We start from the raw sequence: 71,353 nt of genomic DNA, 5'->3' as shown, positions 1-71,353 counted from the left end.
TCCCAGCTACCCCAGCTGGGAGCGGTGAGGTCCCTGGATGAGTGGCCTTATCTTCCCTCCATCACCTCTCTCCTTCTTGGCTGGGAGCCTTCCCGGGCATCTCCACCCACCTGTTCTCTCTCCAGGGCACGCGCTGTGCTCACTGCTTGATGCCATAAGAAATGAAACCAGCAAGGTTCAGAGGAGGCCACTTTTCCCTCCCAGATTGGGCTGGGGCCACATCGGGGTGGCAGGGATTGAGGAGAGGGTAGGACACAGCACTCCCCTAGGGCCGGGTGACCCTCCTTCCACTCCAACTGCCGACCAAGCAAGTGGCACAGAACCTGGCTGCAGCCCTGCAACCAGACCTGGCTGAGGTCTTCCCAGGGAGTGACTCCCTCCCATGGCAGAGCTTCGTCACAGTTCTCTGAGGCCCAGCTGAGGTGTCTGCTAGAAAAGGCATTGTCATTTTGCCTCCATCATCACATGGTTTGTGTCTTATGAGCGTGCTGGTCACGTTGGATCAGAACAGCAACAAAACTTGGTGACATCTGCAAAGACCCTGTTTCAAATAAGGCAGTGTGGCCCATGTGAGGGGATGGGGTGGGCAGGTGGGATGGCTGTGGCCCTGGATGAGTGAGCTCATGTGACCCACGAGATTGGAGAAGACACCTCAAAGCCTGACCTTCTTTGGGGTCCTTGGGACTCCTAAGTGATGGGTAGCTGTCAGGGGGCACTTGGAGAGGCAGTGGCAGGAGACTGGGAGTGGCTCTGCAGGGCCCTTTGAACCTGACATGGGCACTGTTGACAGTGAGGCCACAGGGAGGAAGCTGAGCAGAGGCAAAGGATAGAGGGGGCATGCCAGCTGGATGCCCCCATGCCTCTCCTGGAGAGCTGGTAGATGGCCCTGGGTCTCTGGTGTGGACCCTCATGCCCTCCTCTGGAATACAGAGGAGGGAGGAAAGGTTTGGATCGTGGAGCTTGTGGGGCCCCAGCCTCGGGGGCTGGAAACTTCCGGTGTGCTCTTTGAGAACTCCTTGAGTGTGGGCGGGCTGAGGCCTAATGAGCACTTATTTGGGCCATTTATGCAAGAACCACACAGATGGGCGTCACTGTTTCCACTTTACAGAGGAGGAAACAGGCTCAGAGCGTCTCCTCACTGTTCCAGGTCTGTCTGCTTATGTGAGGAGGCGGTGGGACAGATGGCAGGACCGGCTGGTACACCCTGTGCTGGGGTCCTGAGCCTTAACCACTGGTTTCTGGGCAAGTTGCCTGCCCTGGGGAGCGGGAGCTGGAATCCCAGTGGGTATAGTGAGGGAAGAATGAGCTGGGTCCCAGCACAGAGGGAGAAGAGCCCTGAAAGAAATTGCAATTGTCCCCAGTAGTGCCAAGGGTGTCAGAGGGAGACAAACCTACCAAAGACATTGGGAGCACCAGAGGGGGGAATATTTCAGGATGCAAAATTGTCCAAGGCAGGGTTTGTGCACTCCCTTCCCAGACACGGGTCAGCTCAGGACAGAGTCCAGCCACGTCCCAGCTTTGTATCAGGTGTGTAGAGCTCAAGGCAGGACTGCCATTGTGAGGCACAGCCCAGGAAGCACCGATGAGGATGCATTCTGTCCAGGCAGACAGCACAGGTCGTTGTGGCCAGGCCAGGTGGCAGGGTCCAGATGGATGGCCAGGGTGTCATTAGGGCACACTAGGCCAGGAGGTTTCCTGGGCCACTTCAGCTGTTTGCAGGCCCTTGAGGGCCTTTCCCAAGGGCATGCAAATGTGCAAATGACCCCCAAAAGGCCGGAGGGATGTGGCTCCCAGCAAGAAGCATGGGAGCCATGAGGTACAGAAGAGCAGATGGGGCCTCCTTGGAGTCTCCCAGCTCTGCACACCTTGATTTTTGGATTTCCAGTTTTCAAAACAATGAGGGGATAAGTTTCTGTTGTTTTGAGTGACGTGTGTGATGCCACGTCAGGGCAGCCTCAGGAAACAGAAACCTGATTTGGGAAGATGAGAACAGGAAAATAGACATAGCCTGAAGGCTGAGAAATGTCAGGCAAAGGAATTACTGTTTTTCTTTCACTAGAAAAACCAAAACAAAGACGTAGGAATGCTTAGGGTTGAGGTACTGGCTCTGTCTCGGAACCTACTGCAAACCAAAGACAGTGTGGCCAGTGCCCTGGCCCAGCTGCATCATCCGCTTTTTTCACAACTCTGTCATGGCCTGCACCCTTCTGGACCAAGCTGCCTTGGTCTTCCAGCTGAGGGTGGAGGCAGGAATGGGGCAATTGTCTATGCAGGCTGCCATGGTGAAATACCGCAGACAGGGAGGCTCAAACAGCAGCTGTCTCATGGCTCTGGAGGCTGACGTCCAAGATGGGCTCTGGGCGGCCTCTTCCTGGTGTGCATGTAGAGAGAGACACACACACACACAGACACACAGACACATAGTGAGAGAGAGATCTTATAAGGGCTTCAACCCTATCACGAGTGCCCCACCAACATGACCTTATCTACCCAAATTATCTTCAAGGTCCCCTCCAAACACCATCACACCAGGGCTAGAACTTCCATATGAACCTGGCTGGTTGTGTGTGGGGAGGCACAATTCAGTCCTCAGCAGAGAGCACAGTCCTACTCTTTAAGGATGATTGCTGGAGGTTGTACACAACACAACAGGATAAAATTTGTTGGTCAAACTTTAGGCACCCATCCACATCTAGTTTGCAAGAGAGGATGGGGAATGTACCTAGCTAAAATTAGGGGTTCATATGCCAACATGTTCAGATGAAAGTTAGGGTTTAGACTTTTTCCACATTACTGCCCTGGTAAGCACTATACATTCTTTCATAGTGCCCATGCTTGGTGACCCAAAATGGCAGCTTGACCAGCTGTCATGGCTTCTTCATTCCATGGAACATTCCTCACTGAGTCCTGATGTAACCTGAGAATTCGTCTTTTATCTGAATGCAATGCACCTAGCTAAAGTTTGGGTGTTCTTGTTACTAAGTGGGGCGATGGCAAGGCTATCGGAGTACTAGCAGTCCTTTGCTGTTGGCACCAGGACCTTGGGGATAACTGACATGTAGAGGCCCCTCCTGTCTTAGCCTTCCACCTCTGCTAAGCCTACCGCACAACAAGCTCCCCAATACATGAGTCATGGCTTTTCTTCTCATTTCCCTGGTGTCTATACTGCTGCCCAGCAAATACCAGGCACAGGCAGCTATTTGTGCCAGGTGGTGCGAGTGAGAAGCAGAGGTCATCGGTTGCCTCTGACCTCAGGGTAGCCCACCATCTTGGGAGATTGCCGGCCCCTCCCTGTGCTCCCTCAATTCCGGGCTGTATAAGCCTGGGCCCCTTCCCAGAGGGTGCTCCACTCTGGCTCCTCCAAAAGGTGGCAAGAGTCTTTCTAGCACATCCAGAGAAGACAGAACATTCTGCTCAGCAGCAAGATGCACTCGGTGACATTCTAGAGCCATTTAATAATCAAGGTGGCATCAGAGCTGGGAGAGAGTCCCTTTATGCGCAAGACAGATAGACACACAGCTCAGGAGGCGACAAGGAAAGGGGTGTGTGTAGCTTGGGCTGTGTCTCTGTGGCTGGGGTTTCCACATGGCTCCAGTCTCATGCCCTGTTTTCCCACTCTTCATCCAAAACCACGCCTCTGTGCACACAGCAGGAAAGGCAGCTCTTTCCCTGCCTTGGGCCTGGGGGTGATTCAGTATGGGTAACCTGACATGAGTCGCAGTGAGGTTGCCGATAGCTGGAAATGCGTCAGTATTGCCAACACTGTCCCTGACGCCAGTGATCCTGAGATATCTGAGCTGTGGGAGCTGGGGCCTCAGAGCTCCATTCTGAATGGAATGGAGGATGTCATCAGGTCCCCAGCACCAGCGTCTGAGCCCTGGGAGGGCCCGGAGGTTATAATAAGCTCTTTTGTGACAGGCCTCTGGAGTTAGAGATATAATTTTTCAGACACTTCCATAATATCAAGTAATTAGAGCTTAGCAGATAAAAGGGCTCAGGGAGAGCTGGGGCCTGTGTTTCAAAGGAACCAATTTACGTATTAAAGCCGTAGTGTAGGTCCAAGGGAGGATGAGCCCCTGTAATATTCAGTGGTCCCGCAACTCCACCCCCAGAGGAGGGCAGGGCGGATGTTCCCACTGGCTCTCCCCAGCACATTTGCGGTGTGAGATGTGCCTCTTCCCAAGGCAGAGAACAGTCTCTTCCCGTTACAGTCAACACAGGCCATGTGTCCACTTGAATCAGCTCAGGGCGGGACACAGGATGGTGAAAGCACATGCATCCTCTCAGGTCTTAATGCAAGCAGCAGAAAGGATTTGAGGTAAGTTTCCAGCTGGCAAAACCAGATGCAGCTCTGCGCCTGTACCTGGCTGCAGGGAAAAGGCCAAGGTCAGCGGTGGGAGAGCCACAGCCCACGGGCCAACCTATAGGGTGGAGGCCAACCTCTCCCACCTGCAACCAGCCTCACAGTCTCCCAAACTCCTCCCCAGGGTGCTGACGTCCTGACCCTGGTGAAGGAGAGCGTGATCTTAGTTGGAAACTGGACTTTGCAGACATTGGGTTGAGATGAATTGGTTGGAGGTCCAGCCTGGCTGGCATCCTCACCAGGTGAGAAGTCTGGAAAGAGGCACCTGTGGAGGGAAGACAGCATGAAGACACAGGAGATGACGGCCGTGAACAGGGCATAGACTATAGTGTCAGGAGGAACCAGTCCTGCAGACACTGGGTCTTTGGCTTCTGGCCTCTGGAGCTGTGAAACAAGGGCTCTTGGAGCTTGACGTTGGTGTGCTTTGTTACACAGCACAAGTTGACTGATACGCCTGGCTGACATCAGTCTCAGTTGTTGTCTAGATACCTGCCCCATTGGGTCCACTCTAGTTCCTCCTCATGTCATAGCTTCAAGGCCAGCACTGCTGAGCAGGGCTGCTTCCTCCACCCCACCTTGGGTCAGGTGACGCTTCTATTGTGGACCCGTAATTCCCTTGGGGTCACTCCTTCTCCAGCTATGGGCAACCCCAGGCTGCTCCCACGGCCGAGTTTGCCTCCCAGTGGTTCTGACTGCTAAGCATTTCCAACCTTGGAGACCCCTCTGTGTAGGCCAGGGAGCCTTGGATCTCAGGGCCCCAGAGCCATCCCAGCAGAGGTTGCTGCCTTGGGCTTCTCCCGTCTGGTGGGCAGGCCCAAGCTGGGGCCCAGTGAAGGGCGAGACTGCCCACTCTTGTGCCCTGAGAGAAGAGTGTTCTTCCCAATCATTTCCCCATGTGGGGCAGAGGCTGCTGGGCCTTGATGTCCTGGAAAATCATCACGGTGGTGGTCTTTGGTCCCTCCTCGTCTCTCTGGCCTCTGCAGCAGGCCCCCAGACTGTTCCTTCTCTTCTGGAGTCCATGGGGCTAGTGGGTGGAGTTCAGGTATGCCACCTGGAGGTCCCCTGCAGGGGACAGACCCCTAGAGCTGGGATGGTGCGGGGTGGGGCTGCACCTATGCCCTGGACTCCAGCATGCTGTGACTTGGGTGAGTTACTGCAATTAAGGCCTAGTGGCCCCACAGCCTTCACTGTACAACCACAGACATTTTGAAAATTAACCTGTGTCAGTGACAATTCCTTGCCTGCTCTGTGGCTCAGGGGCCCAGCATTTGTCCTGGAGGTGCCCCTGAGGCAGGAGCACCAGCTGCCAGGCCATCTTTTCTCAAGGGTACCCTGATACATTTCTTATCTTCACGACTTCATGGGAGCCAAAAATACAGTGTTTGTAAGATAAGGACCGATGGCAGGGCAGGGCTCCAAACCGCAGAGCATGGAGATGCCTCCTTTCTGCTGGACCCAGCCTGAGCTGATCACCTTATCTGACAGGTGTCACACAGACCCTCCAGAGGTGGGGACCTCACAGTGTGACAGGGACCACAGGAGCTGGTTATGGCTGGCAGGGGCTCTCACAGGACTTGCCAGCAACACTGCTCCACGTGCGTCTGGAGCTGCAGGCAGAGTGGACACAGGAGAAACCAGAGCGGACGGCCCATAATTCTTAGCCTGAAGGTTCTTCCTGAATATCTGAGCCAGTTTCCGCCTTTTCTAGGAAAGTGAGGCTGGAGATGTGACCTAGACTGTCCAAGGACACAAAGGGGTGAGCAGAAGGGCCAGCCCGGAGACGTCAGGTCCTCCTACTCCATCAACAATCTTTTAAGCCATGGTTCGCCCTTCTGGAGTCAGCCAAGATGGGCCAAGTGCAGGATTGCTTTCAGGGAATTGCCCATGTAGGAGGAATGAGGCGTGGAGTGGGGATGCCAGGAGAGCCAGGAGAGGGAAACTGAGTGTGGCGGATGCTGCTGTGACTCAGGAGGGGACCGGGCTGCTAGGGAGGCTTTGAGTTGTGCCTGGCAGGCTCCGGAGTCCCAGGTCTACCAGGGGGGAGCCACAGGGGGAAGTGTGGTCTTGCCAAGGTCTCAGAGGGCAGCAGAGGCCCATGGTCCGCCAGCTCCCTGGAGTGGAGGTGGCTCCCAGTGGGGAAGGCCTTTTAATGTCCACACTCCTGCCCTGCCCCTGGGGGGGGGGGGGAGCAGGCCATAAAGGGTGTCGTGTTTTCTCTCTGCCAGTTCTACACCAGGTCCTGCGTGATTGCATCAAGGAGCTTGGGGCCACCATCCTCAAGGGGTACGGCCAGGCCTTGTCCAGCTCTCTTCAGGGTCCTGGGCCAGAACCTGCAGCCAGAAGCAGGACTGAACCTGTACACCTTCTTTGTTTGACACACATTTTTCACTAACATTTTTATTGGATTGTGTGCCAACTTTGACACATTTACATGAGAGAATTCATGTAAAAATTCCAATTTTCAGTCTTTATGGAAAAGAACGGGAAAATCCTTGGCCAGCTGCTTCCTCTTCGTGCTCTGTCGGCTCCTCTCCACCATGGCCTGCAGCCCCACCCCCAAGGCCCAGGTCATCATACTGTCTGCTGTCACTGTTGTTTTCTCATGCATGGTCCCCTTCACACTGGCATCACCTGCCTGGCTCCTTTGGCCACCAGGCCTCCAGTTCCTGTTCTGGACTCTTAAGTGCTTAGGGACAGGGCCTGTGGCCGGTTCTCCACAGTGACCCCAGGACCTTGGATAGTCTTGGGACATAATAAATGGCCACTGAAGACTTCATGAGTGAGTGACTGAGTAAATGAGTAACTGACTGAGTGAACAAATGAAGGAGTGAGTGACTGAGTGAATGAAGGACTGAGTGACTGAGTTAATGAGTGAATAAATGAAGACGTGTGTGAGTGAGTGAGTGAAGGGGTGAGTGACTGAGTGAACAAATGAAGAAGTGAGTGAATGAATGACAGTGTGTGAGTGTGAGTGAATGAGTAAATGAGTGAGTGAGTGATAGGGAAGTCATTGTGTGGGAACTGTCCTCAGCTTCTACCAAAGCAGGGGCCCTACAGACAGAACAGATCGTCTGTTCTCTCTCCAGACTGTGACGTCTGAGCCTGCTGCCACTTGGCCTGTCCCCTCCTGCCCTCGAGGTTCCAGGCATCAAGAAAGCAGCAGCCTGCCCACAAGGACCTTGAGCCCTGGCGGCGTGTCACCCGGAGGTGCAGCGGCTTCCATCTGCTCCAGCCCGCTGCCTGCTGCTGGCAAGTGCGTCTGCCTTGCTTTTTAATGGCCTGCGCTTTCGGCTGGTTCTGCTTTGGCAGCCAGAGTGTGGCAGGCAAACAGCCACATGACGGTCATTAAGACAGCAGGTTGCCTGCAGAGCTGGGCAGTTTCCACCTCCCATGGCAGCCGCCCTAAACAGAGGCCTCTCTCTTCCTGGGAAGGGGGCTGGGCACACAGGAGCATTCTCATCACCCTCTTGGTGACATCCCAGCCATCCCACTGCCCGTGTAGGCCTCAAGGGGAGCCCACAGGTGCTTTGTGAGGACGGGAGAGGACATGACCCTTTCCTGTCCCTTTGAGGTGCCTGGCTCCCTACCTGTGGCCTCCCTGACCACAGTGATGCTAAGAAACACAGGCCTGTGTTCGCCCTGCGCTCACCTGGGCACAGGCCACCTGGACACAGGCCAGCCAGCCTAGGAGACCAGCTATTGGGAATGCTAGAGGCCTTCCTGTCCACCCTCACTTTTCACTCTGCACTGGACCAGTGACCCCAACATGCTGGTCTACTTGGCTGGGGCTGACTTTGCCTCAACATTCAAGTCAGTCAGGAAGCTGCAGCTTCCAGGCCCTGCCCCAGGGCCCCAGGGGGGAGCCTGGCGTTTTGCATTTTCCAAGTAGCTTAGGTAATGCCTGATGCGTGCACAGCAGGGGACGGGGGCTGGGGACTGGGGCTGGGTCTTCTTCTGTCATCCACTTCATCAAGAGTGTGGACTAGAGCCGCAGGAGCTGGCATGCGAATCCTCCTCCAGCCCACGTTTTACATGCTCAGCAGAGCCTGCTCCTATGTATCCGTCAATACCCCAACCTGTCTCTAATTGGGTGAGGCAGAACCCATCCGATTCTTGCTGACAAAGATAAGGCAAAGGGCAGAGAAGGTCGATAACTTGTCCAAGGTCACACAGGAGCAGAAGGCAGAGCTAAACTCTCAGTCGGGCAGTGTGTCCTGGAGCACTGTGCACACTGCCTACCTGACAAGCACTGGGGTGTGAGATGGAAGCAGGGCCTGGTGCCTCTTCCCAGGTGGCAATCAGGAGGACTCGGAGCAAGAGACACTTGGAGGAAGACCCAGGGAAGACTCTGTGGACAAGGCGCCGAGATAGACCTCTAAGCTACTGTCCAGTGTGAGCGGGAGACATCCTGTCCCCGCATAGGCCAGGGCTGGGCCTCAGGCCACACCGTGGGGGAACAGTAGGGAGTTCCTAGGAGGCTGGTATGGAACCCACCTTCTCCGTATGCACCCTAAGATACATCTTCGGGTTCCATCGTGGATGCTCCCTCCCCAAGATCAGGTTCTTGGTGCCCTTTGTGGCCTGGCTCTGGTCCTGGGATGGGTTAGACCTGTCCCGTTCCACCCCCAGTCTCACTCCTGGCCCCTCACAAGGGCCTCCTTTGCATGCTGAGGGGGTGGGGCTCTCGCTAAGCCATCAAACCAAACCAAACCAAAACAAAACAAACAGTCCTCCATCCCCCACCCACAAACCCCTGTGAGCAGCACTGGTCCAATCCTCTCGAATTTGCATGTGACTCACTCAAGTGACCCAGCTTCCAGTTCCCCCCAATGAGCTTCGGGGCTTTCCTGAGGAACCACCAGACACAGGTGGCATCCCTGACAGAAATTTTGTCCTTCACACGCCAGAGGCCCCCTGAAGTCTCCTCCAGCTCCCGGTGGTGCCGGGGTTCCTTGTGGTGGACCCCTCACTGCTGTCTCTGCCTTTGTCTTTACCTGGGTTTTGTTCTGTGTCTCGTCTGTCTCCCTGTTGTGAGGACATGTGACAGCACTTAGGGCCTGCCCAGCTAACAGAGGGCAATTGTCTTGTCTCCAGATCTTTACCATGTCTTCTGCCATGTTAGCCATTGTCATAGGCTTTGGGGTCAGGTCTTGGATGTCTCTTTTGGGGGCCACCATCCAGCACACTACAGCGCCTCCTATGGAGCCCCTCAGCGGCCCCTCATCCTGCACAGGGGAAGCCCCTCATCAGCTCACTTCAGACATGAGGAAACAGACACAGAGGGTTGAACAGCTCACAGACCCCACCGGAAGGACATGAGGACCCTGGGGCTCCACCTCTTCAAGCACTAGGGCTCTGCCTCCCCAAGAAGGCCCCAGAGTCCTCCCCTGGCAGGCTGAGGCTGTGAGGTTCCATCCCTGAGCACAACCCCAGATCTTCTTGCAGACTCCTGGGTGCAGTTAGGGGTGCAGGCTTGCTCCTCACACAGGGGACCCTGCTCACCAGTCCCTGTGTCCCAAGATATCCCTTCTGTTCAGGATGGAAAATGTGACAGGTGGGAGCCAGTGAATTAAAATGCCCTTTTCCACCTCTACACAGCTGACCCGTGTGTGCACATGTGTGTGCAGAGGGCTTCAACTCCAGGCCGGCCCTGCAGTTCCCATCAGAATCTGTCCTTTTGATCCCAGGAACAATGAGGGACTTCAAAGACCCTAGGCTTCCTCGGGGGCAAAGAGGGTTCACACACCCCACCACACACACGCCACACACCAGACGCACACTGGCAAACACAGAGACACACAGACACGCATGCCACACATACTACATAATGCACACCATCCATATGCAGCCCCTATAACATACACACATGTACACACACCACACACTACAATAAACACCCTAAACACACCACACACATACACACTGCCAAACACAAACACACATCCAAACACACCAACACATGTACACTAACACACACGTGCATGTTTACATGTGCCACAAACCGCATAACACACATGTGTACACATGCCACATGCACCCACACACACACACACACACACGTAAGCCACAGGCCCTGCCTGGCTGGTGACTTGGGACAGTCCGCTCTCCTTGCGCACCACTCCACACTGAGCCAGGGGTCCTGATGTCCAGGGAGGGTCGCTCCTGACGGTTCAGGGTGACTTTGTGTGCATGCCTTGGAAGTGTGAGGAGGTTGCAGCCTCACTGAAGGTCAGGCACACAGGAAGTGGGAAGGGTCAGGGTCGAGGTCACCACACAGCTTCCTGAGGCCCAGGCCCTGGGCTTCAGAGCCCCCCACAGACCTGCACAGGAGCTTCCATACGAGGAACCACAGGGTGGAGTACACAGGTGGGCCCAGGCCCTGAAATGGTCACTTAGAACCCACACAGATGATGTGGTCCGTCAGTGGCCTCCAATAGGAGGCATAGAGGAGCCTCTGGAGGCCCACAGTGAGGCTCAGTCCAGATCCGAAAGAAACCAAAAGTGAGTGGGAGTAGCTATGCTTGTGTCAGAGAGAAGAGACGCTAGGTCCAAACTGTAGAGACTGGGCAGGTCACTGTGAAGCGACAAAGAGGTCGACTTGGGAAGAGGGAATAACCCCGTAAATAGTTTAAGACACCTGTAGGCGATGCTGCGATTAAAATTGATCTCCTTAGGCTAAATTTCCAAGTGAAACGCACAGATACTCTTCTGTCCTCTGACACTGACTGTTCCTCTCCTGGCCAAGCGAGGCAGCTTAGTGCAGCCATCACTGTGGAGTGGGCGGTGAGTGGGGGGGGTGGGGGGGGAGGTCAGTATCTTTGGGGTCACGTTCTCCTCCCCACGCAGTGTACCAGGTGAGCTGCTTAGGCTGGTCACCTGACGGCAGTGCTGGTCCCTACTGGGCATCGCCTTCAGGTGTGTCTCAGCACAATTGGGGAATGGACTGCTCCAGGGTACCTGCCACCAGTCATAAGCAAGTGTGAGAGAAGGAATCTGAGTCATGGCATCATCTCTAGTGTCAAACCAGGGGGTTCCTCGAGCAGAGGTTTCTAAGACCCCTCCAGCTCACAACTCCCGGCTGCCCCTTCTCTTTGTAAAACAGCTCCTTCCCTGATCCTGTGGAGGTGTGGCAGGCGGGCAGGGGGACACAGCCCGCAGGGTGGAAAGGAGTTTGAGAAGACTGTTTCTATACCTAGTGAGACTCCCAAGGATGGGTCAGGGCTTCCTAAGTGTTCACCAAACATTACAGAGATGCCAGAGATGCAAGAGACAGACCTCCCCCCCACCCCAACCATCCACCATCTTGCTTATTAAGACAATTTTCAAAAGTACAGAAAGTAGGAAAGTAGTATAAAATGCCTCATTTCCACCAACAATTTACCAGTGATAGATATTCTGCTACATTTACTTTCTTATGGGCTGGAGAGGTGGCTCAAGCAGTAGAGCGCTTGCCTCGCAAGCAGGAAAATTCTGAATTCAAAACCAGTACCACAAATGGATGGAATTGGAGAACATCATTCTGAGTGAGGTTAGCCTGGCCCAAAAGACCAAAAATCGTATGTTCTCCCTCATATGTGGACATTAGATCAAGGGCAAACACAACAATGGGATTGGACTATGAGCACATGATAAAAGCAAGAGCACACAAGGGAGGGGTGAGGATAGGTAAGACACCTAAAAAACTAGCTAGCATTTGTTGCCCTTAATGCAGAGAAACTAAAGCAGATACCTTAAAGCAACTGAGGCCAATAGGAAAAGGGGACCAGGAACTAGAGAAAAGGTTAGATCAAAAAGAATTAACCTAGAAGGTAACACCCACGCACAGGAAATCAATGTGAGTCAACTCCCTGTATAGCTATCCTTATCTCAACCAGCAAAACCCCTTGTTCCTTCCTATTATGGCTTATACTCTCTCTACAACAAAATTAGAGATAAGGGCAAAATAGTTTCTGCTGGGTATTGAGGGGGGGAGCGGGAGGGGGTGGAGTGGGTGGTAAGGGAGGGGGTGGGGGCAGGGGGGAGAAATGAACCAAGCCTTGTATGCACATATGAATAATAAAAGAAAAATGAAAAAAAAAAAATCAGTACCACCAAAAAGACACTCTTCCAAGACACATTTGCTTTCTTATTTGTGCATGTGTAATATTTTCCAAGGGAATCATTCAATGTGGCTTTTCATGTCTAAGTATTTCTTTGGGATCCTGAACACACAAGGACATTTCTGACATTGCTTCTATGCTAAGTGCCTTTCCACCTGACTTGCTTTTTGTTCCTTTCTCTCTCTCTCTTTTTTCTTCCTTCCTTCCCTCCCCCCCCCCCCCCCCCCCGCTGGTGCTGGGGTTTGAACTCCCCCAGTCCATTTTGCTATGGTTACTTTGGAGATGGGGGTCTCACGAACTATCTGCACAGGCTGGCCTCCTGATCTCAGCCTCCCAAGTATCTAGGATTACAGGCATGAGCCATCAGGGCCCGGCCCAACCCTGCTTTCTTCACACCTGTCTGACACGAGTCTACCTTTTCTTCAGTCCCCTGGGTACTGCTCACAGGTGGCGTGTTTGAAGGACAATACAAAGCCACCTCTGCATTTGGACTTTGTCTCTAACATTTCTTTTGCATCTAGAACATTTCCCCTTGTTCTGGATGAACACACCAAGGCCATTTTAAGAAACCTAGTAACACATTCCTGGTAACTGGGCATTGGTGGCTCACGCCTGCAATCCTAGCTATTCATGAGGCAGAGATCAGGAGGATCGCAGTTCAAAGCCAGCTGGGCAAATAGTTCGTGAGACCCAATGTCAAAAAAGTCATTACAAAAAAAGGGCTGGTGGAGTGGCTCCAGTGGCAAAAGTGCCTGCCTAGCAAGGACTGCTTAGTATTGCCGAAAAAAAGTTGCTGGCTCCAGGCATCTCTGCTTACCCTGGTGACACTGATTGTATCTCCATCTCTTTTCCTCATTTTCCTGCAAATGAGAATTTAGATCTGAATACTTCAATGGATTCCACTTACCCCTGCCAGGAAGGAAAACTTCATTGATGGTGCATGACTCAGGATGCCCCTGGTTATTCCACTTTGACAGGTGCTAGGACCAGCTGATTGTAACGCCTGCAGCCCCCTGGTGCTCCACTCTGCTCTGGCCAGAGAGGTCTGCTGAGGGCCATGGATGTCCAGTTTTCTGGGACATTTTCCTTCATCACTTTAGGATCTGTTGGTGATGAACGCCTGGATCATGGCTTCAGAGCCTGGGGAAGGAGGACTTTCCATATCTCATATCCCTGGGTTCATCAGCTGAATCCTTCTACATCAGCCATCAGGGCTACTGTTTCACCCCAAAACATAGACAGTACAGGAAATATAGATAAATGCATAATTCTTCCTCTTTTCCCCCTTAATTACCAATTTTCATGTAAGGAGTTGGCACAAAAATTACTTTCAACAGTAACAAGTGAGGTTCATTTTTTAAACTTTCTTTTTCAGTATCACTGGGAATGAATGGGCTATTTTCTTTTTCTGAGCTGGGTTTGAACCCAGGACCTAGTGGGTGTTAGGCAAGCATCTTAGCACTGAGCAGCCCCAGATCTGGAATGGACATTTGCATAGTAACAGTCCATGGCAGCCAGGCTGTCTGTGATGATCTGGCCAATTTTGGCTGTGAAGGGCTCTTCACGTTGGCTCTCTGCCCTTAGTCACGGCATCATTAGTTTCTGATCCCTTCCTTGATTTCTGGCACAAGATGAGACTCAGGCTCATGTATTCCTTCCTCTGATCTGGAATCACCCATTTATCCACAAGCTGTTAAAAAAGGTGGTTTAAGACCATACTCTGGTTCTCAGGGCTCATCTTGCCAAGTAGTAGCCACCACTTCCAACCTCCTCAGAGGCAAGAAACAGGAAATCCAAGCTTTCTTTTTAAATCATGAGATTAGAACTAGCATTTCCAATTCACATCTAAGACTATAGTGTTGTACTTACCCTGTTTGATTCTGTATGTGTATATTTTTCTCTTGCAATAATAATTTTCATACAGTCACAATTATTGGTTTTATCTAAGAAAAGAAAAAATTGTTTCACATTAATGATGCCAGGTTTAATACAAACAATAAGATCTACTGAAGATGTGTGGTTTCTTTGCCATTCTTTTTGTCCTTAAAATATATCACATGTAAAAAAAAACAGACAAAAAAAACCTACTCTAAACATTGCATTCTCACGTCATTTGAAATAAATCTTTTTTTTTTTCTTTTGGTTTGGTTCTGTTACGAACTCTATATAAATTTTTATTTTGCCGATTTCTTTTTCAGGATACTTTCTTCCTTTTAAGTTTATTTTTTGAATATGAAAAACATTCACACGGTTCTGGCGTCAAACACGCTGACCAAGTTAATTCAGAAAGTCAAGTTCCCATCTCTGCCTCCACCCACCCCTGAAGTCATCATTTTTATTAGTTTCTGATTTATCTTTCCGGAGCCTTTTTGCAAATATACATAAACACATATTTACGGTTTTTTGCCCTTTATTACACAAAGACAGCATACTACACAACGCAGACCACTTTGTCCTCTTACAACAGATCTGGAAATCTCTCCTTCCCCCTCCCTGGAGAGGCGGGCTGGCGGGATTGGAGGTGGTCCAGCAGGACAGAGCGTCAGAGGCATGGGGTTAGCACAGATTTCTAGGAATAGCTGCTGCTGGAATGCTGGAAAGAAAATGAGGTGGAAATGAGGACGTGGACGTGAAGCCACAGTCCAGGCTCTGACCCTGACCAGTGGAGTAAGTCACAGCTTGGGTCAGATTCTTTGTCCATCCTGTGATTTTGTAAGATGGTATGTGGGGCCAAATTCATATCCACCCAAATCTGTGAATGGAGCCTTCTTTGGAATAAGGGCCTTTGCAGATGTGAGCAAGTCGAGGTGAAATCAGACTGGGTCCATGGGCACTAAATCCAATGCGCTTCATAAGAAGAGAGGACAGGTGTGAGGACAGCAGCAATGCAGAGCCTGGAGCAAGAGGCCTAAGAGCTGGCCTAAGCGCTAACCATACCAGATGCTGTGGGAGGGCCAGTTATGGGGTCCCCTCCAGAGCTGCCAAATGAGCCTGGCCTTGACCTGGGGCTCTTGGGCTCTAGCACCATGAGAGAATGTGTTCCAGCCATTTTCAGGCACCCAGTGCACATCACTGTCTGGCAACCCAAGCAAGGAACCAGGGTCATTGAGAGGGTGCTGCCTTTTCTAACCACTCAGTGAGATGAAGTTTCCTTGAGGTGTGCAGAGACCAAATTGGAGAAGTGAGGAGGACCGAAACACAGTCATCTGGCAAAGGCCTGGCCAGGTGGCAGCAGTGAGTGACATTTCCTGGTGCCTTTTGCTGGCTGGCAAGAGCTGTGGGCCCTCCAGGAAAGCGTCCTGGCTGACACAGGGAGCAGGCACATCCAGAGGGGGAGCTGGAGGGGACAGCCACCTTGAGCTTGAGGACAGGAGGTACAGCCGGGCACCCAGGAGGAGATGTCCCCACAGACTACCATGGTTGCACTTAGACTGTGGTGGGCTGGAGGACTGGAGGCTATGGGTCTAAGGACGCTGATGTCCAGCCTGCCCTCTCTGTCCAAGTCTGCAGTTTATGGACACAGGACTGAACCCTGCAATGCATGGTCATAGTCTCCATTCTTGCTTAGCTGACTGAAGCATGGTGGGATTGATGGCAGCCTGTGGCCTCCATCAGTGCAAGCTCAGGGTGCCCATTCCTGATTCAGGGACTATTTGATTTGACATGACATAATAGGAGCCGTGGCCGTGTTGGACCCTCTACTGCCAATTGTGGAAGAAGAAGGTTCCCACGCCTGCCAGGTTCCTATGGGAACCTATCCAACCATACACAGTCAGGCGGAGAGGCCAGGTGCTCAGGATCCAGAGAGCCATTGGGACAGATCTTTGCTGACTGCCCTTGGGTCACCTGTCTCAAACCTCTTTTTTCTTGTTTCTTTTCCTCCTATCCCTTAAAGGGTACCTCCTCCAGCCTTGACCAATGGGCTATTTTTCTCCCCCCTGTTCCTACTCTTCTCGCCATGTCTGTGCCTGACATACCATGAAACCTCCAGGACCCTCTACAACACAGCTGATGGCTGGGACATTGCACATGGACCCTCAGGCACAGCGTGGGTTCCCATCCCACGCCTCACTGACTCACTGGAAGACCCTTGGTGCGTAGCCTCACCTCAAGTGATGCAGGAGCTCTTGTTGCCTTCTGCAGCAAGATTCTTCTGGAATTTAGGTCACAGTGCATATTACAGAGATGACTGTAGGTCAGGTATCTAGTGTGATTGGAGTGTGGAGAAACAAGGTCATGTATCTATCCCAGTGACCTGTGGGTCAGAGTTCACAGACAATCTTGAGTTCTTCCACAAAGTCTGGGACAGAAATGAAACCTATACTGCTTATGACTTGGGTCCTCAGGAGTCCCATGGGCCCTTGGCATCCCAAGATGGAGAAGTCCCCAGTGGTTGTGAAGCTGGGGGATGTTTTAGCTCCTACTTCAGGGTATGGGAGGGGGAGGTGTCTGACCGCCTGGATATCTTCTGTTGGGATGTGATGCTTGCCTTCAGGGAGGCTCTGACACTTCCCCTGTGAAATAAAGGTGCCAATGGCAGTCCATGTGGTGATTTAAGGGATCATGGACAGGGGGAGGCTTCCCAGGGTGTCACCCAGACCTGCAGGATGACAGTGCTTTAGGTGTGGGTACTGGATGGAACCTTAAGTGGGCAGTACGAGGGGGCGGTTCCAGAAAAGCCAGCCTCATCCACAAGGGTGTGGCCTGCGGACATCAGAGCCACCCAGCTGAAGGAAGCCTGTTGGTCCTGGAATTGTCCCTTCTATTTTGCTGACTGGAAGCACTAGGGCCCCCAAAGAGGACCCCAATGTTGCACATAATAAGGCTGGAAGGGCACCCACCAGGATCCGGGTGGGCTCAGGACAGAGGTGCAAGGAGAAGTATTTCTCCCTGGTTGAAGGGTTGAGCGTGTGTGAGTTTTCCCTAGGGAAGTGGCGCAGTGTAAGTGCAGCAGGGTACTGTGCAGTGTAGACACCAGGCCCTTTCTGACTCTGACTGGGGATGGTGAGGAAGGAAGCGATTCACTTGACACCAAGGGTGTTGTTACCAGGAGAAGAGGGCTGTGTCTGGGAAGGCAACAGTCACCAGGGGCTGGCCGTGCCAAAAATGACTCCCAATCTTACTCAGAGATGGCCACTCCTGCCTCTCAGCTCCCTAAGGCCTCCCACAAGCCTCCTCTGCCTTCTCATGCTGGCCATCCCACAGAGCGCTTGGGTCTGGGGACAGAGTTGACACACTGGACATGTGCATGTGTGTGTGTGTGTGTGTGTGTGAAGATGCCAGATGAAGGTTTGAACCCTCCTATCCTTCTCACCTCCTAGGGTGGGTCTGTTTAGTCCCCAGTATGGACACTTGTGAGGGTGTATGTGTGTGTGTGTGTGTATGTGAGAGAGAGAGAGAGAAAGAGAGAGAGAGAGAAAGAGACAGAGAGAGAGAGGTGTGTCTGAGGGGCTCAAGCAGTAAGATCAACTGCCTAGCAAGTGTGAGGCCCTGAGTTCAAGCCCTAGTACCACAAAAAGAAAGAGAAAACAGAGGGAGGGGGAGAAAGAGGAAAAGAGAGGGAACAAGTGCAGAGTTCACATCCCAAAGGACCATTTTCATCCTTGCTGGGTGGAGGATACAGTGGCCTTGGGAGTGCTGCCCCCCAACCTCCCCATGCTGTGACCCGTTCCTCCAGCATGTGAATTTTCTAAAATTGTCTTCTTCCCTCTCAGCTCCCATTGGCTCCGCATCCAACATCCGCTTGAATTTGACGCTAATGGAAACTCTGCCTTGTGACTAATGGGGTGGCCTAGGGTGGGGGGGAGCATGTGACAGTGAGGGCTAGGTTGAGTAGCCACCCTGCAGGGACAGCTGGGAGGGGCCTCCTGAGGCTGTTGCCCATGCCAGCTGAGTCACCTTCTTGACTTTTGGGTGAGGCCGATGCCACAGCAGACAGGTTCCCCTGGGAGCGGCCAGCTTCAAAAGGGGGACCATCTTCAGCTCACTCTGCTCACTGGGTGGGAATGAATCCAGAATTCCAGGCATTTGGGAACAGAGCAGCTGTAGGGACAGGCTGGGGCCTCCACCCCCCTACTCGGCCCCTCCTGCCTCTGCTATCCCAGCCTGGCAACTTAGCTGCTTCTGAATCTGGCCCTCGAGGTTGCAGAGAGATCTGAGAAGGGAGGAGGATGCAGCCAGGCCTCAGGAGCCTCCTCCAGCTGAGTCAGGGCTTCTCCTCCAGGCACAACAGCTCCTGTGCTGGTTGGGCTGGGAGCAGAGCTGCATTCCACACATTCATTCTGTCAACAAATATTTACCGAGCGTCTCCTTCTGGCCTGCAGGGCTGGCCCTGCGTCGTCATCCTCCTCCTTACCACGTATCAGCGAGTAGAGCACACGGAAGCCCATACCTTTTCAGAGCCTATGCTCCTGAAGGAGGCAGGAAAGGGACAAAAGGGAACTGAAAAAGCCACCGTGTCCTCGGGGCCCTGAAAGGAGCCTTGGGCCTGATGTAGGCTGCCGGGAACAGTGCTCACTGTTCCACTCTGCTGGCCACAGGTCACTTGCTCAAGCCAGGGCAGCCCTGTGAGCAGAGCTGTTTACAGGTGCTATCTGTCCCACCACATGGAGGGTGGATGGTGGCAAGGATGTCAGGATACCAGCAGGAGTTCAGTGCAAGGCCAAGGCCAGCAGGGCAGTGAGGTGGGCAAGCTCCAAATGTATATGATGATGGAGCTAAAGGGGTGTCCAGGGGATGAGAAGAACGTGGCTGAGCTGAGTAACTGGAAGGGTGGACTCGCCATCACCCCCGGTATGCACAGCGGGGAAGGCAGGGAAGCCACCATTCTGTACCGGACGTGTCTCCTTGGAGACACTAGTGGATGCCAAGTGGAGCGAGCAACTGGGTAGGCACGTCTGGAACCCTGGGGAGTAGGGCTGGAGGACACCAGGGGTCGCAGAGATGTCTCAGAACTGTGAGCGAATTTTTGATTTCCAAGAGCCGTGAAAAAGTCCTGCATGTAGTCAGTGGTGCACTCACCAAGCCATCCCTAGAGAACCAGGCTCAGAGTGTGGGGTGCAGGAAGGCAGAGCCTATTGATTGGGAGTCCTCCCGAGGACTCCAGGATTGGAGACATAGTGGTCATGGCTGAGCCTGTGTCACCCAAGCCTTCGCAGGCTTCCTCCCTGCCCTATGGAGCCCCCCAGCCCTCCTTAAGCCCTGACCACTTGCTGTTGGGGACACAGTCTGAAGGTAGGGCTGCTTCTGTGGCCAAATAAGAGACAAGACAGGCAGCCTCTTCTCCACCACCTCCGATGTGGGCCTTGCACCTAAAATTCAGGGTGGTGGACGCTGGCATGTGTGAGGGTGTGAGGTGTGTGGATATGTGCTGTCCGAATGTATCTGAGTATGCTCCTGGTGTGTGTGCATGTGTGTGTTCATGTATATTAGTGTGTTACATATGTGAGAGTATGAATGGGTTGTTTGTGGGTGTTGTGTATGGGTGTGTTTGAGAATATGTATGAATATATTTTGTGCAAACATGCATGAGTGTTGTGTGCATGCATGTGTATTTGTGTGTGTGTCTGTGTGTTTTGTATGTGTGTTTATACATGTTATGTACATGTGAACATGTGTGACTGTCGTGTGACTATATAAATATTTGTGCTTCTGTGCATGGGAGGTGTACGCACATGCGTATTTGTGTGTATGTGTGGGTGCGTTGTGGGTTAGGCGTGAGGGTGCAGCATGTGTGCATGTGGAATTTGTGTGTCTGTTTTCACATCTGGGTTGACGAGGATTTGAGTGAACTCATGCAGCAATGATTTGATGTCAAACTGCTCTGTTTCACAACTCAGACTGAGTGCACATGTCGTCCTCCAGGCTAGGAACAGAGAACTGGACGGGAAAGCTCCTCCCTACAGGGAGTGGCCTCTGGAGGACGGAGAAGGGAGACCTGAGAGGGCTGAGGGATAAGAAGAGGATGCAACCTCATGCAGGTGGGTCAGCATCTGGGGCAGGAGAGGGCAGAGGGACCCTGGACCACAGCAGAGGTAACTTCCTGTGAGTGGCCTGCAGGGACCTTGGGGAATAAACAACCCAGCTAAGACTGGGTCAGCAGTGGGCACTGGAGCCTGCCTTAGGATATGTGACCTGTGATCAACCTGGGGAGGACAGATTCAGTACAGTCTGTAAACTGGCTGGGTGGTAAGTTAATGACTGCCAGGACTCATCCTGGACAGTGGTGGGGTTAGTCACAGGAGTTAGTTTGCCCAGTGTTTCCAGGAAGATTGGAGGTCTGAAGAGAGCAAATGCCATGGGATAGGCTAAACTGTCTGGAAAATGGTGAGCACCTCCACCATGGTCATCACCACCAAAACCATAACCATGACAACCATCACCATCACTACTACCACCAAAACATTACCACTGCCATCACCACCAAAACCACAACCATGGCCACCATCACCACCACCACCACCAAAACCATTATCATAACCACCATAACCACTACCAACTACCATGACTGTCACCACTGCCATCACCACCATTACCACCACCACCATCTAGTTACTATGATTGGAGTAGTGACTAGATGCTTCTGTTTGCCTGCATCCTTTCTCCATCCCTTTTTGTGCTGACTATGCCATGTTCAAGAGAGCTACCTGCCAGGTAGGTGACTGCATACACCCAGCCCCCTTACCTCTGGGCTCTTTCCCTAGCTCAAGTCTTCCCTCCTTTGCCCTTCCACCTGGGTGTGGTCCTGGCTCCCACCTCTACAGGCCCCTCAATGAGCTAGCTTCCCCTCATCCTGCTGATGCTTCCACATCGCTCTTTTCATGAACAAATCTCTCTAGACCCCTCTGATGAGCAGGCCATCTGCTCAGACATGGAAAGGTTCCAGTCCCGCAGTGTGCCAGCCATGGCGCACACAGCCCAGAGGATCCCAGCAGCATCTGTGCAAGACTAGCACCACTGCAGTGTCTGGTGGCACCTGTGTCCAGTATCCAGAGTGAACTCAGGGGCACAGCCTGAGAAGGCCCACAGGCCCACAGGGGACCAAGCCTCAGGCAGATGAGGCAGGGCATGGCTCTGGGTTGGCGAGAGAGCCTGTGGGAATAAGGATTTACTCACCGCTGGTGTTGAGGGGATCCACAGAAAACCTCAGAACCTGTCCTGGCTGTCCTGGGGCTATGAGGGGCTGTGGAGCTCTGGTCCTGTGGCCTTGGGGAGGGAAGTGAAGGAAGTTCCAGCCTGCCCTCGGCACACAGTCCACACGGGACGGGTAAGAGTGGGCTTCTGTACTGGGCCTAAAGTCCTTTCCATCACCACCTCCCTCCCGCCCAGTCCTGCTTTCCTCACTTGCCCTTCTCTTGCCCCCAGACAGTTCTGTTTCCACAAAAGTAGCCTTCTTTCCTCTGTACTTCCTCCTCCCTTCTACCCCATCCTGGTTCTGGTTCCTCAAGGATACCAACAGCTCAGGCTCCTGCTGTCTCAAGATGGGAAGACCCAGAGAAAGTGAATCCTTAGGCCAGCAGACAAAAAGGAGCCACCAGAGCCTCTGGCTGACCTCTTCTGCCCTCCAGGATGGGAGCCTGAGGGGAACCCCCGAGGAGGGTGTGCAGGAGCTCAATCCTCCTGTTTCATGGGTGGGAGTTTGTCACTGGTGGGTCAGCCTCTTCCCAAGAGGGTCCCCCTCCTTAGTCTGGAGGTGCTTGAACTAACTCCAGCAGCCTACTGACTCCCATGACCCGGGACAAGTCAGGCAGTGCATCACTGGGCAGGTACTGGGTGGAAAGAAAATGCCAGGTAGGCAGAGGGTTGGACCAAAGCTGAGACTCTGCTGTCCTTCCAGCCCCTTCTAGGTCCCCTGGAGCCCCATTTCCTCCTAGATCTTAGTCTTTGGTGTATCTGCAGCCTCTGTCCCTCTTACATCCCCGGTGATGCCTGCTGCTGCCTCACCACTTCCTTCTTTTTTTCTTCTTGTTCTTGTCCACAATGCCAATGTTACCCTATCACTCCAAGTACCTGTTGGCTATCAGGCCATCAGTGCTACTTAGGGCATCTCATCCCTCTCTGAGAACGTCCTCCCCACAGAGACTGTGAACTGCACCCCCAGAGATCTGGGAGGTGCCCCGAATGCCCATAAAACAACCAATACTTCTTTGGAATTTCACATTTCCATGTAAAACAAAATCCACCCCATGTTAGGCACTCTATTAATCCACCCATGTCTGCTCTAACAGAAAAATGAAGTTTTCCCCTAGAGCCTTAGCAGAAATGAATGCTCCAGGAAGGAGCTTGGTCCCCAGCCTGCGGCTCTTCCTGCCCCCATGCAGCTAAGAGCACCCTGGTATTAGACATCAGTGACAGCTTGGTGGGTGACTAACCCACCAAGTAAAGAGGCACATAGTCACCCAGCCAGTGAGCAGGGGAGCTGGGACCCAGAACCTGGTCTTGGCTGGAGTAGAGCAGGGTGGGGACCTGCTGCCTGCACAAAGGCCTCTTTACCAGGCAGGAGGGTGCTGCCACCGCCCTGCCAGGCCCCATGGGACCTGCCCACGCAGACACAATGGGTGGCTTGTGCCTCTAGTCACCCGCTCCTCCTGGCCCCCTGGCCTGGTGCCACGGATGAGGTGACTGAAGGGTCAGTGAGGAGGTTCCGTGTCATTGCCAAGACCCCATGCAGGTGCCCAAGTCCCCAGAGTAGCCGAGAGTGGTTGGCAGAGCAGTCTCAAAAGATGACCACGTCCTAATATCAGAACCTGTGGCTATGGCACTTATGTAGGGAACGGGAATTAAGGTCGCTGATCTCGCCTAGCTGCAAGGTAGCAGGATGGTACCTGGTTCCCTGGGCTGGCCTGGCGTGCGCATGGCCTCTGTTGAAGAGGATTCGCCATTAGAGATGCAGAGCCCTGCAGCAGCTGGCTCTGTACGGAGAAGGATTGCCGAGAAAGCATGGTTCCGAGAGGACATGTTCCCGGAGCGTCAGGGAATGCAGCCACAAGTGGTCTAGTCCACTTGCGTGTGTTGGGGCTGTTAGGGTGCAGAGGAGCTGCAGGACGGGTAGTGGGGGCCTGGGGCTGCAAGGGTGGGGAGAGGTAGAGGGACTATTTCCTTCCCAGGGTGCCCTGGGGTGTGAGCTTGTGGCTGTAACTGGTGCTTCCCATCCCATTACAGGTGGGTGAAGGCATGGAGCTCACCGACCTGGGGTCTTTGGGGGAGCCAGGCTGAACCCACACCCAGAGGGAAGCCTCAGGCACCCGCTTTTGGTTAAAAAGTGAACACATGCTGCAGGTGTTGGGTGCTGGAAGAGGTGTGGGAGAGGAGGGCAGCAGGTGGGGGGACACCCAGCAGGAGGAGGAGACAGGGGAGGAGGCAGGGGCACCTGGAGGAGGTCAGGTGACAGGGAAGGGCTGGCTGTGGGTATGTCCAGTTGGATTTGAAGCAAGGCCCTCCTGCCCTGCCATGTCCACCCAAGACTAGGGAAGGCAGTGATCCTGGGGTGGAGGCTTTCTTAGATCCTGTATCAGTTTCCTGGGCTGCTGTAACAAAGTATCAGAAACGAGGGGTAGGAGTGGGGAGGGGAGGGTTGGGGAGGGTACATCGTCTCACAGCTCTGGAGGCAGAAGTCCAAAATCATCTGGTTCCTCCTAGATGCCTGAGGAGGAATCTGTTCCCAGCCTGGATAGCTGCCAGCCATTCTCAAGGCTCCTTGGTTTATAGACGTTTCACTTCCACTCTGCCTCCACCTTCACAGGGCGTCCTCCCTGTGTCTCTCTGTGCCAAATTCCATCTCATGAACACACCTCATCAGATTATGTTCTCTCATCCAGTATGGCGTCATCTCAACTTGACATGTGCAGAGACCTGCCTTTTGGGTACAGTCACGAGGACACGGTTTTGAGGGGCACAATTCAGCCCCCATCCTTCATGGCGCAAAGCAGCATCTGCCCATGAGGGTGACCCAGGACGTCAGAGTGGCTATGTGCCGTAGGTCCCGGGTCCCACGGGGTGGCAAAGGCTGTCAGCTGAGGGCCAGGTGCAGACCCCTTTGGGCCTGGGTCTCCTGACCTGTTGGACAGGATAGTAAAAATGAACACATGGCTTTCAGGAGTGAATCCAAGTAGATTTTGGAGCCCATCAGGGACCCTGTATAGGCAAGTGTCACCATCAGAGAGGTCAGTAGCCCTGGACAGAGGCTGGGAGCATGCAGGGACAACAGCGACATCCTGGGGAGGGGCTCGCCACTTCTCCAGCCCTGTCTCCTCCAAAGCTTCTCCGAGTGGCCATTGGGAGCAGGCAGGCCTCCAACTCTGTAGAGGGCCTGAGGCGTCAGAGTCTCTCAGCACAGGGCTGGGGCAGGGCCCGAGAGAACAGGAGGTTCCTAAACAGGTGTCCACGGCCACGCGGGGCAGCCTGCAGGTCTGAGGGCAGTGTCTGAGTGAGCTGCTCAGGGCTATGGGAGAGTGTGGTTCTCAAACACCCTGCCAGGTCATTAGGGTCTCCCCAAGAGTAGTTGGCACAGGGAGAGCCACCCGTGGGCCATACTTCAGAGATTGTTACACAGGAGAGTGGGGCCCTGGAAGGCCAGGGGAGGATCCCACACTCAGATCCCCTGTTCTGCTGAGCCGGTGCCCTCTCCCTGTGTTACACCTTCCACCCCAGCCCTACTGGTATGAGGCTTTTTCACTCCTTTCTATCAGGGGAATGAGCCTAATGACTGAGGTGACACGAGGGGCTTCTTCCATTCTCCCTGGACATAGGACCCCCACAAGAGAGAACTTGAAACACTGCCTGAAGGCTCAGGTGCTGACTTGTGACTGGGGGCAGATCAGTGTAGGATGCATGTGCGTGGGGCCTTAGCACAGAAGTATCTGCCGTCCATGTTTAGACACTGGCAGGTGGGCCGTGGAAGCTGGTTGTGGTGACTGGCACCCAGTTCCCTGACATAAGCCCTCTAGTCTAGGGGTGACTCAGGAGGCGCTGTCTCAGAACTTGTCAAGCCACATGCAAACTGCACAGGTCAGCTCACCAGGAACTGTGCATTCCAACGGCCAAGTGTCCTCAGAACTGCCTTTAGAGGCTGGGGTGGGAGATTTCTGTCTCTTGGTGCTCTGTGTCCAAGGCAGGCACAGGGCATACATGCCCTGGGATGCAAAGCAGGTACCAGTGCATCAGTGCATTCCTGTGTGTGGCGGACTGGAGTGCCACCCACTGCCACTTGAGAGACCACATCACCACCTGCTTGCTGGACACTTTGCTCACCTGGTCAAATATATGAGGCACACATTTGGGTCCTTGAGACTTCAGAAAGGATGGCTCCATCTCGACCCAGACACTCTTCTTCTCTAGGCTGGAAATGCTGGCTCTAGGGCGAGAATCGGAGGTCAGCAGAAGCCCTTCCAGACTCTACCTTTCTTCTCAGAAGACCCTGCCTCCTCCTCCCTTGGATCAGCTTCCAGGTCCCTCTGCCTCCCCTGGGGCTGCCTGGGGCTCTTCATTGCTGAGAGCAGCTCCCCCAGGTGTCCATGGGCCCTAGGGCGAGACTGTGTCACCTCCCCCTTACCTGAGCCCCAGGTAAGGGGCTGTCGTCCACTGCTGCCAAGGGCACCCACCAGGGCCAGAAATCCTGCTTCTTACACTGTTTCAGGAGAGGGAGCCCCCCCTCCCCCAGATAGCCACTCCTGGACTCTCCTGGGTTGGGATCAGGGCTGTCCTCTTCCCATCTCTGAGATCCTTCCTTCTGTTCTCAGTGTGGGCACTGAGCCCTGGTTCTCCCCTTCCATATAATAATGCTGACACATGTGTGACTATTTGTGGCCAGATGTCCTTCCCAGCATCTCTCATCCAGGTTCCTCCTCTTTCTCAGGAGGTCTTGATCATCAGTCACCAGCACTGCTCTAAGGTCAGGTGCTCAGCCTGGCCAACTAAGACTCCAGAGGCCACACTCTCGGGAAGTAGAACACCAACCTCAGCAGACAGTTCAGAGAGAGTAGAGAAGAGAAAGAGGGTCTGCTCTGCACCCAGGCTGGGAGATCGGTGACGCTGCTCTGCTCTGCGTGGCTCAGGCTGTGACTGGAGCACAGCTGACCATCCTCGAAGCCCTAGCACATCACGGACCTCATTAATATCTGATACACAGGTCTACCCAGAGTGTCTGGAGGTTAGGTTCCATGCCCAGGGTGGTTGGCCCTACACCCTTGCAGGGGCCAGGAGGAGCCAGAACACTGTCCCTCAGCCAGCCAGACCACTGTGAGGTGGACCCATGCAGAGGTCACAGGGAGAGTAAAGGGGCCACAGGGCAGGAGCAGCAGCAAGAAGGGAGGGCCCTGGGATCTGAGATGCTCAACAGGGCCTGGGCAGACCCCCATAGTCACACCATGAGTACTGGGGACAGGTGGCCTATGTACTTGTCCTGACTCTCCCAGTTGAGCATAGCCTGGGCCTGTCCTCAGTTTCTGGTCCCAATTTCCCTTTCTGTTCACAGAGGCACCCAATTTTGGATCAATTAGACAAACTCAGTAAAGACGGGAGATGATTTTTCCTGATAACCCCTATAATGGATTGAATGGTGGTCCCCAAATTTGCATCCACTCAGAACCTGTGAATGTCACCAGTCTTGCAATAAGAGTGATTAAGGTGAGGCTCTGGAGGTCAGCTCATCATGGATGAGGGTGGGCTCTAAATGCAGTGTCCTTATAAGGACAGAACAGGAGAAGCCCAGCTGCAGGCACATACAGGTGGACCATGTGACAACAGGCAAAGGACCCAGGACCTGAGGAATACCCCAGGACAAGCAGCCAGGAGAGGCAGGCATGGCTGTCGCTCAGAGACTCGAGGGCTGCCTGCCCACACCTCGATCTTACACTTCTGATCTCCAGAACTTTAGGACAATACAGATCTGCGGTGTAAGCCACCCAGTCTGTGGCACTTTGTTACGTTGGCCACAGGAAAGGAATATGCCCCCCGGCTGCTCTGAGGGACACAGCAGTGACTCAGCTCAGCCCCGCCAGCACGCAGCATTGGGGTTAGGTGCAGGGGTGGGGTGGTGAGGAAAGGCCTCCGGGCACTCAGAAGTAGGATCCGCTCTACTGCACAGTGGGGGGAGGAGGCTCATATGAGCCCTCCATTCCCAAACCACAGCTCTGCCCCACCTCAGACCCTGTCTGTCATCACACCGCCCAGGCTGAAGGATCCTGGGGAAAGGGTCTGAGCTTTCAGTGACGCCTGGATCATCCCCGAGCCCTGAGAACCTCTCCCGCCTCTGTTCTTGGATTCTTAGAAAAGGAGGAACCTGTGGCTAGCCGTCCCTGGGCGTGAAAACAAAGGAGCACGAACTGCAGAGTGCAGAAGCTGTCTCAAGAGAATGATGCAGCAAACCTCAGGGCCTGCGTCCCCTCCGTGCTGGATGCCCAGCCCCAGTGCTCAGCAAGGATGGACACAGCACAAGGTCCCTGACTTCTGGTCGACTGCAGTGTATTGGCAGATAGGACCCTCCTGTCCTGGGGCTCGCTGAGGGCACAGAGCGAGGAAGCCAAGGCTTTGGGAGGTCTGAGAAAAACACAGGTGCCTCCAGGCGCATTCTGCTTGGGGGAGGCATTGGTGTAGGTAAACTGAGGCACCGCTGGTATGTACAGAAAGTTTGGGACAAGGAGCAGAGGGTACCTGAAGATATGAGCAGAAGAATGTGGTCAGGGCCAGGAGTTGGGGGCACCCTGCTGACAGCGGGTGCCTTGGAGGGGGCTGGACTGGGTGACCACGAGGACACCCAGTCTTCCTTCAGCTCAAGGTGGGCTGAGGCTGCTTCTCTGAAAGCCTTTGCAAATCTCTGAGGTGACTAACATGTGCTCCTTCCCTGAGCAGGAAGCGGCAGTGACAAACGCAGGGCTAGGAGGGGACACATGCAGGGTCACAAATCGCTACTCCAGTCTGTTTCTTCCACCCAGGAAGAGTTTGGGCTCAGGCTAGGCCTTCATGGCACACAGAGCCCTGCCCTCTCTGACCCCCAGCGGCAGCTGTATTGCTGCTCATTAGGGTCTTTTGAGGATCCTTTCATCTCAGTGAAATTGCAGGTTTACAGTGGCCAGGACCCCTGCCAAGGCCCTCAATTAGCTGGAGTTCTCTGGTGACCACAGGGTGGCAAGCCTGCTGCTCTGGGAGCTCCTGGGAGCCCGACAGGGGAGAGAAAAGCTGCTTCCGCCACTCCTTCCTCTCAGGGCCTGACCCTGGTGTGTGAATCATGGAAGCTGCTCTAAAAGCCCGGCACAGTGGGGAGAAGGGGGTGTAGGCTCAGTGGTTGGTACTCAGCTGGACATGCAGCCTGAGCCCCTGGGATGCCCCCCTGGGCTCTGAGGACTGTGATGTCACTGTGACTCGACACAGCTGCCAAGAGCCCGGTGTGCAGGCCCCGGCTGGCCAGCTCAGCACTGACGCAAATCAAAAGCTTCCAGCTCTGCGAGCAGCTGCCACCCGCCACTCAGCTGGCAGCCTGTGGTCCACAGAGAGAGGGCGGCGGTGGCTGTGCTTGGGGCTGGCATTTGAGACAATCAGCTGCTCTTTAAAGGGCGGCCAGCGTGGCATGTGGGGCTCAAGAGTCAAGGAGAGACCGCCAAACTCACAGGTCCTGGCAAAGACAGCTGCCCCAGGGAGCCACGCTTCCTGCCTGCTGGTCATCTCCCTCCCCGTTGCCCTGTTCCTGGGGCCACTAGGGTTCTTTTGTCATTAGTTACTTGGCTAGTGTAGTGCTTGAAGCACGGTGGGAAGGCAGGGCAGGTGGACACAGAAGCCAAGAGACAGGTGCTCTGCCCATCCCAGGGGGTGAGAGTGACACAAGGTGATGGGAGAGGACTCAGGGCACTGAGCTGGTCAGAGCTGCCTCCCCACAGCTCTGAGGGTTGGTCTCACCTTTGCAGAGACCCTCTTGCCACAGTGCCTCATGACCACACAAGCACACGTGGGGGGAAACTGCGGGAAGGAAAAGGTTTTCTAAAGTCCATGAGGGGTGCGGGATGGGCGGTCATGAGGACTGCAAGCTTCCTTCTAGGCCCACCCAAGCGGGCTGGCATGGGAAACTTGGCCACCCTAGAAAGAGCCACCCACAGCCCAGATTCTGCCAGTTTCCCAGAGCATTCCGTTCCGCCTTAAACGTGCATATGCGAACCCATAAGTGTGCACACACATGCACACACAAACACGCGAGCACACAGTACATAGCTACGTAGGTATGCATACGTATTCTTAGTGTAAGCCTCACGTGTGTGCTCGTGCGTGTGAACACACACACACACGTACACACTGGTATATTCACACACAAGCCCATGGTGACAGGTGCAACAAGTAGGGGGCTTTTCAGGGTTTCATTCCTCTCCTGCCCAACGCAAGAGCCTCTCTCAGAGTTGGAGGGCATAGCTTAAGTGGAAGAATGTCTGCTTAGCAAGAGAGAGGCTTGCTAAAAAAAAAAAGGGAAAAAATACCCTCTCCTCTCCCTGACCCTTCCTGCTGTATACACGCTGAGTGGGGACAGCAATCCATTCCACTGTACTCTGTAGACATGGAAGAGCAGTACGGCCAGCCTAGAAAGGCCACCTGGGAGGGTGACAGTGGGACAGCTGCTCAGGGTTGGGGGCAGGTCTAGTGTGTGCACATGACAAAGCTGTGGACAGTGGTTTGACGTCCCACCCCAAGGGCACCTTTGCCCTCAATAGGCAGCCAGGGTGAGAAGAGGACCCAGCTGGGCTACCTGCCCACCACAAGCACAGTCGGGGCGTGTGGGTGTGACAGCTGTGGCAGAGACACTGCGGTGCCCAGAGGAAGCCCTCTGTCTGCACAGCCCAAGGTCACTGAGTGGTCAGAGTTGGGTGAGGGAAAACACAGCAACCAGTCCTTGGCCAGCGTGGGAAGCCCTCAGTGGACAGGACCTCTGGGGATGCAGCCTGTGCATTCCTGCCTTAAGAAGTGAGCTGGCATCAGTACTGGCTACCTTCAGGCCAGCCAGCCAGGCCAGCAGGAAGGCCGAATCCCCACAGATTGTATGGCTTTGTCCCAGCCTCACCCTGAGCTGAGATGCTGTTGCTGCATGAGGCAGACCCAAGAATCCCGGCAACCTGGGCTCCCACCAACAGCTCAGGGACATCCCTGAGTCAGGGCTGTGGGATGGGGTTACCCACGAGGTCATAAAAACAGCAGATGCTTTTCCAAACAGGGCCCAGAGCGGGTGGGATTGCTGGAGGAGAATCCAGAACATGGAGCAGGATTGCAGTGGAGGTCAGAAGGAAGGTGCCACTTCAACAAACAGACAGATGGTGGCTCTTGGCAGGGCCCCCTTGCAAGGGCTGAGGCTGTCTGAACTGTCTCTCCCACTGGGGTTAGGGGCTGCATGCCTCCAGACAGTTCTGTGTCTTTGGATTACCCGGGTAATGCCCCCTCTGCGGGGCCAGGATGCCTGGTAGTCCTGTGCTCCGTGGCTTCCATGGGCTCCAAAGATGACCAGCAAAACTATAGCCTCTTGCTGTGCTGCATGGTGGGGATGGGAGTGGAGGGCAGCAGCTAGGGCTCCCCAGGAGGTCCCGTGTCACCATGAGCTCTTCAGGCTGGAGTCACCCTTTTGGGTATGCATTGGCTTTGTTCTAATGACCTAGATAATTGGCCCAGGCTGAGATCACCAGTGGACCTTGGTTGATAGTCACAGTTCCCACAGGGAGAGCGGATGGTCATCACATGCAAGTGGACACTGCAAGTGGGGACAGGGCTGAAGAAGGGGGATCAGCCAAGCTCAGATTTCTGCCCCAGGCACAGCAGAGGTGGCAGAACCAGTGGGTCAAGAAACCTTCCCTCTCCTAGCCAACATCCCATTTACAAACAGGGAAGATTTCCCAAGTGTCACTGGCCAGCCCGGAGTTGATGCCAGCACCACACACCTGGTCCCTTCTTCTCTGTTTATAGGAAGAAAGTCCCAGTGGCCCGCAGCCATAGCCACACACCCCCAGGACAAAGGGAGAGTGTTTCGGCTGGTAGCAGCCAAGCACACAGAACTCAGCCAGCAGTTTCTGTCTCCCTGCCCACACCCAGGCAGCCACGGAGGTCAGTGTCCTGACAGTCAATATTCCCACACTCCAACCTGCCCTTCAGTTTCTAAGACATAAATATTTGCTCTTCCATTAAGAAAATAATCAGAAGTTATCCTCTAAGTGGTGTGTACACACAATTGCCCTTCAGAAACCAAGGCCGCTCTTTCTAGACAGTGTGAGGAGAAGTCCGCGTAGGCTCCAGAGTGCAAAACAGAGCCCGAGTGCATGCCTGGGGTGCCTGGAAAGGAAGCAGAATGTGAGGAGAGGGAAGGTTGCAAGAGGCCCTGGGCTTGAGACCAAGGCAGGAGGAAGTAACTCTTAGCCACTGGGCACATTAGCATCCCAACACCCAGCAAAGGCCTCACTGTAAGGCCAGCACAGTGCTGGGCAGGGTGCCGGTGTGGGGAAGGGAGCCATTTCCAGGCTCCAGCTCTCACATGGCCTTGCCAGAGAAGCATTAATCCAGCAGAGACAGAGACTTTCAATTTGGCAGAGAAAGGTCTGACTCTTGCTGATCGCATGACCTTAGCCTCTCCTGGCCTCAGTTTCCTGAGGTAACCCCAGCTCCCTCGCACCCAGCTTCCTGCCCTAGGCTGGAGTGGAGCTGAAGCTGGGGGCCATAGGGGTACGAGCCGGCTCCTGCCAGCTGTAGTGGTCAAGAGCCACGAAGGCCTCTCTCCCCAATGCCACCTTCAGCAACCTCACACTGGTAGCTTCAAATCTGCCCCCGTGGGAGTGTTTACAGGACAGGAATTGGCAAATGCCAGGCATCAGAGCCAGGCAATAGTCTGCCACCACCTCTTGCCCTTCTCCTCTGGGGCTGAAGTAAGGATGGTGTATGAGCCTAGGACTCTGTAGGCTGATGGAGTCAGTAAGTACTTAAGAAAACAAAGGAACAATCAAATAAACAGCCACGGCCATGCTGACTCCAGTGACCTTCATTTGCTGAGCGTGGGTCTCAGTCAGGGGGCTCTCCAGATAGCCATAGGCACATTTTTTGGACACCCCAGGTGATCCACACTGCAGTGGGGGCTACATGATTGCCCCTTTGTAGTGACATCTCACAAGAGCCTCTGGAGAGTCCTGCCACAGTTACAAAGGCCTGAGCACAGGGCTGTGGGACGCTGACTGCCTTTCTTTAAATATTAATGGAGTGCTGTCATCTATCCAGGCCTGGCATATACATTACTCTCCTTTCTCTTCTCAGGTGGCTCCAGTCGGTTGCTGCTGATGCCCTGGCCTGGCCCTCTGCCCAAGGGCCCCTCCAGACCTTTTGATGGGAACAGAGCTTGGACTGAATTTGGTGAACTTCCACTGATGTGGATTTAATTCTGATCTAGGATTAGGGGGAGAGGAAGGGTGTCTGGCCTCCCAGATCCCCAAAATCTCATCTGGACCTGTTACTTTAGCCCTCAGGCTCAGGTTCCCCATTTGAGAGGGAGGATTATGGGAACTGTGCTCCTGGCTGAAGCTCAGTAAGGATGGCTTCTGTCTTATTTCACATTAATGACATTTTCCCACAAGCCCTCTGGTTTCCATGGAGAGCAGGGGATCGCTGGGCCTGGGGGTGGGGGTGCAGGAAGGGCACCCTGTTTATTTTCAGGCAGCAGAAAAGGTTAGGCAACCTGAGTGGGCTGGGAGGGGACAGACTCATGGTCATCCCATGTTAACCACGTGACTGACAAGAACTGGCAAGTGGCTGGGGAACTTTCATAAGGAAACACTTAGGTCTGGTCACATGCACAGAGAGCATGCTGGGGCCCATCCTCCCCGACCTGGAGGCCTCCATCCTTCTCCTCCCATTTCTGCTTCTCCTTTGTCCTTCCTGTGAAGCAGTCTTGGCCTATCCTGGCCCCACCATAACCCATCTTGCTCGCTCCTCCTCAGTCTCCAGCGAGGTCCCCACATTGACCCCATCAAAGGTCCACTGATTTTCTGTCAACCACGCAGGCCAGAGAAACCCCTCTCACCTGTCTTGAAGTCCAGGCGGGTTCTGCCAGGTCTCTCTGTGTTCCCCACATTCCAGAATATTTCACAGTGCAGAGGGAAGTTGAGACGGATGCCTGGCAATAGTGGGCCTGTGTCAGGTGGCCCCTGTGCCAGCCACACAGGTTTCTAGACATGTCACCCTCTCCTCCAATGACAGGTCACCCTTCCTCCACCTGGGGTGAGCTGAGCAGGAGGGACATGGCAGAATGGGAGACCCAGAAAATGTGCTAGGTGCTGGAACCAGGCCTAGATGGTGGGGAGTGAGCAGCCACCACCCTGAGACCCTCGTCTGCACTGGTGTCAAGAGAGGACGTTTGTCCAATGGCACCACCAGGACACACATCACCTAGAAATGGGATTCCCAAGTCAGGTATGTTAGGAGGTGGACAGCAACTGGTCACTGCCTTGTTGGTGGAACCCAGGAGTGAATCCTGCTGAAGCTTGATTCCTGGCCCATGATCCAGGATTCCTCTTCCGGGAATCATGGCCACCCAGTTCCATTCTCATAGCTGACCCCTGCCCTCTGGGTCATGTAAGTCACTCAAGAGGAATGTTCCTGGGAAGAATGTCCTCATCCTTAGTCTGGTGGCTTTCAGACCATAGTGAAAAGATCAGAAAGCTGGCTGGGCCATCAAATCCCAGGGAAAGGTTGTGTTGCCCCTATCTGTCTGCAGGGTAGAAAGTGGGGCCACAGCCTCTTGGAAACCTGACAGCTGACCAGCGGTGCCCAGTGGACGGGATGAAAGCGTGAAGCACATCTTAGATTTGGCCACAGCCTATTGTATGCCAAGATGGCTGACGTGTGTGAAGTGGGAAGCACTCACTGCTCTTGACCTGGGTTTGGGAAGCATTTCTGGAAGGGCCATGTGGTCTGTCACAGCACTAGAGCCTTGTAGACACCACAGATATGAGCAGGCATGACTTGCCCCAATAAAACTGTGTTTATGGTTCTGAAGTAGACTATTGTTTAGCTCTCACATGTCACCAGATAGTCTTCTTCTTCCCCAGGTGTTTAAACATGTTAGTCATTCTTGGCTGTGGGTTGAACACAAACTGGTCAATTTGACATTGCTATGGGTGCTGACCCTAGTGTAGATGCTGCCTAATGAGGAGACAGACACAGGCACAGAAGGGACTCCCTAGGGTTCATGTGGCAGTGAGCCTAGGCTAGAATCCCTGTGCCCACACTTGGGGGCTGGTACCTGGGGGCTCTAGAGGGTTGTAGTAGATATTGGTGGCTGTTGTGGGCCAGTCTGGTATACAACCTCTCACTGCCTTTTCAGTGTTCTTTCCTTTGAGCATTGGGCATGGCTGGTTCTAGGTCTGGGGGCTCTGCCCATTTCAGAGCCCAGACCCCCCAAACCATAGGGATGTGCAGGTTTCCCAGGCTGCACAAAGGCAGCCCCACCTCTCAGTTATGGTGCTGGCTCAAGAGTGGGTGCCAAGAAGAAACTCAGGATGTTCTCTTCTCTGGGGTTCTTGAGCTAAATCACCCTGTGGGCCTTGAGGTGTTGTGGCTGGGCTTTAGAGACAAGCCCCATCTGCAGAAAGAAACAGCCTCCATCCAGAGGCTGGTGGGGCTCAGGGGAGGTAACAGATTCTAGGTAGCCGAAGGATCTGTGGCCCACTCTGCTCCAGGTCACCCAGGAGACTCTCTTCTGTGCTTAAAGTTATCTTCAGTTGGTTTTTTGTTCCCTGCAACCCTCCAAATCCCAAAGCTCTGGCACTCAGCAGAGACACTGAGAGGGACACAGGAGGATGTAGTCCAGGGCTTGCTGTCATGCATCTCCTGGCATCTCACTGCCTGACCCCAGTGTCCAGCATGACTGGATGGACCTATGCATGTGGAATGTGAGCAGAGTCTTGTAGCTGTGAGGTTGGCACTGGCACACACAGAGGAGCAGGTGACACACCCAGCACCACAACCCTCTTCCAGGACCTCTCCTTACACAGAGCAGACCCTGAACCCTCAGCTGTCCTAGGATGGCCTTGCTTCCTGTCACATAGCAGAGTCTTGAAGATGGAGAGTCAGTGCCTGTGAAGCTCTTCTTCTGCTCGGATTTGCTCTTGGCCCCAGGGCAGCTCAGCCACACTGACCAATTGGGCTGAACCAACATGGCCTAAGGGGTTGTGAGATGCTGGATTATTCCAAAGTCCCAGAGAGTATCCCAGACTGTGATTGATGTGTGATAAAAATTCCTAGAAGCTGAAGAACAGGGAGCCAGCTCAACACTCCTGTAGAGCCTGTGGTTCATTGCTACTGAAATACAAGCATTTCACAACCATAAACTTAATGATATCCTGCTGGACGCCATAAATTTGCCCGATAGGGGATGAAACATCTGGCTTGAGAGCAGCAGATGGTGAAGACGTGAGCAGAAGATGGGTTCCTCAGAGCACAGCGCCCTGCCCTGAGGTCCTGCTGTTCTCCAGGGAGCTGGGGATGAGTGTAAGGAGGAAGTGTCTCAAAACAGCACAGCTGTCCACAGGAGCCAATCTTGTGTGCCTTGTCCCATGTGGATCCATTCTCTAACCCAGAGCCATGGGTGTGGAGGGCGTCGGGAAGCTGAGCCCTCTGCCACTCGCCATGGTGCCTTTGGTGATGGGTTCCATGGGGCAGGGATGGTTGAACTTAGGACTTGGGTACAGTTCATTTTGATGGGCCAGGGGGTGTTGGTAAAGACAGCCATTGCAAATTAGGAAGAAGTTAAGATAGAGATTTCACCCATTCCTTCTGGGGAAACTGAGGCAATTCTGGCAACTTCTGGGCTCTGATGACACAATCAAGCTCTGTGGCTGGGGTGTGGCTCAGTGGTAGAGCACTTAGTGGTTGCCACCCTAACCACAGAAAAAATACTCCTGTTCTAGTCTCACTGCCAGAGGTCTACTTCCCTGGGGGGAACTGAAAAGGTGGCTATTCTGGAGTATGGTTGTGGCCCCACATGCAGGGAAGGGGGCAGAGGTTGGGGTGTGGCCCCTGATTGCACACTCAGAGCAGTGAGCACATGGTGTGACTCCAGGGGACAAACCCAGGTGTTGATGTGAAGAGGGGAATCAAAGCAGTTATTGGAAATTGTGAAACACAGACTTTGAAGCCAGCCAGGCTGGGTCTTTCCTCTCAAATGCTTGCTGGACTTGTGGAATATTCTGGAAACCCCTTGATCAGTTGAAAGCTATTGGCCTGGTGAGCAGCCAACCCTGAGTGTCAGTAGGAACTGTCAGCCAACCCCAAAGAGCATCAGAGTGAAGAGGGTCATTTTTAATATTTGCTTTTTTAAATTCGACATTAAGGTTGTCTAGCGTTGCAGATTTTATGTTTTGTGAATGTGTGTATGGACTCTGTGGATCAGCAATGAATCAAATTCATCACCTAAGTGACATAATTGCCATAATTTCTAAGTGATGGCCCATGCATAATGACCGTGGTTTAAAATCCCCCGGGGAAATTGTTGATAAAGGCTGGAGTCCTTAAATGGACTCTGAAGGCCACCACTGAAGCAAGGAACCAGGGTTGCCTCCATATCACTCCAAGGTGAGTCTCTTCATCCTCAAACTCACTTCTCTGCCTTCTACACTCACCGCCCCCCATCTCTCTCCTTCACCTCATTCTGCCACATACAACGGGAGTGTGCACACAGTACTCTCACACACACATGTGCACTCCTCACACGTGCACACACTCACATACACACTCTTACATGTGCACACACATAAGCACACACATGCATTTGCATAGACAAATGTACACACATTAACACACTCTCACACCCCTCATACCTGTGCATGCATTTATACACACTAGCACATGCATGCACACATCCACACATGCATACTCACACATACATGTGCACACATACATACCACACGTGCATACGCATAAGCATTCATACCCGTGCTACACACTGGCACACTTACACACATGCACACATGCACTTTTGCAGACATGGCTGACTTGCCAGGCTCTCTGTCCACTCTGCAGGTGGCCCATCGGGAAAGGGGAGGAATGGGAAATGGCCCTGTGACGCCCTGCACACAGCCAGCATGCCAAGCAGCAGAGGAGCAGCTGTGGACCTGGTGGGCTGTGATGTCAGGGACCGATGGAGGCCACGGGGCTGACTCTTGCTCAGGTCAGACCCAGGGGCAGGACATGGCATGGAGGCATGGGGTGCTCTTGCTCAGGATTCCTAGGGGAGGATGGGGCCTTTGGGTGTGGGTGACCCACCATCCCGGTTGCCCCAACTGAGGGGAGGTGGGGATTTCAGGGCGGAATTCATGTGAGTCCTGGTGGCCACCAGTGGGGACAGAAGTCAGGGAGGGTCATGAAGCAACTGCCAGGACCCCCCACCCCTTTCCCAGGGTGACCAAGTCGTGGCGAGGCTCCCTGTCCAGGCTCAATGAGCAGCTGAGAGGGGTGCTGAGGACCCCTTGGCCCCGAGAACTCTGGGGACAGGGTGTGCCACCAGGCCCACAGTGCTGTTTACAATGTCGCCAGTAACTTGTCATCAGCACGACCCAGGGCTGCCTCACAGCTAGTGCCTCGCTGCTTCTCCTTAGACTTTCTGGTCTAGGAGACGCATGCAGAGTGAGTCACTGCACCTGAAAGGTATTTCAGGATGCAGCAGGTGCAGGGAAGTGACAGTGCAGCACCACCGGGCCTGTGAGCACAGGGCCACCTGTTGTGGCCCCTAATTCTGGAAGCCTCATGTGTGGCTTAAACTCTTCCTGTCATAAAAATGATACATGTTTATTCTGAGAATTCAACAATTAAGAACATTGTAACTAACAGAAAGAAGACCCCAGAGCTTCTGGAAAATCCCTCCAGCCCTGCCTGTGCCTTTGCATCTCACAAACTAGTCAATATTTTATGCTTGGTGTACTCTAACCATGCTCTCTCAGGTTCTGTTTCCATCTGTCTGGCATCCATTCATCCCGGTGCCAATCGTGCCCCACAGCCGGGCTCCTGTACCCCCAAGCCCACCAGATCTACTCAAACCAGCCAGTCCTCAAGTGTCTCCGGTCTACACCAGGAAAGCCAACAAAGCCTCTGCCTTCCCTTCTTTTGCACCTGTTTGTCTAATGATGGGCGTTTTCTGGCACCGTGAGGTGCTGTGTGCTCCTCTCTTGGGAAGTGTGAGTGAAAAGATCTTCAGAGGCACTGGCCTCTCCACCTTGACATTTGATTGTACCTAACATCCTCTTGCATGTTACCTGTGTACTCACTCCTGTCACTTAACACTGTGACAGGGGTATTGCTCTGTGCCATTCATGTTTTTTGGAAGTGTAATTTATAATGATTGCAGAGCATTCTCTCTAGGTGATCAAAATCTCTCCTTTTGCTATGTTTGTACTGTTTGTCTTTTTAGTCACCTTGAAATGGATATTTTTGTGCACTGATATTTTCTGCACTTAGGGATCTTTCCTCACATTAGAGAATCTCGGTTGAGGGAAATTTCGCCAATCTGGAGATGGGGGGATGACATGGGGTACGGTGTGCTTAGTAAGGAGATTGCTACATGTTGAACGGCGCCCTCACTCGTATGGTGACGTCATGACTGCTGTTACCTCAGAACGTGACTTATTTGGAAACAGGGTCATTGCAGGAGTAAGTAGTTAAGGTGACTCACACTGCAGCCAAGTGGATCCCAATCCAAAATGCCAGGTGCCTTACAAGAAGGCTGATTTGGGCACAGACACACATAGGGAGAATGCAGTGCGAACAGGGAGGCCAAGGTTTGCAATGCAGCTATAAGCCTGGGTGCCAACGATGGCCGCAATACGAGGAGCTGGGGAGGACTGGATCAGGTTCAGCCTCACAGCTGAGAAGCAACCAGCCTTGCCAACACCTTGGACTTGGGCTTGCAGCTTCCAGACTGTGAAAGAATAAGTGTCAGTGTTACAGACACTTGGTCTATGGTACTTTCTAATGGCACCCCAGGACATGCACGGGGACCTAAGCCATGTCAGCCATGCTTACTGTCAGCAAGTCCCTGTTTTCCCCCGTAGAGACACAAGTCCCCTCCACCCACTGTGACTGGTCAAGTCCCTCAGGCTGGCACTGCCTCTGGTCCTAGAATGACCTCAGGGGAGTTCCAGGCTATTCTACAAAGAGCCTATGATGATGTGATATGACCGCCTCAGTCCCACACCCTCCTCCCACGGCCCCCTCTGCATTTATCACCCTGGGCTCCCACTAAAGCCTTTGGTGGACTCTGGGTTCTCAGGAATGCATCTTGGGTAAGAACCACATGTGCCTGCATCTAGCAAAGAGCCAAAGGTTGAGCAGCTTTTGCCCACCTGGTTAGGCAAGTTCATTGAATGAACATGCGGTGCTAACCTGGCACAGATGATGTGAGATGAGATGGCCCAGCACAGAGGAGGCTGGGATGGAGGGACACAGGGCTAGTGCAGACCTGCTGCCTAGGGACCTCAAACACTGCTGTATCAGAGCCACCTTCACACTGAAGGTGCTAGTGTGGCTGCACACACCCTGTGTCTCTCTCTCAGTCCTCTGCTTTGTTTCTGAGAGGCCTGAGGCCCCAGAGTTCCTGAACACTGTCTTCTCAGTGAACTCCCCCATTGGACAAGGGCAACACTTCTTGCTTCCAGAGGGCATCAGTGGCCACAAGACTCAGGACAAACCCCTCCCAGTGGAGAAGCTCCTTGTCAACACACCCAGACCTGATGCAGCCACAGCTCCAAGAGCACAGCCAGCAGCAAGGACTTGGTGGGTCAGACACTCCTGGTCCCTGAGAGCTGTCTTGCCTCCTCCTTCTTCCTTCTGCTCTCCCAGTGCCCGGGTAAACAAAGTTGGAACACCTAGATCTACAGGTTTTCCTGACTGGACCCTGACTAGAACACATTTTGCTTTAGAGCAGTCACTTAATGGAAGAGCATTTAGGCTCATATAGTCAGATATGTGCCATTAGACATGTCCAAGTGCTACCACCATGTCCTGTTGTAAGCAGGTGCAAATCCACGTGCAAACACTACATCTCTGCCATGCATTTTGGCCATGCAGACACAACGGCACAATTGCAGAGTGCTATTTAGCACCTCATTTTTAAGGCAAATGCCTGTGCTCAGCCAGAATATCCATCGACAGCTATGAGCTGTCTTCCAACAGGTGCATCTTGGCCACAGAGAGGGCTGGAGGTCTGTCCTGATGGAGAGGCTCTGGTGCACAGCAAGATGTGAAGAATGCAAAAGTTCCAGGGAGCCCATGTGCGTGACACTGTCTCTGTGTAATAGGGTGAGACATTTGTGCTGTTTGCTCATTAGCACTGCAAAGGCTGTGCACCACAGAGGCCATACTTTTGGTCTCTGGGGAAGAGAACTGGGCAGCAGGAAGGCTGCATGGAATCTATGCTGGATGGTGCCTTTGGAACCGCAAAGCCTGTGTTACAATACCAAAACACTCAAAGATGTGCTGCTTGATCAGAGACTTTCATTTGAGTGTGATGGTTTGCAAAAGATTTTGGCCTCTGAGGCAGGCCACAGTGGGCAGGCTGCTCTTGGGAGGACACTACTGGCCCAGGCAAAGCAGAGCAGCAGAAGGACACCCCCCACCAGCAGCAGACAGGCGCAAAGGAACCTTGTCTGGTGCTGATTCCTGGATATGCTTATCTTGCCATAATGAATGGGTGCTCCCAGGAGCAGACGTGCCTAACAACAGGCTATCAGGGCTGCCCTCAGAGTCCATTAGGACCCACTTCAAGCCGTGTAGTGAGAGACATTGGTGATCATCAGACTTCACCTACAGACACTGTGTGTTTACGCCTCCCCTCCCAGCAGCCAGTCAGAGGAGTCTGGCTGGAGCCCCTCAGAGAGGCATGAAGGAAGGCACTAAAGTCGCAGCTCCCTCCTGGGACAGTTCCTGCTTCAGCCTGGAAGCTCACATGTCCACACCATCTACAGGCATCGGGAGACAGCTGCAAGGAGCTTTGTTCTTACAGGGCTGCTAGGTGAAGGGAAGGAGCCATGCAGCCCTCTGTGCCAGCTGGTGTGAGCTGGTAGTCACAGACTGACCACCATGTCCTAAAGGGACAGGACTTTTTATTGGTCTTGAAATTTGTGCATCCCAATGGTTGGGAAGAATTAACCTAGAAGGTAACACACACGCACAGGAAATTAATGTGAGTCAATGCCCTGTATAGCTATCCTTGTCTCAACCAGCAAAAACCCTTGTTCCTTCCTATTATGGTTTATACTCTCTCTTCAACAAAATTAGAGATAAGGGCAAAATAGTTTCTGCTGGGTATTGAGGGGGTAGGGGGAGAGGGAGGGGGTGGAGTGGGTGGTAAGGGAAGGGGTGGGGGCAGGGGGGAGAACTGACCCAAGCCTTGCATGGACATATGAATAATGAAACAATAAAAAAAAAAAACAATAAAAAAAAAGAAATATGTGCATCCCAATGGTTGGTGGAATCCAGCTTCAAGTTCTCGTTGTTAAAACCTGTGGTGAATCATAGCTGGTGGCAGAACTTGGAAGTCCCTTTGGAGACCATCGTCTGTGGGTCCTGAGCCTTCTTACCCTTCCTGCCAGCCTGATGCTCACTGTCACACGCCTTTCCTCCAGGGCCTCCCAGACACTGGAACACATGGACCCCACTGGGGACAGCCAGTCTGGATGCAGGGGCCCAGTCCCTTGAACAGATCCTCCCTTGGCCTTGCCTACACTTCAAAGGGCCAGCCAGGGTTGACACTACTTCTAGAAACTTACCAATGGCCTCAGAGTCTGGAATTGTGTCTATAGTGCAGCTGTGCTTGCCTATAAGAAATCAAACTCTTAGCAAACTCTTAGACTCTGCACTTTGACTCAGCAACCAAACTTGGAAAAGGTGAAATGAATCACCTGCTAGCATGTCATCTGCTCTTTCTGGACCAAACACTAAAGTGATGGGTACTGGAGTTTCTCACATAAATAGGAGTCTGTCTCTAAATAAATGAGTTGCAACATTAACTAATCACTATTAATTAAACAGACATGGAGACAATGTATCTATCTTTAAAATAACCCACTTAAAGAGAAACTAGCAAGGCTGTATTCCCATTTACCTCCTGCTATCTGAGAGTAGGATCCCTCTCCCCTAAAGAAGGGAGGAGTTGCCAAAAGTAGTGGTCCACTGCTACAATCCAGCACTAGGGAGGCAGAGGCAGGAGGATTAAAGGCCAAGGGTGGTGGAGTGGCTCAAGTGGTAGAGCACCTGCCTAGCAAGTGCAAGGTCCTGAGTTCAAATCCCAAAAAAAAGAGTTCAAGACCAGCCTGGGCTACACAGTGAAACTCTGCCTCAAAAAAAAAAAAAAAAAAAAAAAAAAAAAGGACAGAGTCAAAACTCACCATCACATTGGAGCGTGGGCGGGGCTCCACAACACCTACACATTATCAGAGGCAAACCCACAGAGCTAAGGTTCTAAGGAGACATTGTGTCCAAGGGACAATATATTCTTTGCCATGGTCTCTGTGTACAGGAGATGTCTCCCAGAGATCAGAGTTGTCTCCCTTCTTGCACAGCACAGCATTGTGGCTTTGAAGTGTTTCATCTCTGGCACTGAGGACTTAAGAGACAGATGCACCATCTTCATGGCCTCCTGGTAGCAAGCATTCCAAGCTCTGCCACACAGATGGCAAAAGCTGAGAGGTTAATTAAACTGTTTGTTGTCCCATGTGGAGTTGGCTTTGGGGCTGGGATCCACAGCAAACCTGGCTCCCCATGACACTGCTGAGCCTGGGACATGGAAGGTTCCTACTTCACTAGGCAGCTGTCACACCAGCACGAGGAAGCCGCTGGGTCAGGTCTGCAGAATAGATTTGTTTCCATTCCTGCGATTTATAATTCCTTTGTTCCTCAGAGTTACAGGAATTTGGTGATGTGCCTGTCAATCAAAGGCAAATTATTTGTACTGTTAAGCTATTCCAATTATTGTTTGGGGAAAATCTTACTCTTCAGTTAACAAAAGGGCTCACAGGGGCAGTTTCTGAACAAAGTCACATTTTTATACTGTGAAGTGTGAGCTCCTTGTGCTGGATCTCTCATCCACCCATCCTGTCCCCCGGAGTGCCAGCAGCTTGCAGGCAGATGCCCCAGGATACTCTTACCAACTTACACTTCACACCAACCAAGCACTACCCCACTCTCTTTGAGAAGCAGGAAGCTCGGTGCCAGGCCAGGCTTCCCAGAAGCAGAGCCTGAGAAAGGGGTTCTTGTGAAAGTCATTTATTGGAGGGAATGATCCCAAACTTATGGGGTGAACAGTGTCCCCCAAAATTCATATGTTTCATTCTTCACACCTGCTATACCTAAGGATGTGATGTATTTGAAGATGGAGCCTTTACAGGGGTGATTAAGTTAAGTTTAGGGCAAGCATAATCCACTCTGCCTAGTATCCTTATAGGAAGAGGAGGTGAGGACACAATGACACTGGGGTTGGATAGCAAAGGAGAACCATGTGAACAGGCAGCAAGAGGACAGCTATCTGCAAGCCAAGGGGAGGAGCCACCTACCCATCTGAACCTTGATCTTGGATTTCTATCCTCTCTAGATGGGGAGAGATGAATGTCTGCTGTTGAAGCACCCAGTTGGTGCTGTCTTTTCATGGCAGCCTGAGCTGACTAAGCCACAGGGGAAGAGAGGCAGAGAGGTGGGACAGGGAAGATGGCTAAGCTGGAATACAGGCTGAAGGTGAGTGTCAGCTTGGGTTCATGGGGTGCAAAGCCAGAGCCCCACTTCAGGAAGACCGCTCTCAGAGACTTGTAGCTGTGAACCCCTACAGTTCACAGTTGGGGGGTGGGAGTGTGGCCTGGGAGGGGCTGGGGGCCTCCATGGCACACAGCCACACTGAGTTGGATGCTCAGTGGACCTGATCAACACAGAGCTCTCTCATGCTGACCCAAGCACCACCCAGCAGAACTGTACTGGTGTCTGCATGTTGGAGCCGCTGGAGTCTTGCTCTGCAGAGGAGCAGATGGAACAAGCTGCCAAACACAGGTGACTTTGCAGCAAAGAAGCCAAGACCAGCCCTGCCTGCCACCTGGGTTTCTCTGCTGCCTTGCTTTCTTGGCACTGCATCCTCCCACGGCTCAGGCTTGTTTTGTTCTAACTCTCCTTCTTCAGGTGTTGTCTCCGTCTCCACCAAAAAAGCAACTGATGTCAGCTGATAAATACACTAACTGGAGGCAGGGAATGTGGATAAGTCAGCACTGTAAGAGCTAGAACCAGCAGCAGTGCTATCCACTCAAGAACCTTCAGCACTGTTCTTGATGAGCGGTATCAACTTGTTAATTGTGTAAACCCAGCACAGCAATGACGGGGAGGCAGGGGAAGAGCAGGTACTTACACTCAAATTGCTGGCTTTCAAGACCTGGCTTCTAAGAAAAGAAGCAGAACTAGGCAGAGGGAGCAATCGCAATGAAGTCCTTGATCCTGTGAAAGCACTAGAGCAGTGTCTAGAGCAGGAATGGCCCTTAGAGACGTCCCTAAATGAGTCAAGAATAATCACTTAGAGTGAGCCAGGGCCAGGTGGTGGGTTAGAAGCATCTTCTCTCTTGACTCTGCGAATGAGAACTCAGGTAACACAGGAGAGACTATATTCCAAAGAGAGAAAGAGAAGAAGAGCATGGGGATCGTGAAAGAGCTGACAGGACAGCAGAAAATCACAGAGAAACCGAGGCAACAGAGAAAAGCATCAAATAGTTCCAAGCCTGCACCCAGCTCCCCAGGAAGGGGAGAAGCTGAAGACACAATCATAAGGTAAGCCTGGAGGTCCCCCAGACAGACTGGCAATTCTAGCTGCAAGATAAGCCCACACCTCCTGCAAGCCTTAAACCAGGGTGGAGATTTGTGAGATAGTGACTGCTCCAGTGTGGAAGTCTAGTCTCAGGGAAGAAAGACATTCTGTTGCTCCCCACATTTCTGAGCGCTATGGCAAGGTACCATCTTGAGAGAGGTCCTGTTGTCTGAGACTGAGATACTCTGGGGGCTTGAAAACAAGGATTAATTATAGCTCAGGAAATCTTGGGACACCTGCAATAGTGTTAGGGTAGGACACAAATGGAAGTGGAGACTGTGGAGAGGGAGAGGGTCTGATGTGGTTGTTGCAGGAAATTACAAGCTGAGATCTAGGACACTGAGGCAGTTTAGCAGGAAGCAATGTTTTGTTGTGCCTGCACAGACCCAGGGGACTTGTGTGCAAAGGCTGAACCCCAAGAACAAAGGGGTCTCACCTTATATACCCTTACAAACAGGTTACAGAAAAAAAGCAAGGTCTAATCCATATATAGTTATATTCATTCCATAGGCTACTTTATCCTAGTGCTACGTAACTTTTCCCCTCCCCAGTGTTACGTGACCTTCACCACGTTCAGATTCCTCAGATTTTATAGCTCTGCTGTGCCATCTCTACCTTCCTGTACTTTATCAGGACTCAGGCCTAATTGTTTTCTTCTGATCCTCCTCCCTGGTACATGGTCCCACCGAGAAGTTCAAGCAGCAGGGGTCTCCAGCAGTGACGGCAAGGTAGTCAGAGGCTCTCAGTTGAAGCAAAGTGCCACGCTTGTAGTTGCCTAGCATTTGGCCTCCAGGACCTGTTTCCTGCCTACATGTGTTGACTGGTAGGTGGTTCTTAGGGCCCTGAGCTCAGACTCTCTGAATAGTATGATACCCACAGCCTCATCTCCCCAGCTAGGCAGGATCTGAATGCACCAAGGCCCACCTTTGGGAACTGCATCCTGGTGTGTGTTTACTGACAAGCAGGTTTAAGCGTTCTAAGACCAGTTCTGCTGAATCATGTGATTTGCACAGCCCCTTCCCCATTAAGGGAAGGTGAACTGCTGGATAGGGACTAAAAGTACTGAAGCCAGCAAACAGGTCTAAGTCCCCCATTCTCCCCCAGCCAGTGCAGATCTCACTACTGTTCGTCCCCGTACATTCTTTAATGCATTCAGGAGTTTCCCTAAGGCTTGGATGCTTGCCGCCCCTGGGGACATAAACTGGGTGTGTGTGTGGAGCAAGTGGGAAAGTGCCTGGCCCACAGACTGTAAAGCATCCTGCAGCCAACAGCAGCTCTCAGGATAAAAAGAAAGGAAGCTTCTGTAGTGGTCAGCCCAGAAGCAGACAACTGGCCCTTCTATGAGAGACTTAGCTTTTTTCCCTTGATCTGAGCAGTGCTGGGGTTCAGGCCCAGTTCCCTGTGGATGTAAGCAAATTCTTGGCTCCTGAGACATACCTGCAGTCCAGTGGTGAGAAATAGCACCTTAACCCAAACACTACACTGGCTTGCCTGAAATCTGAGAACATTTCAACTGAAAGACCACAAGTGAGTAAAACTTCCAACCAATGACCAGCCTTAGATGTGTAAATCCCAATGTAGAAAAACAAGAAGTCTGAAAAAAAAATAAGGTACTCTGACTCTTCCAAAACTCCAAATGTGTTAGTTAACAAGCACTAATGATAGTGTAGTGAACAAAATCTCAGACAAAGAATTTAAAAAGTTATTGTAAGAATGATCAGTGATGGGGGAATATGGTTGATGGACTTCATATACTTCTACAAAATAGAACAATGAAACCTCTTGCAGCTGTTTTAAGTGGGTCAGTAGGGATTGAGGGGGAGAGACAGTGGGGTGATCCAACCAATGTATAGTGTAAACCTGTTTGGAATTGTCACAATGAGTCCCCCCCATACAACAAACAAATCCTAATCAAAATAAATAAATAAATAAATAAAAACTGTGAAAAAGATGGTGCAACTTATACAAGATGTCTGTTTTTAATTTGTTAGTAGTCATCTTATATTGAAAGTTTAAAATAAAATCAAATATATAATATTTTTTCAAAATAAAAAGACCACTATTTACTAGGAAAAAAAGAATGATCAATGAAATTAAAGAGGATATGAATAAATACCTGAATGAATTCCAAAAACACTCAAATAAAAGAAGCTGACTAAAATAAAGAAAACAAAGCATGAAACTGGAATTCAATGAAGATACAGGAGTTCTGAAAAAATCAAATTGAAGTTCTGGAAATGAAAAATTCAGAAAACCAAGCAAAAAACTTAGTTAAAGTTTCTCCAGTAGACTGGATTAAATGGAAGACAGTATCAGGGCTTGAAGATAAGGTAGATGTATTAGAACATGTAGATGAGTAAAAGAAAAAAAAAACCCTAAAGAAGTAAGAACAGAACTTGCAAGACCTCTGGGACATCACTAAAAGACCAACCCTGTGAATCATGGGCACAGAAAAGAAGGGCAAAAAAAGACATAGAAAACATTTAATAAAATAATAGCAGAAAATTTTCTAAATCTTGAGAGAGAGATGGTCATCCAGGCACGGGAGGTTTTTACGGCTCTAAAGAGACAAGACCAGAAAAGAATTTCCATGCATTATAGTATAGGTCAAACAACAGGCAGACAGGACAAGGAAAGAACATGGAAAGCTGCAAGAGAGAAGCACCAGACCAACTTTGATGGCAAACCCATTAGAATAACAGCAAATTTCCTAGCAGAAACACTCCAAGTCAAGAGGGCATGGAACGAGGTATTTCAACCTAGATTACTCTCTGTCATAATCAAAGGAGAAATAAAAACCTCCCATGATAAACAAAAGCCAAAGGAACTATGACCACTAAACCAGCACTGCAGAAAATATTTAAGGGAATTCTCACACAGAAGAGGAAGATAATTACAACTCTGAACAGACCGGAAAAAATAAATCTCCCTGGATGAGTAGATAAGCAAATGAGGAGTAAGGAAGAAGCAGACCCTACAAACCAATAAGATGGCAGGAATTATTACACGGGTTTCAACAACAACTCTGAATGCTAATGGTCTCAATTCTCCAATCAAAAGACACAGACTTGTGGATTAGATTTTTATAAAGACCTGATCATTTGTTGACTACAAGAGTCACACCTCAAAAGAAAAACATAAGCTTAGAGTGAAAGGATGGAAAAAGATTTTCCAAGCAAATGGAGCTTGAAATCAAGCAGGAGTATCTGTACTCATATCTGATAAACAGACTTCACACAAAATTAGAAGAGACAAAGAGGGTCACTTCATGTTGATAAAAGGAACAATCCATCTGGAGGATTTAATAATTATAAACATATATATACCAAACATTGGTACCCTCAATTTTATAAAGCAAACGTGATTGAACTAAAAGCACACATAGACCCCAAACAATAAAAGTGGATGACTTTACACCAACAGATAGGTCATCCAGGCAAAAAATCTACAAGGGAACTTCACAATTAAATGACACTATAGAGCAAATGGACTTAGCAGACATCTACAGAGTAGTTGAACCAATAGCTACAAAATGCATATTCTTCTCAGCAGCCCATAGGACTTTCTCTAAAATAAATCATATCTTCGACATAAGGCAAGTCTTCAGAAACACAGGAAATGGAAGTAATTTCCTGTATCTTAACAGACCACAATGGAAGAAAAGTAGAAACCAACAGGTAGAGAAACTACAGAAAATATCCAAACACATGGAGACTGAACAGTTCACTCTTAAATGATCACTGAAGAAATAAGGAGGGAAATGAAAAAATTCCTAGAATCAAGCAAAAATGAAAACAGAGCTTACAGAACCTTTAGAACTCAGTAAAGGTAGTGCCAAGAGGAAAGTTTATAACTCTGAGTACCTTCATTAAAAAAATCAGAGCAATCTCAAATAAACAACCTAATGATATACCTCTACCTCTTAGAAAAACAAGAGCAAGCCAAGCCCAAAAGCAGCAGATGGAGAGAAAAAATAAAGACCAGGGCAGAAATTAGCAAAACAGGGACTGAAAGAGCAATGCAAAGAGTCAATGGAACAAAAAGTTAGTTCTTTATAAAGATAAACAAGATTGACAAATCTTTAGCCAAACTAGCCAAAAGAAAGAGCAAGAAGACCCAAATTAATAAATTAGAGATAAGAAAGGGGAATATCTCAACAACTATCAATGAAATTCAGGGGTCATTACAGAGCACTTCAAAACATATATATATATTTTTTTGTTTTGGTGGCACTGGGGTTTGAACTCAGGGCCTCACACTTGTTAGGTAGGTGCTCTTATTGCTTAAGACTTCTCCAACCCCTTTTTTTGTGATTTTTTTTTCTTGAGATAGGGTCTCAGGAACTATGTGCCTGGACTGGCTTCAAACCACAATCTCTGCCTCCTGAGTAGCTAGGATTACAGGCCTAAGCCACCAGTGTCTGGCCAAAAACTTATATTCTAATAAACTGGAAAAATCTAGAAATTTCCAGATGCATAGGGCCTACCAAATTTGAACCAAGAGGATATAAACTACCTAAGCAAATCTATAATGAGCAAAGAGATTAAAGCAGTAATAAGGAGTCTCCCAATAAAGAAAAGCCCACGACTCAATGGATTCACTGATGAACGTTAAACCTTTAACAAAGAACTAATACCAGTGATTCTCAAACTACTCCATAAAATAGAAAGGGAAGGAACATTACCAAGTTCATTCTATGAAGCCAGCATTACTCTAATACTAAAGCCAGATAAGGACCCAACAAAAAAGGAAATTACAGACCAATTTCCTTAATGAATATAGACACAGAAATTCTCAATAAAATACTTGCAAACTAAATTCAACAACACATTAAAAAGATCATATATCACCATCAAGTTGGTTTCATTCCAGGGATGAAGATGGCTCAGTACACACAAATCAATAAACACACAAATCAGAAATACAGCACATAAACAGAAGCAAGGACAAGGACCACATAATCATCCAAATAGATGCAGAAAAGGACATTGACCCAATTCCAAATCCCTTCATGATAAAAGCTCTGAAGAAACTAGGCATAGGAGGAAAGTACCTCAGCATAATAAAAACCATATAGATAAACATATAGACGACAGCGTACTAAATGGGGAACCACTGAAACGATTTCCCTAAGGTCAGTACTGAGATATCCTTATCTCACTGACCCTTGCAATGAATAACCCGACACTCTGATTCAACATAATGCTAGAATTAGATTGCAGAGCTGTGCAATAAGGCAAGAAAAAGAAATAGAAGGGATACAAACAGGAAAGGAAGAAGTCACATTAACCCTGTTTGCAGATGGTATGAGCCTATACTTAAAAGATTCTCAAGATCCCACCAAAAAACTCTTAGAATTGATAGCACTTTCTGCAAAGTAGCAGGATAGAAAATCAGCACAGAAAACCCAGTAGCTTTTCTGTATACCAACAGCAAACAGGCTGAGAAAGAAATCAGAAAAATAATCTCATTCACAAGAGACTCAGAAGGGAAAAAAAACCTCAGGAATAAAGCTAACTAAGTAGATGAAAGACGCTACAATGAAAACTACAAAATCTTGAAGAAACATATTGAAGACACTAGAAGATGGAAAGACCTCCATTTTCCTGGATGGGCAGAATTAATGTTGTGAAAATGAACATATTACTAAAAGCTATCTACAGAGTCAATGCAACTGTCATAAAAATTCGAAGTCATTCTTCACAGAAATAGAAAAATTAATCCTAAAATTTATATGGAAGTACAAAAGACCCCAAATAGCCAAAGTAATCCTGAGCAAAAAGAGAACGGCTGGAGGTATCACAATATAGGACTTGAAACTATACTACAGGGCCACAGTAACAAAACCAGCATGGCACTGGCACAAAACTGACATGAAGACCAATGGAACAGCATAGAATAAGCCCACACAGCTATGGCCATCTGGTTTTTGACAAAGGCGCCTAAAACTTACACTGGAGAAAATACAGCCTCTTCAACAAATCGGGTTGGGAAAATTGGATATCCACAAATAGAAGACTGAACCTAGACCCTTCTCACCTGTTCAAAAATCAATTCAGAATAGGTTAACGATCTAAATGTAAGATTTACAACTTTGAAACTGCTAGGGGAAAACTTTTGAAGTTTTGGTCATAGCTGATGGTTTTCTGGATATGATTCAAACAGCTCAGGCAGTAAGAGCAAGAACTGAGGGCTGGTGGAATGGTTCAAGTGACAGAGTGCCTGCCTAGCAAAGCCTAGCAAGTGTGAGGCATTGACTTCAAGCCCCAGTACCATCAATAAATAAATAAATAAATAAATAAATAAATAAATAAAGACAAGAGCAAGAATTGACAAACGGAGTTGTACCAAATTAAAAAGACAATCCCCCAGAGTGAAGCGACAGCACACAGAATGGGAGACAATCTTTGACAGCTATTCTAGGCTAAAGGATTAATAGCAAGAATACATAAAGAGCTCCAAAAATTAAACACCAAAAGAACAAACAATTCAATTAATAAATGGAACAGATAATTCTCAAAAGCAGTACAAATGGCCAGGAAGTACCTGAAGAAGTAAGTGTTCACCATCCTTGGCCATAAAGGAATTGCAAATCAAAACCACACTGAGATTCCATCCCACCCCAGTCAAATGGCTGTCATCAAGAAAACAAATGACAAATGCTGGTAAGGATGAGGAGAAAAAGCAGCCCTTGTGCACTGCCAGTGGTAATATGGACTAGTGCGGTCACTGTGGAAATCAGTATAGAGGCTCCTCAAAAGATAAAAATAGGACTACCGTATGGACACAGCTCTCCCACTCCTGGGCACATATAAGAAGGAAAGTAAGTCAACATGCAGCAGAGAACCTGTACACCCAGTTTATCATGGCACTGTTCACAATAGCCAAGTGATGGAATCAGCCTTGTCTTAACTGATGAATGGAGAGAGAAATGTGGCATTTCTACAGACTGGAGAATTACTCAGCCACAAAGAAGAATAAAGCATGGAGATCATTATGTTAAGTGCAATAAACCAGAAAGACAAATATTGCATGTTTTCTCTCATATGTGGAACCCAGACCTAAAAAAAAATAATACGAATATAAATTGGGGACCATATGGGAGTGGGAACCATGGAAGGGGAGGGCAAAAGGAGAAGGCAAAAGGGTATAAATATGATCCAAGTACTTCATAGGCGTGCATGTAGAATAATGAAACCCATTAAATTGTTTTAAAGGGGGGAGCATAAGAAAGAGAAATAGAGGTGGATTTGATGCATGCCTGGAGCCATCACAGTGAAATCCCTTTGTACAATTAATATACACTAATAAAAGTTAAAAATAAAAGACCTGGCTTCTGCTGTAGGAGGCTTATGGGAGCATTTCCTCTGCAGCATGGTATTTTAAAGTACTTTTTTATGTCCTGGAGTCCCTAAGGGCATGGTACAGATCAGAGGACAAGCCTGGGATGTTTGAGAACCTGCCCAAGCTCCCAGAGCAACAGAGGAAGAGCAGCTGGAAGAGCTGGCTCCTGGAGAAGTGAAAACAGATTCAGAGTGAACAGAGCACAAGCCTTGGGACAGAAGGGTAAGGGGCTTGCTGGGTCCTGACCTGGAGCCACAGGTATCCATTCCTAGCATGTGACTCAGTCACTGCTGCCCTGGCCAGTGCTGCCTGTGACCTGAACCCCCAGGATCCCTCAAAAGGGAGCAACACGCCCAACTGTGGCTAGTCCCCCAAGCCTTCCCTGTCACTCGCTGCTGGCAGGGTTCACTAGCTGCCACCCGGTTCCGAGCAGAGGCCACATTCAGTGTTCTTGCACAAGACTATTTCTTTGTGCTTTTAACCCAATAAATGGCTTAGCTAGCCTGTGTGTGCATTCCTTGGGCGCCTACTTAGAGCTACAGAAGCTACTTAGAGCTGTGTGTGCAAGTGCTGGGCCCACGGGTAACTGCACACACTTGTCCCTGGCCTCTCCTGAAAACCAAGGGTCACTTCTCCCAAGATGAGGTTCCACAGGATCCTTATGGGGGGCGGGAACAAGTTGCCTGGGAGCTGGAATCAACTGTGCCCAGTGCAAGGGACACACGGTCCCTTCCCAGCTGCATTTCAGTAGCTTTTGATGTTGTGCAGGTTGTCTTCCTCCGTGTGCTAAGGTTTTCTCACCTACACAGTGGGACTGTTAAAGTGGACCTCTCCACGCCCAGTCTCACCCTTGGAGACTGTGGCTCTCCTCCACTTCTATTCTTCAACTGAGGGGCAAAGCACCCCACACACGGCTCCTATTGCCCACCTCCTGACTTGCCTGGGACCTCCCGCCCAGCCCCCAGTTGCCCATCATCCACTTCCCTTAATCACCAGGGATATCAGGCATCACCAGTAGCGGTGCAGGGGCCCCGTGTCAATGGTAGTGATGACGATTCTGACATCTCTGCAGTGTCTTCACCCACGCTGGGCATTTTGGTTGGACGGAGACCCACAAGGAAAGTTGCTTGCACATCTGTTTCCCTTCCATGTCCCTCCTTTATTTGCAGACAAGAGCAATAATGAATACCTACCATTTGCATGGCACTCTACAGTTTACAAAACCCATTTGCTCAGTCCTCCCATTTCACAGAGACGGCGGCAGAACCCAACACAGATAGATGACCTGCCTGGTGCTGTGAGGAGAAGGCAGCCACCCCCCCCCCCATCAGCTGTCAGCTCCCAATCTCTTTCTGGAGGACCTGCTGTCTACCCCTCCCCCGGGGGACTATCACAGGTCTCAAGTGCTCTAACCTGTTCTTGACCTTTGGACACTACCCAGCAGAGTGGGGGACAAGATTGGGACATTCCACAAGGTATGCATGTTATCACCAGAATGGTTTCCACCACGGAGACCAGGTGTCCAGGGCAGAAAGGCAAAAAGCATCATTTTCTCTAAGTCAGAAGGAAAGATGGAGCTGTGCAGCTCCCTGGGATGGAAAGCAGTGGTTTCTCCACAGAGACCTCCCAGAGGAAACAAGGTAATTATGTTTTGGGTTTTGTTTTGTTGGTACTGGGGCTTGAACTCAGGGCCTCACACTTGCTAGGCTTGCTAGGCAGGTGCCCTATCACTTGAGCCACTCCATCAGCCCTTAGAGACCTCCCAGAGAAGCAGGCACTGTGCCCACAACACAGCGCACCCAAGCCAGCCCAGCAGCCTGGATCTTTTGCTCGTTTTTAGATCCTGAGACTTAAGGAGGTTTTCGGCCCTGGGGGTTTGGGCTTTGGCTCTGTTCCTTGGGGTAGGATGGTCGGGCTGTGGCCTACCTGAGTTCTGATGGCCATGCTCAGGAGAGCTGGCCCAGGTCAGCCCAGGTTTTGGAATAAACCCACTGAGCAGCCACCAAAATGTTCTGGAATTGGTCCCATGCATGTTTGCGTGATAATACACATGTAAATAACTTTTAGCCGAGAGGAGGGTGGAGTGGGGAGGGCGGAGGCTATGACGTATTACAAGAGCAAGGAGCCATGCCTGATGCACTTGGCAATTGTATGAAAAGATTTAAAACCTGGCCCCACCAAACAGGTCCCTCCCGAGCAGGGAGAACAGCGGACAGGCGCTGGCCACCTCTTAACCCACAGCCTGCCCAGAGCCTGCCTTTTCTTCTCACAATAGACGTTGTTGTTCGACCCTGGGGCCTGCAGTGAGCAAGGGAAACAAAGGGCTTCAGAGCAGCAAATCCCTGTGAGCACTTGTCAGCCACCAGGCGAGCGCCCACCACTGCTTCACGTAGGCTCGGTTTGGGACTCTGAATCATGGCACCCAGTGTTCTGTTTGTTTTCCGAGGGAAAATGTCCAGAATGGGGGGTCTCTCTCCTTGCGTATGTTCTCACAACCCTTCTGTTCCCTCTCACGCCATGTTTCATGACGCCCATCTGCCGTCACATGGGGCGTCATCCTTGCTCCCCTCGCGTCAGCTGCTCAGTGACCCTCCTCTCCACAGCCATATGCTCCTGCTGGGGAGGCGACACCCCACCTCCCTCCCACAGGGAGGGGGCAGGAAATGCTCTGCAGAGGAGCAAAGCTCAGTCGTTGTCCCTCCCACCTGCTGTGTTTCCTTAGCCAGCCGCTCCAGAAGCTGGGGAGGGACAGCCTGGGCACCCTCCATCTGGGGCACCCTCCATCTGGGGCACCTGCGCACAGCTTAGCTGGCCAGCAGCTGTCCTGGAGCATAAGATGCTGCCTTCATTTTTAAGAAGCAGATTGGTGTCAGCATTGTCTGGCAAATGAAGGGGGTTTTGTTCTTGCAGCAACAAAAAAAAATCCTTTGGAAATGAAGAATCGTTTCCTAATTTACTTGATTAGAAGATGGGGCTTTTTTCTGGTCGTTTTCTCAAAGGGAGGCACTGCCTGAGGTTTTGTTCGTGATGGACTGTGACATGCGTGGCTCTAAACATTCTTGTGCAAATCTGGTCCCCTGGAGAATAAAAGAGGCTGTTGGTATCACACCTACCAGGACCACAGGAACCAGCTGGGCCAGCCCCAGGCACTGGCTGACTTGGCCCCCTGAGCATGTGGGATGTGGTTGACTTTGCCCTCGGTGCGTGTCTGTCATTATTTCACAGAATCTCTCCCGCCCTGGGTCGAGACTTCCTGGTGTATGGTTCTTAGACTGGGCTCTCTCTGCTCTTGCACCATAGTTATAACTGTGTGCACCCCGTTTCTGCTTTGCGAGGGCCACTCGTTCAGGTGCTCGTCAGCACACGTGAGGGGCAAGGGCCTCCCCGCAGAACATGTCTGCACCCAAGGGCAGCAGAACCAGGAGTGGAAACAGCACAACGCGAGTGACCCAAGGCCCACTTCCCTGCCCTGGTCCACTCTGATTTTACTGGAGTAGAAATTTCCAGTCAAATGGTACAAAGTGTGTGGCCCCAGAGTGGACACATGAAATGTCCCCTGCATCAGGGCCTGCAGAGGGACCTCGGCTCTTGCAGGGGCCATGTGGAAGCTGCACTTCCCCCAGACTCACTGCCCGGCCAGCTGCATGCTTTCTGTGTCCCAAGGGCAGGATGGGGGCGGGGGCTGGTTGCAGAAGGTCAGCAAAGGCCCAGCAGCAGACACGGGATATCCCCGCCCCCATCTGGGTGAGAGAGGCACGTGGAGTATGATTCACCCCAGGTCAGTGTCCACTCATTCACGGGGTTACCACAGGGCCTACAGGAAAGAGGAACCCAGGAAAGCAGGCAGCCTGCTCAGGGGGAGGCACCCCGCAAGTGGACAGTAGGACAAAGTGTGCTCAGAAGAGCTGGGACTATTTGGTTGGAGAGTCCCTCTATGTCGCCAGAGGCATGGATCCTCCTCAGAGGGGGTGGTTTGACCAGTACTCCCGGGTACTGGCCAAGTACTGGCCAGTACTTCATCCTCCTGCCCAGAAGATGAGTCCTAGCAAGGGACAGAGGGATCAGCACCACTCAGCAAGGCTGCGCTCACAGCCACATCGTCACAGGAGAAAGACAGACTCACCCCGAGAGCGTGTCTCCAGCGGGGTGGCTTTCCTCGTGCTTCTTTTCTTCCCTCATATCCAAGGGACGAATTCTCATCTCTGGGTTGAACAGAGCTGATTGCTTCTGAGGACACACGGGAAGCCCTGACGGCCCCAGCTCTTGCTTCCCTCCCTGGGGAAGATGGAACTTCCCAGTCCCACTGATTGCTGGTGGGGTCAGCATGTAATGACAATGAAAGGCACAGCTCACCTGAGCAGAAGCCTGATGTCCCCAGCCAGGAGAGCGGTGGCCCCCAGCAGGGGCTGCATCTCCATCCTGGCCCCAGAATGAAGAGTGATGGTCAACACGCAAGTGAACAAAAAATTAAACTTGTGACATAAAATATGGGGACTTTGCTGTCTATAGAAGAAGCTGGTACCTACAAGAAGCTGAGAAAAATAGGGACTTTTGCAGCAAAAAGAAAGAGCACAAGCACATAGCCCTGCGGACTTGCAGGTGTGCTGGCCATGTGCCAAGACCACGCCATAGCTGTGGCCAGGCCTCGCCAGCTTGCGGGACGTTCTGCCCTTAGGCTCTTCAGCATCCCTTCCCCCTACAGTGGCCCAGCACCCCAGTGGCAGAATCCCCAACTCCCCATCAGTGAAGTCTGGGTGGTACCCACTGGCCTGTGGGTCTCAGACATATGGCCTGTCCTGGTCACTCAGCATCACAGAGGCAGCATCCACCAGGCTGTGACCCTCTGACCTGGCTCAGACGGTGGAGGTCCTCTTGACTTACCAGAATCTCGGTGACAAGGCAATGCCCCTTGTGGGACAGCCAGGCCTGGCAGACCAGGTCCTCAGCCCCTGTGAAGAAGTGGTGGAGGATGGAGGCCTAGGAAGTGGGGACAGAGGCTGGCAGTCCATTTTCTAAGGGGACCACGTGCTTCATCTCCTATTTAGCTTAGGCTTTGAAGGCCACATGCAGGCACTGTCACTAATTCTTCCTGGGCTTTATTACAGCCTTAGTTATGTGGGTCAAACGTGCGTGTTCCACTGGACTATATGAATGTGGTTCAAGAAGGCCCAGCACCACCACAGGTTGAGGAGGGGCCCTTGGGACAGAAGCAAGGGCCAGAGAGCAGCAGAGCCCACACCAGCCTCCTGGCCTCCAGGACCAACCAGCCTTACTCTCTGTGTGCATCCTGGACAGCCTGGTGGGCATTCATGGCCAGTAGTTCTGGCCTGTCAAGGCTCTGCTGGAGTGTTAGCCATCTTCTGCTCCAGCTGCTGGCTAGGACAACCTGACCGCTCCACAGGAAGGAGTAGAGGAGAGCCATATGACTTTCACTAGCTTCTTGGTGACACGGTACCACAGGTGCCTGCTCACCTTCTCCATATCAAGGACCACTGGAGGGCATCGGCCACCCAGCTGGAGTTAGGCAAGGGCAGCGTCCATACCAGCAGTCTGAGAGTCCTCCTTGAGATATCACCTGGGCAGGGCTGCAGGGCACCTCCAGAGTCCCCTTTCTGCACCTGGACTATTCATGATCCCTAGGACCACCTGGGTCTGGGACCGGCTCTACCAGCCCAGTGCCAGACCTAAAGGCCAAGGAATGGCCAAGAGTGAAGAAGCTCAGAGAGAGAGCGGGCAGAGTGGAAGGGGGGCAGGAGGGACAAAGACTAGAGGAGGAGTTGGAGGGTCAGGCTGGCCCCTGGACTGGGAGTGGACGGGCCACTGCACCTGGGGCTTTCCAGGACAACTGGCCAAGAGGCAGCTGGGGAAGATGGGGGGTGCAGGGCTGTTCTAAGCCTTCCAAGGAAGGTGGGCCACAATCCACCAGAACTCAGGCCACCCTGGCTCAAGAAGGAAAGCTACATTTTCCATAAATAAAAAGCTGCTCCAGTGACAGTGGAGACTGTGGATAGACACAGCCCCTGCCTCAGGGGGTCTTATGGTCAGGAGGGCATGCCAGGGCCACACATCCCTGAGACCCCAAAGGGGTGATGCCCCAGGACACCCTCCGCAAACCATAAGACTTGTCTTTTTTTTTTTTTTGGTTTTTCTATTCTTAGCATTTTTTTCAATTACTTCTTATCAACTGTTTAATTTTAAATCATGGCTCACCAGGTATGGTGGTACACATCTATAATCCCAGCATTTGTGAGGCTGAGGTGAAAGAATTTTCAGTTCAAGGCCAGCTACATATAGAGACCCTATGTCAAAGCCAAAAATAAGTAAAATAAAAATTCAAGCCGTGCCTCGGCTCTGGAGACAGTTGGAAGATCAGAGCTTGGCAGAGGTTTGGAGTCAGGAAGATGAGTAGTGGCACAGAGGATGTTGGGACAGTGGCACTGTCTTGTACGACATTGCAATGGGGACACAGGTCATTGTTCATCTCCAAAGCCACAGAATTTTCAAGGCCAAGAGCAAGCCCTCCCATGGGCTGTGGACACCGGCGATGACAGTGTGTGAGTGCTGGCTTAGCCACAGGGACATGCATGCCCCCTGTTTACCCTCCTCTCTATTTGTCTGTGGACCTAAAACTGCTCTTAAAAATGAAGTCTATAAAACTCAGCATCCCCGCCTGTCCTTGAATGGGGTCCTTTCCAAAACATCTGTGTTTCTCTTTATTTTCAAACCTTCACAGAATCTTTCCGGTGATTGCGTGACTTTTTCTCCGAAACACTGCTTAGACATTCAGTGTTCACAGCACCTTCAGGGGCCTCCCTTCTGTCCACGACCAGCCTTGTGGCTGGGTTCTGTGGTGGAGGTGCCCACTGGCTGAGGTGGGGTGGGGCAGGGCCCGGTGGTCCTCCTGCTTGGCTGCTCTTGGCTTTCTCACCTTTGAGCTCACCTGGGCCTGGCTCACTTCCTACAGGGGTCCTTGAAGCATGGTAAAGCTACCATGCCCTCAGGGACAGGCTCCACCTGTGCCCCTCACTGCATGTCCAGCCTTTCCCTGGGCTCAGCATCTTTGCTGGTAAGTGACAACGACAAGGCTGTGATGTGGGAGACAAGCAGGAAGCAGCAAGGCGGAGCATGTTGGTGAGAACCGATGCTCAGCCACGGAGAGGTGTAGACCTGAGGGAGCACATCACACAGGACAGGGCTCGGATGTGAGACAGGATGTCAAGACCACAGAGGTCACTGAGAAATGACCCCACAACAGGAGAGCCAGGGTTCCAGACTTATGGGAGCTTAGACAGGTGGCCCAGTACTAGCCAGGCAGGTTCTTGGCTCACTGGAGAATGTAAAGGGCAGGTGTGATGGGATGAATTCTGTCTCCAACACAGCACACTGAAGCCCTAACTCCATACCTGTGCGTGGACTCTTATTTGGAAAGATGTAGTTAGGAGGTAGTTCAGGCCAAGGTCACATTGGACTAGGGTGGACCTTAATTTCACACGACTGAGGCCTTTATAAGGAGAAGAGACACAGCTGTGTGCAGAGGGGTGATGAGACAGAATGGGGTGAGGCCTCTGGCCAGCAAGGGGTGAAGACAAAGGACCCTGGCAGCTGGGAGGCTGAGAGCAGCACTTCCCTGTGCAGCCAGAGGCAGCACAGCTTGACCAGTCGCTATGGGCTTGTGCCCATTTGTTACAGCCACAGGAGACTTCATCGCAAGCCCATCCTGCTGACAGATCTCTTGGTGGCATAAAACTCCTGGACACAATGATGGAGACGCAGCAATGATTGGGGGAGAAGGTTGGCAAAGCGCTCCTTGGTCAATGCCTGGAACCATATGGCACCCACAGAGCCTGAGGCATTTCCAGTGTGTCCAAAGAGGCACAGTTCAACACCAGCCTTACAGAAAACAGCAGCTCTTCATCGGGGAGGTGAAGACCTGCCAAGACCTGCAGAGACACAAGAAGGTCCAGAGCTCCAGGAGTGCCCAGGAGAGACGAGGGGGCTGAGAAGACAGCAGAATTCAGCAAATGCCTCTGAACAGAATGGGAGGGGATTCAGGGAGATTCCTGCCCCAGAGCAGTGACAGCCCCAACCTGGGGACGTCATTGTGGTTCATAGGTCACACTTCACAGATACACACAGGGGCACAAGCTGGACCATCTCGCCAAGTGAACTGGCACAGTGTGGCCTGGAACAGTGGCCAGAGCATTTTGGACATCAGACATAGCTGCTGCAGACATGCAAGATGCCCTGGCAGAACTGTGAGGGATAGAACTGTGAGGGATAGAACTGTGAGATAGAGAGAGAGATGGATGGATGAATAGATGGGTAGATAGATGGATGGATGGATGGATGGATAGATAGACAGATAGATGGATAGATAGATATAGATATATCTCCTTGACTAGTGTAGTCACATGGTGTGCCTGTGTGCATATGAGCTCCCGTGTGCATGTATGTACGTACATTACAATAGACTCTCAGGAGCACGCATGGTCCAGTCAGGGAGGAAACTGATTCCTGACAGTCTCACCCTATGCAGACCAAGGAGAACCTTCAGGGACAGAACTGCTCGGCCCTGAGACAGTGGGAGGATGATGACTGGTTTCTGTTTGTGACCTTTGACATGAAAGGATGTCCTTGGAGGGGCCAGGCAGCCCAGCACTGGCCATGTAAGCACGAAGGGGACAAGAAGGGTTTCTGGGTGTGTGACCCTCTCCCTCTGGTCCCCCCATTGTCCCTCCTGAACCGGATGGTTTGGAAGCAGAATGAAGGGACAGAGAAGAACTAGAGGCAGGAAGAAAGAACTGGTCAGTACCTGCCACGTACCACAGAGCTGGGCAAGATAGGGCTTAGTGCTGGGTGCCCAGCAGAGGCCAAGCAGTCCAGTCCTGGACACAAGGTTGCAAGGGCCAGTGTCACAGTGCATTATAAAGTGGAGCCCGCTAGATATGCAAGGCACAGGGAAGGACAGGCTTCTTTTAAAATACCCTTGGTCAGCTGGAGCATGCATCTTTGAGGAAAACTATCTGCTCGTGCCAGACCACACAGGACAATAGGGGGTTCCTACTTAGAATCCACAAGGGGGGCTGGTTCTAGGACTTCCCCAGGACATCAAGAACTGTGGACCCTCAAGTCCCTTATGCAAAATGGCATAGGGTCTGCACATACGTGTACAATCCTTCTCTGTACTTCAAATCACCTCTGCGCCACTTGCACCTTCTACCCTGTAAGAACTAGGTAAGCTGTTGCTACACTATGCATTAGGGAATAAACAGGTCTGTACGTGTTTAACAGAGGTGCAGTCCCCCCGACTCCCAATTTCCTTTGCACAGATCAAATGCCCAGATGCAGAGCCCAGGCAGGTGGAGGGCCAACATCCACAGGTTCCACTTCAGCTCCAAGTTTTCTTTGTGAGAAAAATTGACCTTCAGCTCAGTCTCTGTGGTAGGAACAGATACTCCACCACCCCAGCGTCTCTGTGGACTCTGGTGACCGTGGGAGGTGGGTTGGCCCACTGTCCCCTGCCTGCCTCCATCTCTCTCTCCCCACTCCATTGGCCCTGTCAGCCCTCTGTCCACGCAGGACCCAGGATCCCAGCTCAGTTGCTCAGGGATTTTTTTTTTTTTTTTGCAGCCAGATATTTGCAGGAACCTGGAAACCCTTTTGGCCCACTTGGAGGCTGCTGGAGAGCAGTGGGAAGGAAATGGGCAGGAAGTTAAGCTGTAATTAGCATTTCCTCCCTTGCCAAGTTGGGGACCCCAGGGCCTGGTACTACTGAGGAAGTGACAGTTAAGCTCAGTTTATAGCTGGAACCGTGTGCCCAGAGTATACATTTGTGAAAAAGAGAGGGAGAGACAGACAGGGAAGGAACCTCTTCATTAGGGAGTCAACCTGCCTGTCCACACTGCTCCCACCAAGAGCACCACTTCAAGGCAAAGCTAAAAGAGTCATCTGTTTGCTTCAGCAAAAGAAACCTCAGCCCAAAGCATCCAGTGCAGTCCACAACAGCCTTTAATTATAGGAGAAGGCTGGCTGTGCATTTGCATTTTAATTAAGATTAATGAATCATGCATGACTCATCCATTGGGCAGGTCCTCGCTGTGGTGGAGGGGTGAAGAGAAAGCTACTCTATAGATGAGATCTGTCTGCAGTGATGTGTGTCAGATCCCAGCAGCTGGGACCTGGCCCAGTGCAAGGGGGGACCCCGAGCTACAGCCTTTCCCATGGAGCTCCAGGGCAGCCTGTCCTCAAGGGCAGTGTTTCCCTTCCTCAGCCATGTGACCTGAGGGCTCTGTTTCTCCACACATGAGCAAGGGTATGGTTACACAAAAGCTTGTCCTTTGGATGTCAATAAATGTGACCTTGAACAATAACAGAAGGTTCTTGGCTTGAGAAATGCCAGGTTAAGCAGAGGTAAACGGTGGTGTGTGTTTGTAACTGCAGGACTTCTCAGAGACTCTAACACGTTCGTGTGCACTGAGAGCCCAGGCTTACCTCACCACCGAAGGCCTTCCTTCTCGACCTTGCAAGGGATGTGCTCAGAGTTCCCAGGAGTGGAATCATGTTAGCAGGTGACAGAAACTCTGGCTGTCCCCAGGGAAAGGATGTGTGTTGGTACCAGGGGTGTACATGCAAGTAGGGGTGGTGAAGGCCCCTACCGTGAATATGGGGGTCTGCCTGCATCTTTGTTTGACACCAGTACTCCTGATTGGCTGTGAGTTGCCACATAGTCCTTTGGCCCTGGTGACTGCAGGGTGGGAGAGGGAAGGTATGGTCACCATTTCTCTCCCAGGAGTCTGTGCCTGCCCCGCCCAGGAGGCAGAGGAAGGCAGTGAGTATGAATGACCCTGCCAGGTCAAGTAAAACATCAACAGACCTCAAACAGAGCTTCTTCAGAGGTGGGGATGTGAGAGGCCAGTGCACCTTGCAGACTTGCTAAGTAAAATGCAAAGGCCAGTTACTATCTACTGACTGAATCTGGGATTGAGGTGGTCGGCTTCTTACTTAGAAAGTAAGGGGACCTTGCCTCAGCTGCCACCAGGGTGCCTAGTTCTTCCGAAGAGGCTAAGGTTAGAGTGAGGTCCTCATTTCATCTGGCAACTAGCACCACACCCAGCAGTCCACACCATGGCCTCCCTCTGTCTCCAAGCTCGCCTGCATCTACTCTGCGCTCATCCTGCACAATGATGAGGTCACCATCACGGAGGATAAGATCAATGCCCTTGCTAAGGAACCGTTTTGGCCTGGCCTGTTTGCAAAAGCCCTGCCAATGTCAATATTGGGAGCCTCATCTGTAATGTAGGGGCTGAGGGTCCTGCTCCTGCAGCAGGTGCTGCCCCAGCAGGAGGTCCCACTCCTCCACAGCTGCTGCCCCAGCTGAGGGGAAGAAGGTGGAAAGCCAAGAAGGAAGAGTCAGAGGTGTCTTATGCTAACATGGGCTTTGGTCTTTTTGACTAAACCTCTTTGCAACTTGTTCAATAAAAAGCTGGGCTCTGCTGCTGTCCTATCTGATAGTACAGTGGGGGGAGAAAAAAGAAAGTAAGGGGCGACTTCTGGTCATGGTTGCAGCAAGAGTTTCATCTTGTTTGTTTTCCCCAGAGATGGAGGAAAACCAGGTCTGGCCAGGTGGGGAGGGGGAAGGGACTGGGGGAAGAGAGATGAAGGACAGCATTCTAGGAATGGGAGGGGCGGGGGTCACAGAGACGGTCTGGGTGAGGCCCCAGAAACCCCAGAGGGACCATGGTGGAGTTGCCCCAAAGTGCCGTCATCCCTCAGAGTGAGCGCACACGGACTATTGGGATTCTGACCCCTGTCTGCGGATGGTGACAATATCTGTGCCACACTTGTCTCTGGAAGTTAGAAACAGAGTCTCAGAGGCTGCATGCCGGGGCAGAGCAGTGTGGCAAAGCCTTGGCTCCCTCGCCTGCTGTCCAGGGCTGGTCTTGCTGGCAGTTTTGCAGCCGTCAGGATGCAACCTTCATCAAGACTGCATGCATAGGCAAGACTGTGTACAGAACTTGGTCCAGCTTTGCTGAGAACCCAGTGGGCTGGAGTGCAGCCTGCTTGGTGGGCAGGAACGGGCCCCTACTTCTGCATAAGGGACAAGCCTGAAAGGAACAGGGCAGTGTAGAATGGGCGCCTCTTTCACCTTCTTCAGATGACAGGAGAAAATGGATGAAGTACCGCTATGCACAAGTAAGGTACATGTAAAAGCTTTTAGACTTTCCAGTTTTCCAAGCAGAACTGGAAGTCAGGGCTTTCTTGTCACCTTACCCAGGGGATCAAGGCAGCTGAAATCCTGGCTCGGCCATTCACCAGCTGGAGACTTTGGGCAAGTTCCAGAATCTTCACAAATTGGGTTAAGAGACTCACCAGCCAGAGGTGTTTGCTGAAAAGGAGGCAGAGTGGGGTTTTGGTGGGAATAGAGTTCTGGTCAGGCAGTGAGAGAGAGGTAGCCGTGAGATGCCAGGACCGAAGATACAGGACAAGGGTTCCTTGTCTGTGCTCTTTTCTGGAGGTGCTGGCACCCCACTAGTGCACCCCACTAGTGACACCTCCCTGACCACACAGCATGCCCCATCTCCTGTCTGCTGGTGCTTGCTATCTATGATGCTGTCTTCCAATGGGGGCATCCCAACCCACCTGGGACTGAAATCCCAGCTCTTCTGTGCTGTGGCTGAAGCAGGGCCGCTGTCATGCTTCCTCCCCACTTGTGCTTAGGGACAGCGTCTGGAGCAGCCACAGCTTAAGGCCCCTCAGTCCCTAGAGCTCCAACCTTGAATGCCCACAAGGCAGCTGGCCAGAGTTCCTGACACCCAGCCTGGGTAGAGAAACCCACTAGCTATGGAGCTGGGACTGAATAGTGTCAAAAACACTGGCAGGAAGACCTGGTCACATGTGTCCCCTCCGCCGTCACAGCGGAGGGCTCAGCAAATAAGAGCATCAGCTCAGGCGTCTTGTTTCATCTGTCAACCTGTTGCGGGATTCTCTGAACCTCTGCCCTTCAAGGTCCCCAGGAGACCCTGGAATGTGGCAGATGGCGGCTCACGAGGCTCATTTGCACCTGGAATCAAACCTGACCTTGCCATTCTCACCATCTGTTTCCTAGGCACACACATGGCCTTTCTGTCTCCTTAGTCCTCTGTCTTTCATAGTGGGGTCCCCCACAGGCCTGCTGGCCTTTGACTGGCTTGGAGTTGAGCGGAGTTCTCTGAGAAGCTGGTGAGGGGCTCTGATTACATGGTGGGTTCACAGAGTGGTCTCACTGGGGACCCTCGGTGTGGGTGTGTAGATTGCACTCCCTGGGGAGGGTCCTCGGTTGCTGCCCTCTAGCTGGGGGTTAGCGCCTGGCCCACTCGGGCAGGATCCCAGCAGTGCTGGCTGTGGACCACAGGTTTGTTCATCCTCACTCTAGCCTGGCAGCTCACTTCCTTGCAGTCCTGCCAGCTCAGGAGTTAAGAGTGTGTCACCTCTTCAGTCTAGCTCCTCCCTCTGCTGGGGTGGGTGACAGGAAGTTGTCCAGTTTCTGGGGGTGGAGAAGGGGGGTCTGGGCCTCACCCCTACCCCAAAATCTGAGCAGCATGTGCTCTAGTCAACCCCATCCTGCGCAGCAGCCCCACCAGCCCTTCCACACAGTGACAGCTGGAGCACTGACACCGCCTTTTGCAATGTCACCTCCCTCATCTCTTACCTTCTTTGCTGGTCCCTTCCCTGCCCTGTGGGAAACTTTCCTACCATTTACAGCCCTTTGGAAGAGGCAGGGATGAAACTGGACACTTGCCTGTTTGTAATCACAGCGGCCTGACCCTTCTGCTCTGAGAACCTACCCCTTGTAGGTTAAGACACCCCCAGCAAGAGGGAAGTGTGGGGGGGCAGAGCCTGGGTGAGAGGCAGTGTGCCACAAAGCCAGGGAGAGGGGCATGTGCAGTAAGGTGATCCCCCTGTGCAGCAAGGGTGCTGCAGTCTGTGGAGCACTGCCCACCCCCAGCATTTAACCCGTGATCTGAGCACAGCCTGTGCCGCCCACAGGCTTGGGAGCTCAGAACCTTCCTGCTGTGTCCTGGACCTGGAATGTGTGACTTTCCAAGAGCGTGACATGGGGAGTGAGGCACTGGAGCCTGGCACCACCCAAAGTTGGCTCAGAGAGCTGTGCCTGGCAGGGACCAGCTGCCTGGAGGCCAGGCTAGAAAGACACCTGAAGGAGAATTTATGTAAGTGCCCCCACCTGTCAGGAGCCCAACCCCCCCCCCCCGGGGCTCTTCCAGAGCACATGGCACATGTGGGGTCATGGTCTAGTTGACAGCTCAAGGTTGTACCACAGGCCCTTGTTTTAGGGTCACCCTTCTACCCAGGGAAAGGGACTTCTGGAGACTTTGCTCCCACTCAGCTGTGGGTTGCCCAGCTTAGGGACAGTTTTGGCCACACTGACAGTCCTTAGTGTTGGCAATCTTTAGACTAGCTCACCATGGTCATGCAGTCACCCTGCTGTCATGAAGTGCTCCTGGGTACGGAGGGGGCTGCCAGCCTCAGGCTTCACTCTGCAGGTTGGGAGTACAGGCTAACTTGTCATTGTCTTCAGGGAGCACAGAACTGGACACACTGTGCCTACTTGGTTCTCACAGCACTTTGGCTGGGGGGGAGGTCTCCCACCCCCAGGGAGAGGTCACACTGAAAAAGTGGGTCGGGGCCATTTGGAGGCCAAAGTCACCTCACTAAAGGTTATGCCCTGCCTTACAAGCAGAGAGCCCATGCTGTGAATGAATGACTCTACAAGCTTCATTCTGGCCTTCTATATGTAGATAGGCCCTGGGCCTCATCTCCCCTCAAAACATGCTCATGCCCCTTCTGGGGCAAAAATGGAGTGTGAGGTTCACCATGCTGTACCTGTGTGTCCCCAGCCTCAGCCATGCACCCCTGTGCACAGGAAGGTTCTTGCAGGAGTCAGTTACAGCCGGGACAGGACTTTCCTGTACACTTACAGTGAAGGCCTCCTGGTGGGAGAAACCCTGTAGGTGCCCCATGCAGCCCCCATTTAGGAGCTCCCTAGCTCCAGGGAGGGTTGACTGGGGTCCTGCTGGCACCCTTTCCTCCCTGAGGGTCTTGGCTGAGGTTGGAAGGTTGCAAGCTTTTTTGAAGTGTCCCCAAAAGGGTGACGGCTTGACAGAGACAGGGATGGGGAGATCACACCATCACATCAGGGGTTCATCCTTAGTCTTCAACTCCTTCTCCCTGCAAGGTCAAATCACATCCTTTTTCCTCTCCCTTAAGTGCCCAGGACCCCAAATCTTCATGGAACAGCCCAAGGAGAAGCCGAGCCCACACTGGAGGAGGATCTCCTGGGCCAGGGGGAGAGCAATTGAGAGTGACCTGCCTTGCAGGTGTGCTGGACTGGATGCACTGTTCTGCACACTTACTCACACAGGCTTGAGCAGGAAAAGGCCACGCATTGGCTCACATAATTGAACACAGCTGCTTCAGGCACAGGTGGATCCAGGAGATCACATGATTCCCTCAGGAAAGGCTCTGCTCTCTGCCAGGAGGACACACCCTCTGGAAGGCATCTTTGCACGGTGGCTTCTGGCCAGCCTAGTCTGACAGCCTCCAGGTTTAAATCTAGAGGAAAATAACAGCAGCAATTCTGAGGGATGTGCACACAGGTCCAGGCAGGCCTTGCTCTTGATCCATGTGGGACCCATCCTGGGTCCATCCTGGGTCCTGCAGGATGGAACTTGGCTTCCCGTGGAATAGGCCCCTGGGGCTGGCTCTGATTGACTGTCTGGATCTCGTGCTCCATGTCGGGTGTTGACCTCACACTGAGGGTATCAGAGGTGCTATGTGAAGGAAGTGCGGTGTCAGAAGTGAGGTCCCCACAGGAGAAGCAATGGGACCTCTCACGGATGAAGGTGACCATCCAAGGGGATAGCCCTGAGAGGGGATGGGGGGAAGGAAAGAATGCCAGAATGACGACCTTCAAAGGACCTGACAACCTGACTGAGTAGCAGCCTCCCATCCATCTGCCCTCCATTCCCTGCAGCCAAAATTGCAATGGCAGCAGCGGCAGCAGCACCAGGGCACTTCTGTTTCCCAAGGTGGCCCTTGTCCACCACTCCCCATGCTCCCTGCCCACTATGCTCACTGGTGAGGACTCTGTCAAGGCCTCTGCCTCCAACCCCATGGGCTTCCGGTTTCCCCAGGGTGACTGAGGCCCCCCCTGTTCCCTGATGGAAAACTGTGGGGTTGAGGCAGGCATGTGACATGGAGTCCTGTCATCCTCTGTTCTCAGGGGCTTGTGACTCCTCTGCCTGGCTATGGGTCACTGCTGCCAGGCACAGTGGGCAGACATTTCTTTCCAATCCACAGCAGCTGTGTCTTCCCCAGGGGACCAGCCACATGGATGTCTCACCATCAGAGAGGAGTATGGGCCCCATTTCAAGCCCTGTATCCTGGGGCTTAGCTTTCTCTCCTCGGTCCCCTATATTCTAAAAAACCCCACTCTGTAAAAGACTAACTCTAGCCTTTCTGAAGTCTCATGGTGTCAGGCTAGGGTCAGAGCCTCGGCAGTCCTCCCTATGCACCTGAAAGACATGTCAGGCAGCATGGTGTCCCTCCAGCCTCGGCTCTGACCTGGGCGGCTCCCTCGTTTTCTCCCTTTCCAGGGGTCATGGATTCTTGTCTCCTTCTTGGGTCACTAGGACTCAACGGATGCTTGAGTCAAGGGCTTGATGCCGTGTCTGGTGCACAGTGGGTGCTCATGATAAGACACCAGCAAAACAGCCCCAACCAAGAGCTCACACCATTTCTTCATTGAGCTTCTCAGGCCTGAGCAGTGTAATACAAGCAAGACCCCAGCCCCTCTCCTGAATCTGGTGCTCAGAGGTGGGATCCAGGAGGACAGGAAATGTGGAGAGTGGTGACCTAGAGGCTTTGCCATACTCTCTGAGCTGCAGGCACTGGGTCCTGCCATAATGTCCCCACCACAGAACTTCAAAGTCTCATTCTTTCTCTCTCCCTCCAGGTCTATGCTGCAGTCATCCTGCTTTCCCCAGCATCTAGACTGGGGAACCCTGCCTGCCTGCACGTGGTGGGGGCTGGGTCCCAGAGCCGCAACCATGCCCACAGGAGGAATGCAGGAAGCGGTTGACCTGGGAAGTGGCCACTTTCCAGGCCCTGACAATTCCAAAGTCAGCTTGTGGGCTGTTTGGGTCAAGGACGGCCAGGATAGCCTGTACACAACATGCATCCCCCAGGCACAGGAGATTTCTTCAGGGACCTAGGAGGCAGGAGCAGTGAGTATAGACTCCGGGGAATTGGGACTTCATCATTGGCAGAGCCACCCACTCCTTGGGCTGGCTCCTGGAGATGGAAACAGCAGCCCAAGGCCAAAACAGCCAAGCTGGTGGCAGAAAGGCCACAGTGGAGTGCAGGACAGTGTTACTACCAAGCTGGGCAGGCAAAGCAGGTGACCACCAGTGTGACATATCCACATGGCAGCTGGCGGGGCACACGAAAGATAAGGGGGTCAGCTGGCTTCAGCCCCACTGTGTCTCCAGGAGCTGGAGGTCAGGGCTCCCCATCAGTGCAGAGTCTCCAACCGCTCATTAAAATGTTGGGGAGCCCAGAGCCAAGTCCTATGTGGCAGGACAGAGCACAGCCACCAAAGATAGAGTTGCCCCCTTCCTTCCAAGCAGCCAGGCACATGGGATCAGGACTGAGCAGGTGCACACAGCCTCTCCCTTACAGGCTGGAAAAGAACAGAATAGAAGGCAAGGCAGGGACTGATGTTCCCAGGGGCTGAGAAGCAGGGTTGTCACCGCTGTGTCCCTATGTTGCTGTGTGGAATCTCAGCAGGCAATACAATGGCAGACAGAGGCACAGGGCCCACCAGACGGCTGCATAGGGAGTTGTTCAATATTGTTGAGCCAGCAGCCTCTCTGCGTGGGAAGAGCAAATTGCCTAGGACCGGGAGACACATGCCAGGACCCAGACCTCCCATCCAGTTGCGTATGTGCTTTGTGCACATGCACACATATGTACAGGTGTGTCCCTCAACAAAAGTGGCTGCTGCCCAATGTGGTCTGCTTGCTTCCTGCAGCTGCCCCCATCCTCAGTCCCCTTGACTGCTTTGCCTCAGTTTTCCACTTTATAGTGGGATCATCCTGTGCGCCTGGGTCAAGGTTCCTAAAGCTGGGCACATCCAGAGTGACCACGGAATCCCCAGGACACTCAGACCCTCAATCTCTGCCCCTCCCATAGATCCTGCTTCACACAGATTTTGGGGCAGTGGATGTACCCATCCACCTGTGGCAGCAGGTAGGTGCAAGTGCCACAGTGTGCAGACCCAGGGGCACCAGCAACCTGAACCTGTCTTTCTGGCCACCCCGGCCCTCTGCCTCCCCACCCTGACTTCTCACCACAAGGGCTTCTGCAGTGCCTGGATTTCATATAAACTGGTCGCTCCTTGCTCCTGCACACTTTCTGTGTCCCTCCAGGTGCTGTGCTGTGGCCAGCCTGTTTGGGGTCCTTTTGTCTTTGTTGCTGTGACTGTCCCATCCTGGACAGGTACTTGGGGTTTTATAGACAAGGGAGTTAGGCCAGCACCACTAGTCTGCTTCTCTTCTGTGTCTGGTGCCTAGATGTGCTCTTCCTGTTGGGTGGGATTAGGAGTGGGCTGCTGGGTCACAGGAATGTGTCTTGTGTCAGCCAGGGGCCACAGGGTAGCAATACAATGAG

At 52.0% G+C, this 71,353-nt stretch overlaps 1 long non-coding RNA gene and 1 pseudogene across 1 annotated transcript; both read left to right on the top strand.

The window, feature by feature from the left end:
- The first annotated feature begins 18,300 nt into the window (after positions 1-18,300).
- Positions 18,301-33,003, top strand: LOC141423024 (uncharacterized). Its single transcript, XR_012447687.1, has 3 exons — positions 18,301-19,348; positions 20,326-20,441; positions 32,719-33,003. It is a non-coding gene; the product is annotated as an uncharacterized lncRNA (long non-coding RNA).
- Positions 33,004-59,618: 26,615 nt separating this feature from the next.
- LOC109675981 (large ribosomal subunit protein P1 pseudogene) lies at positions 59,619-64,081 on the top strand (annotated as a pseudogene).
- Positions 64,082-71,353: the final 7,272 nt, after the last annotated feature.

This window comes from Castor canadensis, chromosome 5 (genome assembly GCF_047511655.1).
Source record: "Castor canadensis chromosome 5, mCasCan1.hap1v2, whole genome shotgun sequence".
Lineage (NCBI taxonomy): Eukaryota > Metazoa > Chordata > Mammalia > Rodentia > Castoridae > Castor > Castor canadensis.
Note: the sequence above shows the minus strand (reverse complement) of the source record. Positions and strands in the feature narration are given on the sequence as shown.